The sequence below is a fragment of the Lonchura striata genome, chromosome Z (assembly GCF_050655825.1).
Source record: "Lonchura striata isolate lonStrDom1 chromosome Z, ASM5065582v1, whole genome shotgun sequence".
In the NCBI taxonomy this organism is placed as follows: domain Eukaryota; kingdom Metazoa; phylum Chordata; class Aves; order Passeriformes; family Estrildidae; genus Lonchura; species Lonchura striata.
In genome coordinates this window covers 11,438,412-11,510,500 of record NC_140740.1, presented here as the reverse complement: position 1 = coordinate 11,510,500, position 72,089 = coordinate 11,438,412, and the positions used below count along the sequence as shown (strand labels likewise).

Genomic DNA, 72,089 nt, shown 5'->3' with positions numbered 1-72,089 from the left:
ATCTGTGGCAAGAGAGAAGCATGATGGACAGGCCATTACCTATCATTTATAGCCTCCTTTCTCCTTGTATCCACAACTACCTCGTCGAAGGAGAAATTATCTACTTTGTTAGCATTGGGATTCTAAATCACTCCAACCAGATTAAAATAAGCTAACTCAACAGAACTATATTTGATGCACTCTATGTATTTGATAGTCCTTTCTGGCTGCTATCAGCAAGCAACTGTGCCTCTGCACAAAGGAGCATTTGGCTCTTTAAAGCCCTGAAATGGAAAAGTAGGAAACAGCCAGCATGGCCTTTGATATTGCTGCAGCAGACATGGAAAACTCCAACTGGATCAGAATTCCAGCGAGTGCCTAAAAACGGCAGAAAAAAATTGTGCGGAAGCATCCGTGCTTGTTGGAAAATGGGCAGGGCTTCACCTCCTACCAAACCAACACACCAACGGTAGAAAATGTCCCCTCCTCAGGTGGCTAAAACACTTGGAGGCACTGAGGGCATGTTTGGCAGGGGAACATCCCTGGTGGTGAGCACTGTCACGTATGGAACCATGGAAGTGTGCCTGAAGGTCCCTCACGAGACTCTCGTTGTCCAGGCTGAAACTCCCTCAGCACCTCCTCCTTGGCCTTGCGCTCCACAGCCTTCCCCAGCTCCCGTGTCCTTCTCTGCACACGCTCCATCCCCTCAAGGACTTTCTGCTTCACAGGGGCCCACAAGTGGACACAGCACTCCCAGCTCTGGCCGCAGCGCTGCCCAGCCCAGGGGGATGGTCACTGCCCTGCTCCTGCTGCCCCACTGCTGCTGACACAGGCCAGGATGCCCTCGGACTTCTTGGCTACCTGGCCAGGCGCTGGCCACCTTCAGCTGCTCTTGACTGCCCGAGCCACAAATTTTCCCATTGGACTAAAAATACAGCATCCACCATTTCAAGATGTCCTTCCTCTTCTGAGCCACACTAGACTGCAGTCAAGGACTTGCAGCTTCAGCCTGCCTCCAGGCTCCAATGCACTTTCCAAAGCTGCAGTCTACACCAAAAAATGCTTCCACAGAACTTTTCTCCTTGTGCTTTTTGCCTCACAAGAGGTTTTCACAACTACATACTTCATTTCTTTGGCCAGACAGGAAAGAATATTGTCCCCCACAGATTCATGGACAACCAAATCATCTCCTTGCAGCATATGAAAAAGCGAAAAGAAAGGAGGGCTAAAGAAACTGTGAAGAATTACTCAAGTGATGAATTACTGAAGAAAGCTGCAGAGCAATTTCACCAGCCAAACACACGTTTCCACAAAGAGAAAGCAAACAAACCATGCCCTGAGACCTCCAGCACTACCTCGTGTGCCCTTGGCCATGGCCCTGCAGAAGCCAAGAGACAGAGCTTCACTGAGCCGAGCAGACAGGCGCTCACCCTGAGGCAACAGGCTTTGGTGCCTCAGCATGACAGCTCCAAGGCCAATTTGTAGCTGGAGGTCACTGCCTGCAGGAAATCGCTGGGTCCCGTCAGGACTCCAGCATTCAGCATCCTCAGGCAGCAACAGCAAAAGCTGACTGGTCAGAAACTTGCAGCTCTGCCTTGCACTAAAGACAGCACCACCCACAACTGGCACTTACTGACTCCGAACTGTCAGGCTCTGGTGTGACTCCTGATGGAGCCTCGTGGTCATACTGCTCAATTTCCTCCTCTTTGGCTTCTTCACCAGGAGGAGAGGGAGCCAGGGCAGACACTGCTGTTGCCTCTGTCATCTGTGGAAGGACAGAAGCATGAGGGACAGGCCGTTACCTCTCATTTATAACTTCATTTCTCCTCACATCTACCACCATATCTTCCAAGGAAATTTGGGAAACTTTGATTCCAATGGGATTCCAAGGCGTTCTCATGTATTAAAATTGACTAATCCAACTGTACTGCAAATTGCTCTCAATTTAATATTCCACCCTGCCTACTATCAGGTAGCAATGCTCTATTTGTGTAATTGACTTTTTAATTGTTGAAAGCTCTGAAATGGAAACGTTTATGAATTAGCCAGTGATGCTTTTGTTATTGCTGCTGCAAGCATTAGCATGCATTTTCTTTTTGGCCTAGCTAGCTGGCTGTCTACATTTTACTGCTACTGGCCATGCTCTCAGCTTACTCTATAATTTTTAAACACCAGAATCTTGAAATGTTCCTTTTTCACTCACCTCATGATCTGTACTTCTGAATAAATGGATCACTTGGCCTGTAGTGGGCAAGGAAAAATAACCAGATGCTGTCAGACAACTACCTGGGCTGGTGAATCCCCCAGAACATGTCAAGCCAAACAGAGATTATTTTCCTTTCACAGCATCCCTCCAGGTAACACATTTAATTCACACAACCAGCAAGAGATCAGGACAATACTGTTGATTGTGCCTACACTTTGGCCTGTTTTGCCAGTAAATGAATAGAAATATGATGAAGAAAATGCAAATTGTTCTTTAACATTAGGTGCTCCTGTTCTGCCAAACATATAAAGCAGCTTCTTTTATCCTCTCTTTCAGATCCTTTTTCCTTTTTTAACTCAGCTGCTGGCACTAAGTCTCATTAACTTTCTGGAAGATGCCCAGAAAAACTTCCCCAAACACCCCTTGACCTGTGGCAGGTCTATTGTGACACAGCACAGCAGCAGCTCCAGGGTCCAGGAGCAGACACTCCCTGCTTTGGAGTTTGCACTTCCTTGCAAAGGGAATCACTATTTTAGCACTCATTCAAGGGTCAGGTTAGACAGTCAAATCCTTTCATGACAAAATGTAGAATAAAAGAAGCTTTCCCTGAATTCTGGGAACAACTGCAGAGTTGTTAGAAGGCCTTCCAAGAAGGTCTCCAGTTTACATTTTCAAAGCTGTCTTGCTTGTCCCAGCAAACTGAGGAAATGACAGACTCCGCTGCCTCAGACTTTCCCGTGGAGGAAACAGAACCCCTGCAGGTTCCCTTGAAAATGCTGCCCCTGTGGCTGCAGAAATCCCCTTGTAGCTGAACTCCTTGACAGGAGCTTTACCAAACCAGTGGCACACTGGTTCTCTTTCTGTTTCAAAATAACTCAGGCACTAAGAAAGAGTAGGAAGACATACAAAAGCCAGGTTTGGGTACACGCAGGGAAAACCTCTACTTACATGCGAGGTTGGTCAGGTAGTAGCTGGAATAACAAACTCCGTAAGCTGTGAAAGCTGAAACAGTGAGTCCTTCAATCACTGTAGCACTGGTGAAAGCCTGAAAGGCTATGCTGCAACACTAGGAAAAACAAGGCTTTTGTCATTGGGCAGCTCCCACTGACAAATGCCTCAAGCAGGAGGATGCTCTTTTCCTGAGCAAGCCCTCGGGTTGTTCTGACACTGAGGCCTTCCATGCACCAAGACAACCTTCTGCTGTCACCATGACCACATGGCAGCCATGCTCTGACAGCACCATGCAAGCACTCTATATTGGTCTTTGAATTTATGCAGAGCTATAACCAACCTCCAGTACTGCAAGTGTCAAATAGCCAGGGAAGGTCTCCTCTGTCAGAAAGCAGCATGGATTCCCCTCGATTTCCTCCTCGTTGACTTCTCCTCCAGGAGTAGAGGGAGCCAGGGCAGACACTGCTGCCGTCTCTATCATCTGAGGCAAGAGAGAAGCATGAGGGACAGGCCATTACCAATCTGTTTTAATCTGATTTCTTCTCACATCTACCACCATATCTTCCAAGGAAAACTGAGAAACCTTGATTGCAATGGGATTCTAAGGCACTCTTCTGGTATTGAAATTGGATAATCCGACTGTAAATCAAATTACTTAGACTTAAATATTCCACTCTGCCTAGTGTCTGGTACCAATGATCTATTTGTGTAACTGACCATTTAAATCTGAAAGCTCGGAAATGCAAAGTGAAACTTGCAGCACTGCCTTGCACTAAAGACAGCACCACCCACAACTGGCACTTACTGGCTCCAAGCTCTCAGGCTCCGGTATGACCATTGATGGAGCCTCGCGGTCATACTCCTCAATTTCCTCCTCTCTGGCTTCTTCTCCTGGAGCAGTGGGAGCCAGGGCAGACACTGCTGTTGCCTCTGTCATCTGTGGTAAGAGAGAAGCATGAGGGACAGGGCATTATCTATGATTTATAACCTCCTATCTTCTCACATCTACCACCATATCTTCCAAGGAAAATTGAGAAACTTTGATTCTAAAGGGAGTCTAAGGCACTCTCATGGTATTGAATTTTTCTAGTCCACCTATAATGCAAATTGCTCTGTATTAGTATTCCACCCTGCCTACTATCATGTTACAATGATCTGTTTCTGTAACTGACAATTTAAATCTGAAAGCTTTGGAATAAAAAAGCGAATCTTGCAGCACTGCCTTGCACTAAAGACAGCAACACCCACAACTGACACTTACTGGCTCTGAACTGTCAGGCTCTGGTGTGACCACTGATGGAGCCTCGTGGTCATACTGCTCAATTTCCTCCTCTTTGGCTTCTGCACCAGGAGAAGAGGGAGCCGGGGCAGAGACCGCTGTTCCTTCGTCCATCTATGGCAAGAGAGAATCATGATGGACAGGCCATTACCTATCATTTATAGCCTCCTTTCTCCTTGTATCCACAACAACCTCTTTGAAGGAGAAATTATCAACTTTGTTAGCAATGGGATTCTAAGGCACTCTGACGAGAATAAAATGGACTAACCCAACAGAACTCTATTTGATGCACTCTATGTATTTGATAGTCCTTTCTGGCTCCTATCGGCATGCAACTGTGCCTCTGCACAAAGGAGCATTTGGCTCTTTAAAGCCCTGAAATGGAAAAGTAGGAAACAGCCAGTAAGGCCTTTGCTATTGCTGCAGCAGACACGGAAAACTCAGACTGGATCAGAATCCCATCCAGTGCATAAAAAGTGCAGGAAACTTTGTGCAGAAGCATCTGCGCTTGTTGAAAAGAGAGAAAACAAGCAGGGCTTCACCTCCTAGCAAAGCAACAAACCACAAGTCACAAGTGTCCCCTCCTCTGGCGGCTAAAACACTTGGGAGGCAGTGAGGGCATGTTTGGCAGGGAAACAGCCCTGGTGGTGAGCACTGTCCCATATGGATCTATGGAAGTGTGCCTGAAGGTCCCCCAGGAGGTTCCCGTTCTCCAGGCTGAAACTCCCTCAGCACCTCCTCCTTGGCCTTGTGCTCCACAGCCTTCCCCAGCTCCCGTGTCCTTCCCTGCACACGCTCCAGCCCCTCAAGGACTTTCTGCTTCACAGGGGCCCACAAGTGGACACAGCACTCCCAGCTCTGGCCGCAGCGCTGCCCAGCCCAGGGGGACGGTCACTGCCCTGCTCCTGCTGCCCCACTGCTGCTGACACAGGCCAGGATGCCCTCGGCCTTCTTGGCTACCTGACCAGGTGCTGGGCCACGTTCCACTGCTCTTGACTGGTACACCTGGGTCCTTTGGGCCCACGCAAGTGCCCAACAACAAGGTTGCCTGTTTGACTTCAAGCACAGCATCCCCAGTTCAGAGACGTCCTGCCTCTTCTCAGCAACACAAGACAGCAGTCAAGGACTTCCAGCTTCACCCCCACCCTAGGCCCTAATGCCAGTTCCAAAGCTGCAGGCTTCATTGCAAAAGGCATCCACAGGAAATTGCTGCTTCTGCTTTTTGCCGCACAAAAAGCCTGCCCAAAGAGTCACTTGGTTTCTTGGGCCACTCCCAACAGGAATGGCATCCCACAGATTCCTGGCCAACACAATCAACTCCTTGCAGCATAGAAAAAGTCAAAAGAGACTGTTCAAGTGAAGAACTATTCCAGAAAACTGAAGAACATTTCCACAATCCAAAGACACCTTTCCACAAAGGGAAAACAAACACACCAAGCCCTTTCACCAGCAGCATTACATCCTGTGCCTTTGGCCACAGCAATGCAGAAACCCAGAGACAGAACTTCCCCGAGCTGAGCAGCCAGAAGCTCAGCCAGAACCCCCAGCTCTTGGTGCCTCAAGGTGACAAGTCGATGGCCAATTTGTAGCTGGAGGTCACTGCCTGTGGGAAATCGCTGGCTCCTGGCAGGACTCCAGCACTCAGCATCCTCAGGCAGCAACAGCAAGAGCTGACTGGTCAGAAACTTGCAGCTCTGCCTTGCACTAAAGACAGCACCACCCACAACTGGCACTTACTGACTCCGAACTGTCAGGCTCTGGTGTGACTCCTGATGGAGCCTCGTGGTCATACTGCTCAATTTGCTGCTCTTTGGCTTCTTCTTCAGGAGGAGAGGGAGCCAGGGCTGACACTGCTGCTGTCTCTGTCATCTGTAGCAAGACAGAAGCATGTGGGATATGCTGTTGCCTATCATGTATAACCTCCTTTCTTCTCACATATACCTCCGTATCGCCCAAGGACAAATAATAAAATTTTAGAGCAAAAGGATTCTAAGCTACACCGATCAAATTAAAATGGGCCAATTCAATAGAATTGTATATGGGTATGAAGCTGATATTCCTCCATGGCAACCATCTGCAAGCAATGTTGTCTCTGTAAGACCAAGCTTTTAGCTCCTGAAAGATCTGAAATGGAAAAGTAAGAAAGAGACAGCTATGCCTTTGCTATAGCTGCAGCAGACATGGAAACCTGCAACTGGATCAGAATATCATCCATTGCTGGAAAAGGGCAGGAAACGTTGTGCAGAAGCATCTTTGTTTGTTGGAAAATGAGAAAATCAACAGGGCTATTCCTGTACTAAGCAAGCAAAACAAAAATGCAACCAATAACAAGAAGGGAGTGTTACTGATGCCAGTGTCAAAAGCACTGGGATGCAGTGAGGGAATGTTTGGCAGGGAAACAGCCCTGGTGGTGAGCACAGTCATGTATGGAACCATGGAAGTGTGCCTGAAGGTCCCTCATGAGCCTCCCGTTGTCCAGTCTGAAGCTTCCTCACCACCTCCTCTTTGGCCTTGTGCTCCACAGCCTTCCCCAGCTCCCGTGTCCTTCTCTGCACACGCTCCAGCCCCTCAAGGACTTTCTGCTTCACAGGGGCCCACAAGTGGACACACACTCTCAGCTCTGGCCGCAGCGCTGCCCAGCCCAGGGGGACGGTCACTGCCCTGCTCCTGCTGCCCCACTGCTGCTGACACAGGCCACGATGCCCTCGGCCTTCTTGGCTACCTGGCCAGGCGCTGGCCCACCTTCAGCTGCTCTTGACTGGCACCCCTGGGTCCTTTTGGTCCACACAGCTGCCCAGCCAAAAAGTTGCCCGTTTGATTTCAAATACAGCATCTCCGGTTCAGAGACGTCCCGCCTCTTCTCAGCAACACAAGACAGCCGTCAAGGACTTGCAGCTTCATCCCCACCCTAGGCCCTAATGCCAGCTCCAAAGCTGCGGCTTCATTGCAAAAGGCATCCACAGGAAATTGCTGCTTCTGCTTTTTTGCCACACAAGAAGCCTTCCCAATGAGGCACTTGGTTTCTTTGGCCATACCCGACAAGAATGGCACCCCACAGGTTCCTGGACAACACAATCATCTCCTTGAAGTCTAGCAAAAGTCAAAAGAGACTGTACAAGTGAAGAACTATTCCAGAAAACTGAAGAACACTTCCACAAGCCAAACACACATTTCCACAAAGGGAAAACAAACAAATCAAACCCTGCCACTTGCAGCACTACGTCCTGTGAATTTGGCCACAGCAATGCAGAAACCCAGAGACAGAACTTCCCTGAGCTGAGCAGCCAGAAGCTCAGCCAGAACCCCCAGCTCTTTGGTGCCTAAGGGCGACAGATCAAAGGCCAATTTGTAGCTGGAGGTCACTGCCTGCAGGAAATCGCTGGCTCCTGGCAGGACTGCAGCACTCAGCATCCTCAGGCAGCAACAGCAAGAGCTGGCTGGTCAGAAACTTGCAGCTCTGCCTTGCACTAAAGACAGCACCACCCACAACTGGCACTTACTGGCTCGGAAGATTCAGGCTTTGATGTGACCTTTGATGGAGCCTCGTGGTCATACTGCACAATTTCGTCCTCTTTGGCTTCTTCTTCAGGAGGAGAGGGAGCCAGGGCTGACACTGCTGCTGTCTCTGTCATCTGTAGCAAGACAGAAGCATGAAGGACAGACCATTACCCCTCATTTATAACTTCGTTGCTCCTCACATATACCACCATTTCTCCCAAAGAAAACTGGGTAACTCTAATTGCAATGGGATTCTAACGCACTCTCATGGTATTTACATTGGCTAATAATTCAGTAATGCAAATTGCTCTGAAATAAATATTCCACCCTCCTTACTGTCATGTAGCAATGATCTCTTTGTAACTGATTTTTTAATTCTTGAAAGCTCTGAAATGCAAAAGGAAAACTTGCTGCTCTGCCTTGCACTAAAGACAGCACCACCCACAACTGGCACTTACTGGCTCAGAAGATTCAGGCTCTGCTCTGACCCCTGAGGAAGACTCATGGTCATACTGTTCAATTTGCCCCTCTTTATCTTCTCCAGGAGCAGAGGGAGCTGGGGCAGACACTGATGCTAGTTTTGTGGTCTGGGGCAAGAGAGAAGCATGTGGGACAAGCCATTACCTATCACGTATAACCTCCTTCCTTCTCACATCTACGACCATACCTTCCAAGGAGAAATCATAAAATTCCAGAGAAAAAGATTCTAAGCCACACAGATCAAATTAAAACAGGCCAATTCAACAGAACTCCATATGGATATGAAGCTGATACTCCTCCCTGGCTGCCATCAGCAAGCAGCATTGTCTCTGCAATGCAGAGCTTTTATCTTTTGAAAGGTCTGAAATGGAAAAGTAGGAAAAAGACAGCTACGCCTTTGCTATTGCTGCTGCAGACATGGAAAACTACAACTGGATCTGAATCTCATCCAGTGCTGGAAAAAGGAGGAAACATTGTGCAGAAGCATCTTTGCTTGTTGGAAAATGAGAAAATCAACAGGACGTTTCTTCTACTAAACCAGCAAAATAAAAACTCAACCAACAACCAGCAGGGAGTGTCACTGATGACACTGTCTAAAGCACTGGGATGCAGTGAGGGAATGTTTGGTAGGGGAAAAGCCCTTGTAGTGAGCTGAGGGCCAATTTCTAGCTGTCACTGCCTAAAGGAAATGGCTACGTCCTGCAGGACTGCAGCTCTCGGCATCCTCCGCTAGCAACAGCAAGAGCTGGCTGCTCAGAAAATTGCAGCTCTGCCTTGCACTAAAGACAGCACCACCCACAACTGGCACTTACTGGCTCAGAAATGTCAGGCTCCGATGTGACCCCTGATGGAGCCTCGTGGTCATTCTCTTCAATTTGCTGCTCTTTGGCTTCTTCTTCAGGAGGAGAGGGAGCCGAGGCAGAGACCACTGTTCCTTCGTCCATCTGTGGCAAGAGAGAAGCATGATGGACAGCCATTACCTATCATTTATAGCCTCCTTTCTCCTTGTATCCACAACTACCTCGTCGAAGGAGAAATTATCTACTTTGTTAGCATTGGGATTCTAAATCACTCCAACCAGATTAAAATAAGCTAACTCAACAGAACTCTATTTGATGTACTCTATGTATTTGATAGTCCTTTCTGGCTGCTATCAGCAAGCAACTGTGCCTCTGCACAAAGGAGCTTTTGGCTCTTTAAAGCCCTGAAATGGAGAAGTAGGAAATAGCCAGCAAGGCCTTTGCTATTGCTGCCGCAGACATGGAAAACTCAAACTGAATCAGAATGCCATCCTGTGCGTGAAAAGGGCAGGAAAGGTTGTGCAGAAGCATCCGTGCTTGTTGGAAAGAGAGACAATGGGACAGGGCTTCACCTCCTACCAAACCAACAAACCAACGGTAGAAAATGTCCCCTCCTCAGGTGGCTAAAACACTTGTAGGCAGTGAGGGAATGTTTGGCAGGGAAATAGCCCTGGTGGTGAGCACAGTCACGTATGGAACCATGGAAGTGTGCCTGAAGGTCCCTCAGGAGGCTCCCATTGTCCAGGCTGAAACTCCCTCAGCACCTCCTCCTTGGCCTTGTGCTCCACAGCCTTCCCCAGCTCCCGTGTCCTTCCCTGCACACGCTCCAGCCCCTCAAGGACTTTCTGCTTCACAGGGGCCCACAAGTGGACACAGCACTCCCAGCTCTGGCCGCAGCGCTGCCCAGCCCAGGGGGACGGTCACTGCCCTGCTCCTGCTGCCCCACTGCTGCTGACACAGGCCACGATGCCCTCGGCCTTCTTGGCTACCTGGCCACACCCTGGCTCTTGTTCCACTTCTCTTGACCAGCAACCCTGCATCCTTTGGGCCCATGCAGCTCCCCCACCACAGAGTTGCCTGTTTGACTTCAAATACAGCATCCCCATTTCAGAGACGTCTTGCTCTCTTCTCAGCAACACAAGACAGCAGTCAAGGACTTCCAGCTTCACCTCCACCTCCAGGCTCCAAAGCACTTTCCCAAGCTGCACACTACCTCTAAAAATGCAACCACAGAACCTTGCTCCTTGTGCTTTTTGCCTCACAACAGGGCTTCACAACTACACACTTTGTTTCTTTGGCCACAGGTCTTGTCCCCCACAGATTCATGGACAACACACTCGTCTCCTTCCATCTTATCAAAAGTCACAAGAAAGCTGGGCCACACACTTCGTAGAACTGAATAAATACTCAAGTAAGCTGAAGAGCAATTTCACCAGCCAAACACATGTTTCCACTACGAGAAAGCAAACAAAGCGAACAAACCAAGCTCCAGCACTGCCATGTGTGCCCTTGGCAACAGGACTTCAGAAACCAAGAGACAGAGCTTCACTGAGCCGAGCAGACAGATGCTCACCCTGAGGCAACAGGCTTTGGTGCCTCAACATGACAGCTCCAAGGCCAATTTCTGGCTGGTGGTCACTGCCTGCAGGAAATCGCTGGGTCCCGTCAGGACTCCAGCATTCAGCATCCTCAGGCAGCAACAGCAAAAGCTGACTGGTCAGAAACTTGCAGCTCTGCCTTGCACTAAAGACAGCACAGCACCACCCACAACTGGCACTTACTGGCTCAGAAGATTCAGTCTCTGCTGTGACCCCTGATGGAGCCTCGTGGTCAAACTCCTCCATTTCCTCCTCTTTGGCTTCTTCTACAGGAGCAGAGGGAGGCGGGGCAGACACTGCTGTTCCTTCGTCCATCTGTGGCAAGAGAGAAGCATGAGGGGCAGGCCATTACCTATCATTTATAACTTTGTTTCTCCTCACATCTACCACCATATCATCCACGGAAAATTGTGAAACTTTGATTACAATGGGATTCTAAGGCACTCTCATGGTATTGAAATTGTTTAATCCGACTGTAAATAAAATTACTTGGATTTAAATATTCTACCCTGCCTACTATCAGGTAGGAATGAATCTATTTGTATAACTGACTCTTTAAATCTTGAAACCTCTGAAATGCAAACGCGAAATTTGCATCTCTTCCTTGCACTAAAGCCAGCACCACTCACAACTGGCACTTACTGGCTCAGAAGATTCAGGCTCTGCTGTGATCACTGATGGAGCCTCACGCTCATACTCCTCAATTTGCTGCTCCTCTTTGTCTTCTTCACCAGGAGGAGAGGGAGCTGGGGCAGACACTGCTCTTCCCGCTGTCATCTGTGGCAAGAAGGAATTATTAGGGACAGGCCTTTACCTATCATTTATAACTGTCTATATTCTCACATCTACCACCATTTCTTCCAAGGAAAATTGGGAAACTTTAATTGCAATTGGATTCCAATGCACTCTCATGGTTTTAAGATTGGCTAATCCACCTGTAATGCAAATTGCTCTGAAATAAATATTCCACCCTCCCTACTATCAGGTAGCAATGATCTCTTTGTAACTGACTTTTTAATTCTTGAAAGCTCTGAAATGCAAAAGGAAAACTTGCTGCTCTGTGTTACACTATAGATAGCACCACCCAGAACTTACAGAAGTGTCTGGCTCTGCTGTGACCACTGCTGAAGCCTCGCGGTCATGCTGCTCAATTTGCTCCTCTTTGGCTTCTTCTCCAGGAGCAGAGGGAGATGGGGCAGACACTGCTGTTGCCTCTGTCAGCTGTAGCAAGAGAGAGCCATGAGGGATGAACCGTTACCTATCATTTATAAGAACCTTTCTTCTCACATATAACACTAAATCTTTCAAGGAATATTAAGAAATTTTGATTGCAATGGGATTCATGGTATTAAAATTGGCGGATCCATCTGTAATGCAAATTGCTCTGATTTAAATATTCCACACTGCCTACTATCAGGTAGCAATGATCTACTTGTGTAACTGATCTTTTAAATCTTGAAAGCTCTGAAATGCAAAAGCAAAACTTGCAGCTCTGCCTTGCACTAAAGACAGCACCACCCACAACTGGCACTTACTGGCTCAGAAGATTCAGGCTCTGGTGTGATCACTGATGGAGACTCACGGTCATACTGCTCAATTTGCTCCCCTTCATCTTCTCCAGGAGCAGAGGGAGCTGGGGCAGACACCGATGCTGGTTTTGTGCTCTGGGACAAGAGAGAAGCATGTGCGACAAGCTATTACCTATCTCGTATAACCTCCTTCCTTCTCACATCTACCTCCATATCGTCCAAGGAGAAATCATAAAATTCCAGAGTAAAAGGATAGTAAAAGGATTCTAAGCCACACAGATCAAATTAAACCAGGCCAATTCAACAGAACTGCATATGGATATGTAGCTGATATTCCTCCCTGGCTGCTATCAGCAAGCAACGTTGTCTCTGCAATGCAGAGTTTTAGCTTTTGAAAGCTCTGAAATGGAAAAGAAAGAAAGAGACAGCTACGCATTTGCTATTGCTGCTGCAGACATGAAAAACTACAACTGGATCTGAATCTCATCCAGTGCTGGAAAAGAGCAGGAAACATTGTGCAGAAGCATCTTTGCTTGTTGGAAAATGAGAAAATCAACAGGAATTTTCCTCTACTAAACCAGCAAAACAAAAATGCAACCAACAACAAGCAGGGAGTGTTACTGATACCAGCCTCTAAAGCACTGGGATGCAGTGAAAGCGTTTGGCAGGGGAACAGCCCTGGTGGTGAGCACGGTCAGGTATGGATCTATGGAAGTGTGCCTGAAGGTCCCTCATGAGCCTCCCATTGTCCAGGCTGAAACTCCCTCAGCACCTCCTCCTTGGCCTTGTGCTCCACACCCTTCCCCAGCTCCCGTGTCCTTCTCTGCACACGCTCCAGCCCCTCCTGGTATTTCTGCTTCAGATGGGCCCAAAAGTGTTTACGTATATAAAAGGGTAAAAATCTTTCTAAAGTGCAAGATGGCTTTAGAATGTACACATAATTTTGAGAAATGTTGGGAAATTTTAAAATAATAAGCAAAATCAGGATCACAAAACCAGGATCTAAATCATTAAGGAAAATTTAAACATTTAGAAAGCTGAGACTGTGAGTTGCTATAGTACCAAACTACTAATGAACCAAGCTGAGACTTCTTTCAGCAGAAAGATCAGAACTGTGTCTAGAAACCAAGACAGATTTCTCTCAGAGCTCAGTTGCTACAACAATAACCTGCCTAGTTCAGAATATGATGTCGCAACATCTGATTAGAAAAAAAATAGGGTTATATCTTTTGGAAAAAAAGAGATTTTAAGTGTTTAAATGAACAGATTTTCACCATGCCAGTCGCTTATGAGAGGGATAATAGTAGGCCAATGTATTAATCACTCTCGCTATATAACTGTTGTTGTTTGACATGGAAAAGGAATTTTCTCGGCAGGAAGAGGTCAATTTGGATATTGACCAATTGAAGGTGGACACGCCTCTGAGAACACAGAGGGGTTAAAAGCAGAATTCCCAGGAGAACTGGCTCTCTTTGGTTCCGGTCAGCGTGCAGTGCAGGACTCTGCCCTGCCCGGCCGTGGCTGGGTGGGGAGGGGAAGGCCCATGGCCTGGCTGAGGTGGGCCCAGGGGTGGAGGGACTGGAGCTGGGCTGGCCCCTGCAGATGGAAGGGTGGAGAAATCTGGGATGTCTCCATTCCCCCCAGTCTCTCTCTCAAGAGAGACAGAGAAAGAGACAGCGGTGGTTTTATCAGCATCAGCAGTACGCCGCAGGGAAGGAGAAGAGCGAGGGGGCCGCAAGGTGCCCAGCTGCCTGTGGGAGCCGGAGCCTGGGCATCGAGCCAGCCCTGGGAGTTGGGACTTTTAACCCTTCCTTGAGAAATGAAAGCTTGGTGAAATTTCACTCCTCCTCGGTTTGAAAGAGAGCAAGAGAGACAGCTTGGACCCTGGGATGTTAGAAGGAGAAATTCGAGGTGGGAGGAGATGAGGAGTGGTTTTTTTGGCTGGACTTTTCCTTGTTGGCCATAGACTGAACCGATATTTCTCTTCCAAGAGAGACTGTATTTTTGGAGGATGCCAGTGAGCCAAGGGACTGGCTTCAGCTGGGAAAAGACAGAAGTGGAGCGAACAGAGAAGAGTTAGGGGGTTTGTGGTGGTGTTCCCTGTCCTCAAAGAAGGAGAAGAAGATCTCTGTTCTTGGACCCTCGGCCCCAGGGGAAAATGGGGGGGGGACTGTGGTCCCAAAAAATGAAAAACGGAATTGTTGTTTTTCCCCCTCTTGGCAGGCATCCTTGAAAGGAAAAATCCTAAAAGCACTCTGTCCATCCATGCATTGGTGGTGAGAGCACAGTGCATGGAAAGGAGAAGGGTCACCATGGCAAACTTCTTCTCCGGGCGGTGCCATGTGTGACATGGAAACACAGGATGTGGCAGTGTGTTTATTTGGGGGTCTGTGGCACAGAGGAGACGCCTGTCCCCCTTGATGGACTGAGTATCGATTGCCTGCAGGGTGAAACCTGATTGGGTTTGATTTGTAAATGCAAATGATGATTGCAAAAAAATTATTTCTACAACCCAAACAGCCTCCAACTGTTACTCAAATGCTTTCAAGTTACAGTAAAATTAGCACTCCACAGTATCTTGCTACAGTACAAGCTAAAGCCTTTAGAGAACAAATTACTAAATCTCATGATTCACTAAAGAACAAAGTTTAAAAAGCAGTTGAAGAACAAATAAAACTTTTTTAAAAAAACTCTTGCTGCTGTTCAATGAAATTCTACTGAAAAGTCGTGCTTCAGATGTGAGAAGCCTAGTCATGTGATAAAGACTTACCCTGATCCAATAATAAAATCTGAAGAATACATTCTGCTAGTCCTCAATATCAAAAAGGGAAACATTATGCAAGAAATTGTCATTCTAAATTTGATATAGATAGTAATCGCCTACCATTAAACTCCAAGCAAAGCGCGACCCACCACGCGGTGAAACAAGCAATAGCAACCCAGAATCCAGGGAATTTTGCCCCCTTAGCCTTAACTAGGAGACCTCAAAGCCAAACACAAGATCTACCTTTACCACCAGTACCACAAGATGTTCCTTCTTATTACCTCCAAGGACAAAACTGGAGTTAGCAAACTCAAAATTAACATGGTTTTTAAAAAATTTCTGTTATGAATGTATACCTACAGGTCTGATTAAGAAATCACAACAAAGACAAGAATTTTTAATTATTATAGGTTAAGACAACAATACAAGTCTTGGACTGTTAATTTTTCCAGTTATCATTTCAGTAAACTACAATGAAGAGCTAATAGTTTTAGCTCTTCCCCTCAAAGCCCCAACAGTAATTCAACCTAAGACGCCTCTTGCTTTTACAATGGCTTTACCTATAGACATACTCATACAAAATGTATCTCAACAAAATGCTTTGTTAACCAATCAAACGGTGTACCAAGGTGTTCCAGATGTGATTTCTACTCCAATGCTAGATGTCTTCTAAGTAGAACATACTTAGAAGTATGTTTTAAACCAACAAGAACTGACTTGTGGCCTAACTCATTGTGGTAGAACAAGTTATGTTACAGGCATACCAGATACGGTGCAGATGTCTCTGTATTTCTCTCCTGTTTTAGCCCAGTAGCTAACACTTAGTATCACCTATGAGAACACTCACAAGGATCAGAGGAACTACTGTTTGTTTACAAAGTGAATCCATGATTACTATTACAAGTCCTGAAAGGAAGATAGCTGCTGTACGTGCCTTTCTATCAAGAATTCCTAGAAACTGGCCTCTCGTCATCATCGCTAGAAAAGACTGTTTCTTCAACATGCCTCTTCATCCTGAAGATGGCCCAAGATTTGCCTGCTCAGTTCCAGTCATCAATCAAAGAAAGCCAATGCAAAGATATCACTAGGAATCTTTACCAATGAAGGGATGAAGACTTCTCTAACAATTTAACAATATTTTGTCACACAAGTACTGTGCCCAACTTGACAGAAGCATCCACAATCCACGATTCTACACTACATAGATGATCTACTCCTTGCAGCACTGACACAGACAAAGATGAAACAAACTCGTGACAGTGCTGTCACCTACTCCTTGCAGCACTGACACAGACAAAGATGAAACAAACTCGTGACAGTGCTGTCACTGAAATCCAAAAGACTGAACTAGAATTTCTACATCTAAGATACAAGAAATCCCACTCTTAAAATATCTAAGATAAAAGATAACAAAACAATTTCACCACAAAAGATACAACTTCAAGTCAACATCAACACTTTGCAAGATTTACTTTGCAAGATTATGCTCCCAAGAAACCTTTCTTCCTGACTGCTTTGAGACAGAAGCTACAACTTTATAGCCTCATTTTTCAATGAGCTCCATCTGAGAAAGATCCATTACTAATAGTAGAATAAATTTTTCTTCCCTACAAGTCTCCAAAGACAATTTCTACAACCCTAGAGATAATAGCACAAATTGTAATTAAGGCCAAAGCAAGAATATTAACCTTAACAGGAAAAGATTTTACAGTTCTATATTTACCTTTAAATAAAGATTATTTCGATTAGGCATGACAAAATTCAGATGATTTACAAAATGCATTCTTAAATTTTTCAAGTGTTTGTGCTATTCATTATCCAAGTCACAAATTACTACAAACAAAATTGAGTTTCAAAAAAAAAAGCCCTTGCTAATGAAGGGCCTTTAAGTAAGACAACGCTCTTCGTCAAGAAAAACACATAAATCAGTAATTTAAATCAAACAACAAAAAATTAGAAATCAAATATTCAAGTAGTCAAAAGTTCTCCTCAAGTAGTTAAACTAGCTGCTGTTGTTAAAGCTTTTCAGCTATTTTCAAAGCCTTTCAATTTAATTACACATTCTACCTCTGTTACTAATGTAGGTAAAAATATAGTTTTAAAAGATACTAGTAATAATAATTTATATTGTTAGCTTTCATATCTTCATAAAAAATTACAACACAGAACTAACCTGTATTATATTTCTCATATTAAAACCCAGTCATCTTTACCAAGATGTTTAGCAAAAAGAAATACAAGAACAAAAAAACTGACCATAGTTATCTCAAACACATTAGCAAACATTTTTGAGCACGCAAAATTGAGTCATACCTTTTCCATCAATATACACAAGCACTTGTACAGACATTTCGTATCTCTAAATCCCAAGCTAAATCTGTCATTAACAGTTACCCTGATTGTCAGCTTGTGCAAACCCCTGTTTCTACAAGAACTGTTCGTTCACAAAGTTTATAAAGTCTACAATTATAACAAACATCACTAAATACCCTTCTTTGGAGAGATTTAAAAATATTCATGTTGCAGTAGATTCACTATCAAGTACAGTTTTTACCTCTATCCACACAAGAGAACAAGTAATCGTACCTATCAACATTTTTTACAAACATTTACTTCATTAAGTGTACCACAATAGACCCACATATCTATCTCAAAAAGTAACAGCATTCCTAATAAATTAAAATGTTCATCACTCCTTCAGAATTCCCCACTCCCCCACAAATCAAACAACTGTTAAAAAGACACATCACACATTAAAACACATTTAGATCAACAGAAGAGGGGAGCAGAAGTAATACCACAGATAAAATTGAGTAAAGCTTTATATGTTTCTAATTCTTTAAACAGTTCTTTTGCAGAACCAGATCCACCAATTCTTAAGCATTTTACAAATAACACACAAACAAAACTAAAAATAAAATCCTCCTGTTTTAATTAAGACCATAAACAAGACAACTTAAAAGTCCTTTCCAATTAATAACTTAAAGCAAAGAGTATACTTGTATTTCTACAAGCACTAGAAGAGCAAAGTGAATTCCAATAAAGAACGTCAAACCATACAACACACCAAAACACACTAACAAACCCAAATACAAAAGAAAAATGACAAATAATTCACAAAACCTCACCAAAAACAATTAAAGTCAGTCACAAATTTAACTTTTAAATTGAGACCTTAAAAAAGTCAAAATTTATTAGAACCTAATACAAGATACTAAACCTAACTTTACCCAACATTAAGAATGGTTTAACTTAGAATTATAGAGCTTAAAACAAACAAAAACAAAAGTACCTTCATATAAAAAGTTTGTAACTTTTTTCCTACATGAATAAATATATGCAGTAGTAAAGCTATGTAACACAAAATAATAAGTGACGAGTCAAAAGCAGTTTATTTAAAAAAAGAGAGGGGGAATTGTAGGAATATATAAAAGGTAAAAAACTTTAGAAAGCGCAAAAAGGCTCCAGAAAGTAGACATAAAGCTTAAAAAGGCTGGGAAATTTCAAAACCTTCTCATGGGAAGCTAGGAAAATATATTTATATTTATCATAAGGAGCAAGAAAGAACAAGAACTTAGTGATAGTTTGAGATGTCAAAAGTCCTAGATATATGCTTTGCAAAAATAGAAAAAGGTTCAATCTTACATAATGAATTACCCTATACTGTTTGAGGTTCATAGAAGTCCTTCTGTTAATGTTAAACCCACATGGGTCCTGTTCTTATTGAGTAGGGTATAATGACTCTGCACCTTTTCTTTTATGTTATTGGTTCAAAGCATAAGTAGAAAAAGGCTTTGCATAAACTGCCATCTTGCCTTTGATCTAGATTTGCATGGATGTTCGTTTCTCTGTGTCTCTGGCTATTTGCTTGTATGATACAGACATAATAAATGCCAAGTCTGCAACCAGTCCGGGTCCCATCCTGTTTTGTGAGACGCAGAGCGACCGGGCAGAAAGTGGACACAGCACTCCCAGCTCTGGCCGCAGCGCTGCCCAGCCCAGGGGGACGGTCACTGCCCTGCTCCTGCTGCCCCACTGCTGCTGACACAGGCCACGATGCCCTCGGCCTTCTTGGCTACCTGGCCAGGCGCTGGCCACCTTCAGCTGCTCTTGACCGGCACCCCGGGCTCCTTTAGCCCACGCAGCTGCCCAGCCACAAAATTTGACTGCAAATACCGCATTAAATTGTCCTTCTAATTCTACAACCACATCTTCTAAGGAAGTATCATGAAGTTTGATAGGGATAGGAATCTAAGTTGCTTTGACTTCATTAAAATGGGCTTATTCAACTCTGCAGGAAGTTGCTCTCTCTTAAGTATTCATCCCTGTCTGGTGTCATCAAGAAATGTTCTCTCTGCAAAACTGAGTTTGTAGGTCTTCAAGGCTCTGAGTTGGAAATTAGGAAAGATCCAGCTATGCCTTTTTATTTGTTGTGGAATGCCTGAAAATGGATTTTCTTTCAGCCTGCATGCCTGGCCCTCTACAGCCTACTGGTTCTGGCTAAGCACACAGCTTACTCTGCAATTGCTAAACAGCACAAACCTGAAATGTTCCTTTCTCACTCACCTTAGGACCAGCACCGCTGAATACATGCTTCAGGTGACCTGTAGTGGGCAAGGGAAAATGAACCAGACGTTGTGAGAAAATTGCCTGGGCTGGTGAAACCCACAGAACAAGCACCACAAACAGAGAGTTTTCCCTTTCACAACATCCCTCCAGCAGACACATTTCATTCACACAACCAGCAAGAGATCCAGATAATATTCTTGGGCATGCCTACCCTTTGGCCTGTTTAGCCATTAAATGAATACAAACATGATGAAGAAAATGCAAATTGTTCTCTAACACTCAATGCTCCTTTTCTACCAAACACATAACACCTCTTTTTAAAATCCTCTCCTTCCGGTACCTTCTTTTTTTTTAAATCAGATGCATGCACAACTTCCCATTAACTTGCTGGAAACAGTTGCCCAGAAAAGCTTCCCCAAAATTCCACTATGATGTGGCAGGCTCTATTGTGACACAACACAGCAGCAGCTCCAGGGTCCAGGAGCAGACACTCCCTGCTTTGGAGTTTGCTCTTCCTTGCAAAGAAAATCACTATTTAACACTCAGTCAAGGGTCAAGTTAGACAGTCAAATCCTTTCATGACAAAATGTAGAAAGACAGAAGAAGCTTTCCCTGAATTCTGGGAACAACTGCAAAGTTTTTAGAAGGCCTTCCAAGAAGGTCTCCAGTTTACATTTTCAAAGCTGTCTTGCTTGTCCCAGCAAACTGAGGAAATGACAGACTCCGCTGCCTCAGACTCTCCCATGGAGGAAACAGAACCCTGCAGGTTCCCTTGCAAATGCTGCCCCTGTGGCTGCAGAAATCCCCTTGTAGCTGAACTCCTTGACAGGAGCTTTACCAAACCAGTGGCACCCTGGTGCTCTTTCTGTTTCAGGCACTAAGAAAGGGCTGGAAGACATACAAAAGCCAGGTTCAGGTACACCCAAGGAAAACATCTACTTACGTGCCAGGTTAGTGAGGTAATAGCCAGAATAACAAACACCATAAACGGCAATAGCTGCAGCAGCAACTTTCTCAATCATTGTAAAATCAAGGCTCTTGCCAGTGGGCAGCTCCCACTGACAAAAGCCTCAAGCAGGAGGATGCTCCTGCCCTGAGCGAGCCCTAGGGCTGCTCTGACACTGAGGCCTTCCGTGCACCCAGACAACCTTCTGCTGTCACCATGACCACATGGCAACCATGCCCTGACATCACAATGCAAGCACTCTATATTGGTCTGTGAATTTAGGCAGAGCAATAACCAACCTTCTGTACAGCAAAAGCAAAATAGCCGGGGAAGGTCTCCTCTGTCACAAAGCAGCACAAATTCACTTTGTGGCCAAACCCTGTTGTTCAAGGGATCCAAGAGTAACTCCAAGAGTGCACCAAGCACCTACAGCCTGTGCCCCAACTGAGCACTCAGATGGTAACCTAGCAAAGGAAACCAGACCAAGAAAATGGCCCAAAGCATTGCACATCTGAGAAACAACCCTCACTTTTAAAAATTTAATGGTTTATTATATCTTAACAAAGGACTGAATAAGGAAAACTTGCAGCACTGGGAGTCTCTATGACCATTACATAGATCAGCTCAGCTATAAAATGGATGCTCTGCCTTTTATACCCTTGATCCCGCCAAAGTTTTGTCAAAGTTTTGCCATCCACTGCTGGAGATTCCTTTCTTACATCTTGACTGGAGGTCAGGTGTTGTTATGCCACACCTCCTGGTCACAAGCCGGCCCTCCCCAAAAGCCCTGACTACCAAGGCCATTGCAAGGGGGAGGGGAAATAGGACAATGGGAGGATATATTACAATAACATCACTATACATTTTTACATCCACATAGTATCTACCCCCTAATTGTGAGAGCCAACTGTTACATGACTCATCTATAACATACAGAGCCAGGAGAGAAGGCACTGTTGGCATAACAGCTGAAACAATTCCTAACAAATCTCCCACATATCTGCACATTTATTGGATATGCCCAAGGCTCCTGAGGATGTACATCTCTGATTTTATTGCCCTTTGGAAGCAGTCAAACTGGCAGTGTCTGCCCACCAACAGCAGCTGCTCTGAGCTGGGAACACGCCTGGTGGTGCTGATTTCCAGAGGCTTCTGTGTGCCAGGAGAAGATAAGGAAGGAGTGGATTGAAAGGTGCTGGCGCTGCTGCTGCTCTGTGCCAGACAGCCCTGGCTGAGCAGGGCACGGCGCTGCAGACTCTTGCTCCTGTCAGAGCTGGGCACACCTGGGAACAAGGCATGGCAACTTGTGGGGACACCAAGGGCTTTGTGGGGGCTGCATTGCTCGGCACACACCCAGGCCACCTGTGGCACAGAGTTCTGGTGCATAAAAAGATAAAGCAGAGGGAAATAGCTGGGAAAGGTTTCATTTTGACTTTTCTTACCTGCTCAACAGAAGTGGCCAAAATGAAAGTTACAGAGCAGGGCCTGATCCCTTCTCCTGCAGGAGGGGCCCTGTACTGGCTCCTGCCCAGGGCTGGTGCCCATGTGCTAACATTCAGCCGAGTGGGAGCAGAGCTCCTGGGGCTCTACAGGGATACACCAAGCCCAGCCCAGTTACCTGGTACACATGCAAAGCTTCAGAAAAAGATTAGAGTGGAAAAATGTAACTGTCATGATCACTGTATTTTACTATGTTTACATGCTGTATAGGACCGCAGTTTTATGTATTTGTGGTATTTTCACACATTTTAATCTCAGAAATACTGTCAGATACACTTTGATTCCTAATGGAAAGTCTTAAACTATTAATTTAGCTTATAAAATGAAGTTACTGACATTAAATTATACGTACTTTGTAGTGTAGAAGAACACAGTAATAGTGTGAGTAATTATGATTGCTTAAGCACAATTGGCTTGGGTCTGTACAGGAATGTGAAATTTTGCAAGAAGAGAATATTTTCACTAGGTTTTGTAAAATATTTGAGAAACACTTCTTGTTTGAAATAATATGTTTCTAACAACGTCTTACGTAGGAGTTTGAGGAAGGTTCTTACTTTTGAGAGCAGTACAATTTTACATTTTAAGAATAATGTAAGCAGCTGATGAACTTTAGAATTATTGCAGACCACATTTAGTCTTTCAGAAAGTATTAGTGATATATATCTGATTCAATGCATCTTTTAGCCAGGTTTTGTCGGTGTAGGAAAGCCTGGTTGTAAAGCTCCCATTGTTGCCATTACAGCATTTATGTGCTGTAAATCATGTAAAAGTCTCCATTTTCCTAATTTCTTTTTTATTACAAAAATAGGGGTATTCCAGGGGCTGAATGATTCTTCAGTATGACCCACTTGCAATTGTTCTGTGACTAATTCTTGCAGGGCAGTAAGCGTTTCAGTAGTAAGGGGCCACTGATCAACGCAGACAGGTTTATCTGTTAACCATGTCAAGGCTACAACTGGACATTCACCACCCTGCATCACAGTGGCTCCTATTAAAAATCCATAGCAATTCTGTAATAATAGTAATTAAAAATCACAGTAATTCTGAGGGTCTGATGTTAGCTTGTTGGCCATCAGGATGTTCCACATTAATTACAATGGCTGACAAGCCACCTGTTGTAGAACCACCCAACCCCATCAGTCCAAAACTTGCACGAGTGAGAGGCCACGATTGAGGCCAACACAGTCACGAGAGTATTGTAACATCTGCTCCAGTGTCAATCAAACCTGTTACCGATACGGTCCCTGGATGATATCCACTGGCTGTGAGGATGCATGTCTTTTCTGGATGGTTCTCCGTTACTTTCTCAGTCCGGAACACTTGAGGTACTTGCCGTATTGGGAACAAAGCTCACAAAGGCTACAAGCTGAGTGATGCAAGTTCCTTTCTGAATAGTAATAGGGCACTCATCAATTCATATCATAGCATGACTCTGTCCTAAAAAATCAACAAGTCCTAAGTGCACATGAATACATTTAAGTGTAGTACTTGATACCCCTGTCAGAAATGCACTCAATCCACATCCTATTGGGCCATAGGTGTCATGGGGCACTTTGCAGATTTGTCAAAATAGTTACTGTGTCAGTGGTGGGTACATCAATCCCTGTGGACCCACTTGTTGCTCCTGAATACTGTTTGCAAATGGGTAGCTTTGCAGTGCCGGGAAGGCCCATAATTGCTGTTAATGGTCGTCAGGTTATTTGTGTCCCCACACACCCCTTTGTGTTCTTCTTCCCATTTCCCTGCAACAGCTGACCATTTGCATGATACTTACTCTTACACAGTGCCCAAATTTAGCACAATGATTGCACATAACATTGCTGCTTGCATTTGACTTAGATGTTATTTTCTGGGTATTACACTGTGCCTTTACATGCCCTTGCTGTCCACAATTACAGCATTTCGGTGGTGGTCTTAGAACTGCAGCAAGAGCTGCCATTTTATGCTCTACTGAACCAACTTTTGAGCAAGCAGTAACCATTTCAGACAATGTGGGCTCCCCAGGTAAGGTGTCAATAATCGTTCTGCAGTCTGGGTTTGCACTTTCTTTCACCAATTGTATACACAATCTATGTCACAAAGGTTCATTATCTACCTGTTTTTCAATAGCTGCAGCAAGCTGTTCCACAAACTGCAAAAATGGTTCTCTCATCCCTTGTTGTATCGTAACATATCTCTGTTTTGGAGCTGCCATTTCCATTGTTTTAATTAAAGCACTCATGCCTATTTGCTGAGCTTGTGTCAAAATTGAAGGATCTCACCTTGCCTGTAAATCTGGGTTAGCAAAAGGCCCAGTGCCCAATAAGGCATCAACACCCACAGCATGACGAGTCGTGTTGAGGCAGCTGCATATTTGTTAAAGCTGTGTGCTCAGCCACTCACCTCCAAGTTTCTTGAAACACACCATACTGTACTGGTTGGAATAAAACTGTAGCAAGATGCATGATGTCATAAGGTACAAGCATACTGCATTAATTACATGTATTAATTGCATTACCTCTGAGGAATTAATACCAAACTGAGCCACTTTCAATTGGAGATCTTGCACAACCTTCCAGGCAAAGACATGATGACTGTCATCCTGCCCTGTTCCAGGAACTGCTTTAAAAACTGGAAAAGCCATAGGATTATCACAGGCAACACTTGCCTTAATTCTCTCCTCCTGAGCTACTTTTGGGGCACTAAATCTTTCTATTAGGTCCCAATTTTTTTATTCAGCTGCTTTCTTCCTAACAAATTCCCAAAACTTCTGAGACTGTCATGGAAGCACAGTTACTTGACACGGAGGCAAAGTCCATGGGGCAGTAGGGCTAGATTTATTAGAAGCTGAACTGCCAACAGTTCCCTGCCCCAACTCAGGCGTTACTGCGGGTGACTCTTCACTTGATTTGCTGTCACTGTCCGGCAGTGGAGGATACGACCTTGCAAACTGTTCATGCAGCTCAGAGGGGGGCAGGGGGCAAATGGCTGGGCTAGAGTGGAGGGGTGTAGGTCTTAGATTCAAAGAAAAACCATAAATTTCTAACCAGGTAGAAGCTTGAGAAAGTGTTGAGAAAGAATGTAAATAAGTTCTTTATCTCTCTTGTTGTTAACATTGTTTATAATTAGGTTTTACTACTGTATGTCATCCACTGCACAGCAATAGGGTGTGATGTTTTCACTTCAGAACCAATAGAGTTGGTCTGCACAAAGCTCTGTATAAAAGAGCGATGTATTTTGAAATAAATCAGTTATAGTCTCAGCCTTCTGAACAAAGTCTATTCATTCCCATGCTGCCTCAACAGTGTCAGAGGGGAGCAGGGGGCAGACAGCTGGGTTTGTCTCTCTGCCAAAGACATTTCAGCTAACTGGCGCAGTGGTGCAGTGTATAGAGGCAGCGCTGAAAGCTGCTGTGCAGGTGTGAGATAAAGAGGCTTAGGAGTCTGAGAAGGAGATACTTTGGCAGTCTGCCTGGAAGCCTTAGCAGTGTTCCCAAAAGTTTCAGCATTCAGCCCAGAAGCTCTGGCAACTTTCCTGGAAGCTTTGCTAGCCTGCCTGGTAACTTCCATGGGCACCTGCACTTTCTTCAAGGATGTATGCAACAAGTTCCCCATCAGAGGCCCCATCTGACTCATCCCTCCCATCAGAGTCCTTTATCAACCTCAAATCTTCATCCACGTTGTACTCTGCTTGTTCCCGCTGTTTTCCATTCCTTTAATGCCTCAAAAGGCGATCTCCAAGTATCAACTAGATTGACAATAGTTTTATTTCCTGCTCAGATGACTTTCCACAGCTTGTCCCTGACTTTCTTCCAACTTTTAACACTAAATGCTGTGTCAGGATCAGTGGCAAAATCCTATGATCTAGCCCACAGCAATATACTACAAAGGGCATAGTCTGAAGTAGTAATTCCCTTATTTCTTAACAAAGCTTTCTATGTAGCCAAAAGAGTCTCTTCCTCTTTAGATTTATTTCCCATTATTACTAGTTGGTGCCCCACCTGCTTCCAGGTGTCTTGATAGGAGAAAATCAGGTCTGGACTTGCCTGTGGCTTCCACCCGCCACTCTCAGCTGCACCAGCGCCGCCTCCCCCGCTACTCCCCAGCGGGTCAGGGCTGCCAGTCGCTGGGACCCCGCGTGGCTCCAGACCGACCACGCTGCTCAGGCTGCTGCTCCACGCGGTGGGCACCAGCTGTCACTGGTATATACACTGCATCGTGAGGCGGTCGCCACACAAAGCACAGACCACAGGCGGTCTCAGATGGCAACTCTTTATTACCGAACATGGCTGACCTTTTATAAACTTTCTAGTTGTTTATACTTCTTCTACCCCAACTATGGGCCACAAAAAATCAACATAACACCACTGGTGAACAGTAACATGACTTTAGTTAACTTTCCAAAAATGCTTTATCTGGCTGCAGTTCTCTCCTTATCTTTCTCCAGTTCTTCTCTTCTCTCAGCCTCCTTGGTAGCAGCCTTGGAGAGAGCTCTTGATCAGCTTCTTCTTGCCTCTCAGCTTCTTTTCGCTCCTTCAGCTAACAGGCCTGCTGTTAGCCCCTTCCACAGTAATTCATCCATGAGGGGCAGGAAACAAGTAGAGCAGAATAGGATTAAAAAGCCTAGTGATTAATTAGAATTGGTTAAAGTCTGACAGACCTTGAGATGACACCAAAATTAATCATCCTAGAGTGTAGCCTACAGCACACTACTCGCATTTCTATATTCAGGAAACATGTTTTCTTCCTTTTACGCTATCTTAATTTAAAAGCTGAAAGATTCAAGAGGAATTACTACATCCTCCAATGAGTCCATGAAGTTTCCTCTGAATGATCTCCTTATTATTACTGCAGTCTACTATTCAAGTATACAGGGACAACTGTCACAGTAATCTCATTAAAAATGTGTGCTTTGTTAAAATAACCATCACAAAAATCAGTCCTAGTAAGGCAGGTAAGACCGAATCAGTATTGATATTGAAAATCTATTATGGATGCAGAGAAAGGCAAAATCCAAAAACTTCAGAAGTGTACATATAATATACTCATTTAGTTGAAAAAAACTTATACATGTTTATTAGAACAAGTTTGGGGTTTTTTTTAAATCTCATTTTTTCTACTTTGGATAGCTTTACCTCAGCAGTCCACAAATTATTTTTGCTGTATTAAACTAGTGAAACAAGGATATTTAGTCTAGATTTTTAAATTCCAGAAGAAAGTATTATGCAGTGTTACAAATGAAAAGCTCCGTTAGGTTCCTAATTTATCAGTAAAATACCTAACTGCAGAATGGTATCAGCAAGAAATTCTATTACTTTGGAAGAGCAGGGTGGTATGTTAGAGAACTCTACCTTTCCAGACACTGGAGAAGAAGGAGTAGCACAGGGGCTGGAATAGCTACTGCTGTCTGCAGGCTTCACTGAGGACTGAGCTGATCTATCATCTGAGGATTGTCTGGAGAGCAAAATGTCTTTTTCTTTGTACTTCTTTGGCTGGTGGAGTGCAGGAGAAGTAGATTTCACTGAAGCCCTACAGAGGACATACCTTGAGTTTCACAAGCAGTCACTGAACAATTTACATCGACCTGTCAGCCTACTGCATGACCACATGTATTACAGCAACTACAAAATCTATTAAAGCCTAACTAAAAACTCATACTGACCCTTCATTGCTTTTTAATGCTACTGTTAAACTTCTTCTGCTACTTCTCAAACATCACAATTCATGGACAATATTCCTGACTGCTCTCTCAAACAGCAGCCCCAGGTATGAAATACTTCTCTTTGGGATTACAATGCAGCATACAACAGTAGAACACCTTCCCACTGTACTTCCGCTGTTTCCACCTCCTATTACTAGCAGAAACTTTAGTGATACTTGTATACATAAACTGCAACCTACAGTGAGGAGAAGACCTCAACATCTTACTTTTCAGCATGAGAGGAGTCAGACAATTCTGTTTCTGTTGAGCTTTTTCTGCTGCTGGTTGACTTCCATGTAGGTGCCAAAGGAAGTTCTTCACAAGTCAAAGGCCTTGGTCTCTGGCCAATTCCTGAAGGCTGCTGCAGACCTGCAGACTGTTCTTCAGCACTCAGAACAGCTGTAATTGCTCTTACAGTTGTTTCATCAACCTGAGACCGCAGCTTAGGAGCTCGCATACGACGCAGAAACAAGCTGTGCCACTTCTGCCTGAGTTGCAGCAGCATACCAGCAGCCTGTAATAAATTCCAATCCTGTTAAATACGGATGAAAATTAGATCACACAGGCAAGAGAACCCTGTCTTTTCCCTATCAGGCAGCACCTGGCATTCTAATATAAACAGGGCCCACAATTAAAGGCAAGACTAAGGTCTTGGGGAAGGGGAATAATCCATATTTAAACTAAGATGTTAATTTGCTTTCTTTTCCTTGGGTACAAGGTCATTTTGGAAACATTTCATTTAGCTCTGTACTAAACTTAGCTTTGTATTGTAATTCCACAGACTTTTTTTTTTTCCTTCTTTTCTTTCAAGAAAACCCAGTTTTTTCATGCTTTATGCCCTTCCTTGCAAGTCAGTCTCTACTCATGTACTCTTCAGTCACAGTTGATGGAAAAGAGTTCTAAGTGATATTTTTCTTACATAGACACCTGGTCAAATGTAATGACTAAATTCAGACGACTATTGTCTAATTCTGCTACCAAAAATGCTTCCATTACAATAAATTTTAAAAAAATCACTCTTCTGCACGTGACTAGGAGAGAGAGTATTATTATTAGAGTTGGTAAAGTTGTGTGTTTCATGACCCATAAACTGCCTCCTACCACAGCCACAGCTCCTCAATGACATAAAGACTTCTATTTCAAAGAGGATTTGAAATTTATCCTTCCAAAATCTGACAGCAACTTTCTCTCAGCAACTTCAGCTTCAAGTGCTCCTTTTTTGATCCGATTTTGGTTATCCTCTCAGAGAAAGAAGAACACAATATGCCAATGTGACTGTTCTGTCAGCTCTGGTTCAGATTTTGGCTTATCCCAGCTTGTGCTATGGCCTGATGGAGCACCATGCAGGCAGGACAGGAGGCCAGAAGGAGCAGAAGGGCCCTTATGCTGTCACTGTCACCTGCAGCTTGCTGTCCCTTGCACCCATCATTTTTTGTCTGCCAGTCTCTTCAGAATCTGCTGACTTGTGGAAAGGGACAAAACTGCCAAGCTCAGATATAAAACATCATATTGCCCAGAAAGTTTTTGAAACAGACCCAACAGCATCTGGATTGCTGAGGCTTTCCTGCTCCCTTTTGTGAGAGACAGGACACCCACACCAATATGGAGGAAGAGGGATGAGCACTCTCACTGTTGACTTAGGTGACTATTCTCTTTCTTTCTGCTGACAGGTAAAAGAAGAGAAAGGTATGGGTGACAGGTGATCAAACACTGCAACTTGGATTTTGAATACACAAATTCATGCAACAGACAACTCTGTGCCAAAGGGGATTGAAGCCGTTTAATTCTTAATGAGCTTGTGAAGTAAAGGTTAAATCACAGAGTACCTAGTTCGAGAGACCCAAATGGACCATGACATTCTTGGAGAAAATTCTTGGCTACTCAAATGTTACAAAAACCTTTTCACATCTTTTTACAATTCCTCTACATGAAGCAAACCCAGGAGTAATTTCTTACTTACTTCAGGGTCCAGTTTGAGATGGAGCCATTCATCCAGCTTCAGCAGTGCCAGATCAGCAGATGTCCTGTCCTCATTCTCACTGTCGCTGCTATCATTAGATACCCCTCCCCCTGAATTAAAGACAAAAGGTTCATTAGAATTTCCATTTTTTTCTACTATTATTTCTGTACAAAAACCCGCGTACTACTGTATTACCAGCAATATTTTTCCTTCTAAAATTGACTTTAAATGTAAACATTTGTAAAACTACCTCTTCTTTTCTGCAAATACACTGCAAAGTCTTTGCTCCAGATAGCAGCAATCAAGTAGCCAGACCTGCTGAAGGTCCTACACCTGCTGAAGGTCCTACTATGTAAAAACCTGGATTGATACGATGTGACCCAACTCATGTACCTTCACCAGTATTCACAGGCCACTATACAACTTTTGCCTAAAGCTGTTTGCAAAATCACACATGCCTCTATTTCCTAGTAAAACAGCAGAGTTAAAGACCTAGTAAGAAAAAAAATATATATATGGCTATTAATTAGGATTCTTTCTTTTTCTTAAGTGCAATTCAGTCAGCATGAGCACTACTCTAAGGTTCACAGTTTAAAAGCAAGACAGGAAAGCTTTAGAAATAAGTTGGACTTTTAGTTTGATTCAAACTATGACAACTAGAAGCAGTTATTTTTGCTTCCATTCAAATAGGACTTAATTTAAATGAGAAGAAGGAAATGTATATATATTCCCTATTACTTACAGTTAATAGTACAGTTAACTGAAATTAAAAATTATCAGTAGAACATATCTTGAAAATGTATGTGTTAGCCAGAAGCAACATGACTTGTTTGCCATACTGATTGTTTCTAAATTATTCTGTTTGAATCATCTGGTTCAATGTATCAAATTAAGTAGTCTGTAGAAAAAGAACATGCATACTACACTTCTCAGTACCAGTACTACAGTTCTCATTAGACATTGTGGCTGCATTCTTTCCTTACAAACTATACTGCAGTTTCTGAGACCCTACAACTGTGTAATTTATGGACTTGAATAGGTAAGGAATCCCAAAATGAAGAGATTTGTTACAGAACCAACAAACTCTTCCTGAATAGCTACAGGAATTATAACAGGCGCTGTTTCCAGAATCAGACAATACATGTATTACATATTACTGAAAAATAAGCTCTGCATGTCACACGCTGATGTATACCAACGGGAACATCCCAAATCCAGACTCCAGTGTACCTCGAAAGGATGAAGATGCCTGCAAGGCATTACTTGGCAGTCTGGCTGGTCCACAGAAGAGGGCCACGGTGACAGGTGTCACAACAGAGCAGCACCTGATGTTTGCTGTCTTGTGAGCTCTCGTCATTTCATCATATATAAGCCAGTCTGTGGGGAGGGCCTGGATGGCTGCAGCTTGTCCATTTGCTGGGGCAATCTGTGCAAGAGCAGGTAACTGTAATTAATGTAAATTTGAATGTATTTCTCATTTTATCCGGAGACACTGTGGATGCCTCAACCTGGAAGTGCCCAAGGCCAGGCTGGGTGGGGCTCTGAGCAACCTGGACTAGTGGAAGGCGTCCCTGCCCGTGGCCGGGGTTGGAATGAGATAAGCTTTAAGGTCCCTTCCAACCCAAACCATTCTCTGATTCTGTATTTTGAGAATTAAATACATCTACAATTATATACATATAAAAATATACATGCACATAAAAAAGTGTGAGAGAATTCAATCAGATTCATCAATTATCCTACCATGATAAAACAAAATATGCTGCTTTAAAAAGAAATGTTAAAAAAAAGTATCAGAGAAAAACTTGCTTTTAAGAATAGGGATCATTATATCTTTAAAACAATTTTATAGCAGGGCAGTTTTTTTTGCGTTTTTGCCTTGTTCCATCTAAAGAAAGGACTAATTGAAACGATGGAAAAATGAATCAACTCCAATTCTATCAGCTGGGTAGAACAGTATTTTCTAAAGCTGTAGTGTTAAATGCCTATACTGCTTTTGAAGTACTGACAAATAGGAAAAGACATTTCTAAAACACGTGACAGCTTTTAGTGCCCTTTTTTTTAACTATGAATTCAAAGTGTCTTTACCTTTTTATACTGAGACTGACCAAGAACAAAGGTAGGATGAAATCGCACTTTCTTCTCCTTTGGTTCCGTCAACACCAGGCTGTCTCTGTCTACATGCACAAGATTGGGATACATCCCAGCCACTAAGGCACCTTTAATTACAGCCCAGTTCTCAGAGTTAGTATTAACATCTCTAATATCAGCTCCTCCTCTGGCTCTCACAAAACCTGACAAATGAAAGAGACAAAACAGTGCCATGTTACCTTGTGTTTGCCTCTCAAAAGGAGTCAGAAACAAAAGGTGAAATAAATGACTTCTTTGTTGCATTTTTCACCACTGCCAACCTTAACAGCACCAAGAAGAAACCATTACACTGAAATCCTGCCTGATAAGGGGTTTCATACTGACACAGAATACCACTATTTTCTACAATATAAAGACATTTCCTATGGGAATAATTCATTAAAACATGAAATGCAGTGGCATGTGGAGATGAGGGTGCTTTCAGTTAGATCAGCCACAATTCCTCATCTGCACCATACCCTGCATGAATGTGTGCATGACGGTGTATTTCAAATTAAGGAAAATTACACCAGTGAACACGATTTTTGTTACAATTTCTATATGCTTGACTTTAAAACAATGTTAAAATGGTTTCCAACTTCTCTACCTGAGGCTCTAAGCTGGCCAAGCACCTGTGTTCTCATTCCTGCAATGATTTCCATTGTGGCTTGGGATAGGAAGTTCTTTTCACAGAAGGCTCTCTCCCATCCGTCACTGCGTGCCTTCTGCCATGCCTCAAAATGTTTTTACATTTGCCTATTAATTTGAAGGACTTAAACTAAAAACTTCACTTTCTTTAAAGATTACATTTATGTCAATAAAATGAATGCAAAACCCACTCTAAAAGTTAATGTATCAAACCAGATTATTTTTTCTGTTCATGAATTAGATTCTCTTTACGTGCTCACTCCAGTGATGATTATGTCAAGTTAAAACAATAAATAAAGATCATTACATTAAGATCATGATTCAAAGTTCAGTGTAGTAGGATGCAAAGAGGCACATTGTTGAAACATTCCAAATTTTCTAATTTTTGAAACAAAACATACTACAAAAAGGGTTCCCTCACAAATTTATGAGTCCAATACACAGGAAAGGCACTAGGCAAAAAGAAACAGTCTGCCACTCTACATCCAACTGGTACATCTGCATTTTGCTTGGGTGATGTGCTGTGATTAGTACTCTCTGAAATGAAAGACTACCTGGAAAGCCCTGAGCAGGGCCATGTGGTCACTGAACGTCCCGGCCGCAAAACGCTTCCTGCACAGCACGGCTGCACGCTTTTGGGAGGCCAGCGTGGGCAGCACAAAAGGGTCTTGGCAGGCAAGAGCACAGGCAATGGTCAGAACAGGATCCAGGCACTTCAGAACTACAGCATACAACACCATTTTACCGAGGTGTGGCTCTACAGGTAATTCAGTCAGCTGATAACCAAGCTCAGTGAGATCTTCCCAAGGGTCCATGGCATCTATGGTCTGTTCATAAACAAACAAACAAACAAACAAATAAAGGAGAGGGGGATGGGTACAGTGGACAAAATCAATTTACAGTGAAAGCAAAAAGGATGTGAATAATGGACATTAACTAGACTTGTTTCCAAACTCTAAAGAAGCAAGTCAAACTATTAACAGAGACAAGACTTTGAAGCACTCTCTTCCCTTGACATGGAAAAACACATCCCCACACACAAAATGAAAACAGACAATAAGCAAAACTTCAAAACATCCTTAAGTAATTAAAAACAGCTTCAGTACAAACTGAAGTCAGTAAACTGCTACACCACAAATTTGGGATCAAACACAATTACCATCTAAACCTATTCCTTTTCTGACCTTAAGCATATGCACAGCATTTCTCACAGTTACAGCAGGCGGAGGATCAGGAGCTTTCATAAGAAAGTCTACAACTGGACAATTAATTGGAGCCAGAATTTTTGTGAACAAACAGATCTCCTGCAAGGTAAAAGGTAGAACAAAAAAAGATTACCAAGATTTGGAATCAGCCGCCAAACACATGATTTGTTGCAATTAACGGTATGGTTTGAGGACATTGTATTTTTTAAAATTATATTTTCTAACTGAACATGCACCTGAAGTGGCAGTCTTAGAAGTTCTGGAGATTGAAATTCCAACATATTCTGAAATCGGAGCCTGCTGAAGAGACGAAAGCAGACCCCAGGCTGACAGCACCCAGCCCTTGAAAATAAAATATGGGAAGTTGTGAAAATGAGGATTTCTTTCTAAAAAAAAAACCAAAAGCCAACAAACAGACCGAAACTCGGAATGAAAAAGAAGAAACACTACCATGAAGAAAGTGTTGTTAAGTCACACGCAAAGTGAAAGTTTTCTAATCATGAATTATTTTTGAGAGTGTGGCAATTTTTTACTGTAATTTTAACCCAACACTGAGAAATCTGGAGAAAGAAAAACAAGGCTTTTCTAATGTAAAGTGCTGTGGGTTTTTTGCTAACCTAAGACCAGTCCAAATCTCAATCATCCTTGGTTGTAAGGAACCAGTTGCAAACTTTCTTGCTTCCCCTCACATCCCCTAAAAAGAAGTGATGCTTGGAGTAAAAGGTAGAATAAAGATGAAGTAACTTATGAGTGAATGAGGGACAGCAAATTCTCCCAGTCATATACATCTATGTGCATACGTGCAGCTTAATGCCAATATGATTGATTAAACAGGCATTTGTTGCTATATAAACTTCTGAGCCCTCACCCGCAGTGCTGGGAAGAATATAATCATGGCCTGTTAAGTCATGGATAGCTTGGAGAAAGTGAAATAGGCAGTCCTCTGCCCATAGACATGATGTGAAAACACCCCACTGGACATTGTGACTGTGGGTGCTACGTGGGAGAAAGAGGAAGGAGAACAAATTAATGGGGGGAAAACAACCCAGACCTTTGGGAAATGCCTGAGCATCACTTTTCTACAACTTGGGAGATTATTCCAAGGAAATACATGCTGACGCCTACTCGTCTGCAGAGAACCAGTGTTGGCCTCTATGCAACACAACACCGGAATAGGCCAGGAACAATTACTATGTTGTGTGGTTTATTCTAAACATAAAGGACTGTGCATATCTGCAAAATGGAAACTGCTATGAGGCATTTATTACCTGCCTTTTCTCTGGATAGCACTGGCTTTTGAAATCCACCCCATTTTTAGCACTGTAGCACAACTCACTGCATCAAAAGACTTCTAGAAAAACAAAGAAAGGAATACAAACTGAAAACTCAATAGGGTGCATGAAATAAAGGTTACTAGTTATTTAGATTACCAACAGAAGTTTTCTAAAAAGTATGAAAGAGTAAGATATACAGCAGCTTCTGACACAAAGGTACCTTCTCAATTTCAAGTGAATTAATGAGGGTATCTCCTTTCTAGTATCTTAATGCTCCACAATTTTTGAAATTCAAGATTTTCAAGGTTTTTTTAGATGGATAGCTTACAGTATTTGTCTTAAAACAAATGCATGTTGAAACTTTTCAGAAAGGACTGTTGCCTGACAGGCACTAGCTCTCAGCTAGTAAAAGTTTTTTTTCACTTTACTGTAAAGTAATTAAAAAAAAAAAAAGTTCTCCAAAATTTATGCACTGTGTGTTTTGTGTGTTTTAGAATCACACTAGGAAAATTTAAGGCAGTCCTACCTCTTTCACCTTGCCTGAGTCAATGACAAACACCACATCATTGACTGTTATGCTGGTTTCTGCAATGTTAGTAGAAAGAATCTGCAAAGAAAAAAACCCAAAACCATCAAAACTATAATAACTGTAAAAGCAATGGCAAAATAGGTCATTGTGGCATTGGAAAAAGTCCTCTAATACTTGCAATTTTGCGGATGCCAAAAGGTGGACTTTCAAGCACTTTCTTCTGGTCCAAAGTCTGCATACTTGAATGAAGCATGAAAACTTGGTATCTAATGCAAGACAAAAGGGACATTTTAAGGATCCTTAAAAGAAGCAATGAAAAGCCACAGTAACTAAAGGTTTTACCTGTGAGCATTATCAGCAAATCTCTTGTCATCCAAAACAATGCGGTCCCTCAGGCTCACTACCTCATCATACCCAGGAAGAAATATTAAAATTGCTCCTAAAAAAGGAAGTGGGTTTGCAAAGTTAAACAGAAAATTCAAATACATGTCAAATAGCACTCAGAAGGTTTTAACGTTTGTGGATTGCTGAAAAAAGAGCATGATTATCAGAAGTCAAATCCACAACCACTGGTTAGGTATTTACCTACCTGCATCAGAACTATGACAGATGCTGTGCAGTAAGTGCATTATCAGATCCAGATCCACTTTTTCATCATCAAAACTGTGATGGTAAGCTGTCAGTAGCTCTCTGTCCTCTGCACTAAGGTCACTAGCATTCTTTTGGACCAGGGAATTTTCATCCATGTTTCCAAATCCGAATGAAGTGCTGTAACAGGAAAATACACCAGAATCAAGGCTGCCCCTTAGGGTTTGCATTGAGCCATCAATTCAAACTTAGATCGAGACCAACATGACTGTTGGTCTTGAATTCTGATGTTTAAGTGTAGCAGAAGGGAATCACCATACTATTACTGTTTACTAATTCCAATGTTAACCCAATGAAGGATGCCACTTTATTTATTAGTGTTAACTTTCGTTTTCTTCAACTTCATTGAAACACAACCATAAGCAAAGGAAACTATAAAGATACTTCTCGTTTATCTGTTCAAGTAAAAATATTTAAGAGATACGTCTTCTCCAAAAATTTCCCACTAGCAGAAACTACACTAAGAGAAATTATAGTAGAGATAATCTTTACAAAACACTACCTTCAAGTATGATAACTGTAAGTGAATCAGAAAATCATTCTTGAATGGCCTAGTGTACACATTACTTCTGTAAATTTTCTTTAATATGCCTATTGCATATAAAAGATATGGATAAAAACACATTACAGATTTGTTTCCAAAATAAGCATGTGAAAAGAAAATGGTACATAGTATAGAATTAGCAAGTTGTGTAAACATAAACATAATGCTATTGAGTACAAACTCTTTTGCTGTTTATTTTTTTAAATGTTCCTATTCTTAAAAAAAGGTATTGCTATTAAGTCCAGATTTTAGAGCATGAAGATCTAAAACCTGTTCTGATTAGAACACAAATCTCAAATTTCCCATCACAACTCTTTGTATATCATATACAACTCATTCTGCAAAACAGTTACAGCTTACCTGTAGGATTCCAACAGATGAACAACCTCTGTCTGTCCAAAGTGCCTAGCCCAGTCCACAGCCATCCTGAAATAGTTGCACAAGTATTTTTATTAGACTTTTCACTTCAAAAGATGCATATGAAGAGCACATCAAGAGAGGCAATTGACATCAGACTTTTGTACCCATTTCTGTATTGACATCGGTACTGTTATTGCTGGATCTGCAACTTCCCATTTGAAAGTGCTTGAATAGGTGCTAACAGCTGACTTTTAGGTGACTACAGTTCTTTACCACAACAGAATGTCAGTTTTACACAGGAGCAAACATGCAGGAGGAAGTGAGGAGGAAGAAGGTGCTATTCCTTTAAAAATGGTGCAGAGATCAGACCTGCCTGTTTGCAGTATCCTTGAAGTCATCTCAAAAAGTCACACCCCAGGCATAACATCTGGCTATTTCATGTCTTTCAGAAGCTGTCTCCTCACTATGCAGTTCACTGTTTTATCTTTAAACTGCATTTCTTCCCCAAGGTATTCAAATGTTAGTACCAAATATCAGACCCCTGGAATCCTAATTCTTATCATTCCATACTACAATTATTTACTGTACTTCCCTGTTTATATGAAGACATACTCCATGACCACAAAACCTGAGTTTCTACAGATTCACAAATATTTTTACATGATACGATATATTTAGAAACATAACAGAAAGATCTTCTGGTATGTGTAGCTCCATTAAACTAGAATTGCCAAATATTTTGGTCCAATTCAGTAGATTACAGTTGTTCTACTAACCAGTATCTTACATAAGATCTACTGAAACAAAGTTTATAGCTCATCATCAAGACCATGTAATTAAGAATTCAATTTAGAATTTACAGAAAACAATGTGATTATGAGGAGTTAGAAATTGTTGAGGCTGTCAAAATCTATAGTTCTTACAGCAGTGTGATAAGTTAGCAAATTAATTTAGATGTTAAAGAATTTTCTTTCTCTCTCCTATATTAACAAATAAATCTATCTTTTGGTTTCTCTGTTTTTACCAGCCATTAGATGATTTGCAGTGGATACTTGCTCCCATGCTGATCAACTGTTCTACTTGACTCAAAAAGCCTCTCCCTGAAGAAATCATCAGAGCAGTCGCACCAGTTTCACTGTGCCTATAATCAACTGAGAAGTAAAAAAAAAAAAAAAAAATCCAGCAAACCCAGTAGAAATGTTATTTTTTCATCTAAATACAGTACAAATACTGCTTTCAAATTCCAGCCCAAAGAAAATTTCTTTCCTCACTTTATCTCTGAAGTTAGTTCATATGAATTCTACACTGTTTTAGAAACACACTTCTGTCAATACTTCAAAACAACAACTAACTGAACAACTCATTATTTTTGCTAGCCCTATCATTTTTTTCAGTTGGCATCAGAATGAAAAGGTAACACCATTTGAAACTGGAGATAAAAGTAGCCATAAAAATCTAAGTACGTCTGAGGTTGCTTTTTTCTTATGTAATAACACATGAAACTTACCACTGACATTTTCAGTTAAAATAAGATTTAACAGCTGAGCAAACGAATCAGTATCTTCATGCAACCAGATGTCAGAAAGACAGGAATCCATTTCTTTTACTATCCACGGTTCAAGGCAATTCACATCTTTTTCAGTCTGAAGACAAAAAACAATATTGAAAGCTTAATCTTTTCCAAGAGTTGTCTTTATTCTCATACATTACCCACAAAGAATTGCAATGGTTATTTTTCCCAGCAGCAACAGAAACCCAGCACTCAGGTATCGGCTCATGCATTGATTTTGTCATACGCAAGTACGAACACAATGGCAGTCGAGCCATTTGATCTGAGGAAAAGCTGTGTGCAACCACCCGAACTGAAGAGCACACTTCAGCTAGAGCCGTTCATCCTCATCAAGTAATCTTTAAAATACGTTAATGTCCTGAAAGATTCGACAGAACTTTAGAAAACAGATTTTAAATGGCTAGTAATACAACACAAATATAAACACCTATAACATCTCTTCTGACAAAAGAAAAAACTTACCAGTTGATTAAATACTGTGTCACCACCATCATCCAACCGTTTGTATTCCTCATTTGTCCTTGGAACCGATTTTTGTCTCCGAGATGTCCCTTTGTTAGTGTTATCTTGAGCTGAACACCACTCATCAAGAGTGTTCTTCTGTTTCTCTTCTAGAATGCAAAGTATTCACCAAGAAAGTTTTAGAGTCATATTTATTATCCATTGTTTTCTACTAAAAAAGTTAGTTACAGCAGGTTTTACCAAGTTTTACCTATTCAACCTCTTTTATTTAGTCTAGAATGCTACTACCAGTCCAACATAAATGACATGTTTAAGGGTACCCAAAGAGCACCACTGCAAACAAGGGCTATAAAAACAAGGTAAAACCCGACACTTTGGTGTTTAATCCCCCAAACCTCCATTATTCCAAACTACTGCATTCAAAGTATCTCCCGTAAGTAATCACCTTCCACACAACCTCCGACCAGATCTTTTTCCACAAATGGAATTCTGAAGACAAGTGATACAGTCCCTGCATGTAACAACTTACTTTTCTACACTAGTGGAAGAAACATCAGAAAACACCAGTGTCCTAACTGAACTTTTCTGACCCCAGTGATCAGAGATGAGCACTGTGATCAATACCCAGTTAGGACTGGATATTGAATGTTATAGCTTTGGGGTTTGCATTTTTTACTTTTTCTTTAAATAATCACTGGGATCATTACTTTCAGTTGCCAGGAAAACTTCTGAAGCAGTATCTACTTAATCAACTTAAAACCAATGATGTTTAGCTCAAGAGTGTTAACACTTAAAAAAATACATCCATGCCTGAAGAAAGCAGTGAAAAATGTTACTGAAGGGAATACCTTGTCCATTTAGTGCAAGATGTACAAAATCATGCCTGCTTTAATAGCTGCACTTTAATTTGCACCCAAAGGTACAGAGCATCCTATGCTTCTTTAGCATTCATGTGGGCAGAGCCCCCAGTTATATATAACTCTACAGCATAATAATTAGAAAAAAGATGACATTTATCAACTGAGTGAAAACAGAATGCAACCACTGAATCAAAGTGATTTTTTTTCTTTAATTGCATAAACTATTTCCATAATGTAAATATTGAGAGCTTAAAGGTACTTGTTGTCATCTGATCACACTCATTTAATCTCCTGACTCTGGAATTTCAACAGAAAATAATCCTGTTAATTGTTTGTTCAATCAATGATTCTCATTGCCAACCCTTAGAATTAACAAGTCCACTGACCTTGCTGCTTCTTTTCGTTGTACTTCACCATCTCTTTGTTTGTATACCCAGTGCTTCGTAAAATGTCCTCCAGAAACATCTCTTTAACTTCAAAAGGTCTCCCTTGGACTAAAATAGAAAAAATCTGTAAAAGATCATCTATTCACCAGCTTCACTTACAGAATTAATTTTTTTAAAAAACTACCTTCACTGGAGTTTATTTTTCTCAAAACTGTACAAAATAAAACATTTCCAAAATCAAATGCCACCTTGTTTCGCCTCAACCTCTTCAATTTTATGAAGTGCTCCAGCAGGAGATGTTCATAAGATTGACAGTTATTAACTACAATTTTTTTTAAATGAGAAAAAGAAAACAGCTGTTTTTGTTTAGGCTTACAAACAAGAACTTGCCATGTAAGTCTGCCATCTGGATTAAAAATGTAATTCATTAATAAGCAATTAATACAGCTTTTTGCAAGGTTCCACACAGAGACAGTACATCTTTGTACTGAACTACTTTCTTTTCATGAGAATCATGTGAGAAGGCAGCCTTATCTCCATGTCCTCAACTAATTCAGCAAAGCTGAGCTTTCTTTACTGAATACTTCTGGACAGATGAGACATCCCAGCGGCCTTTACCTTCTGATAATTTATCCCGATTTCTTTTTCAACAGGACTGTTTTCTAGACCTTATCTGTCGACATTGCAGGATGCTTTTTGCATGGAGATTAAAATCTCTACATTTTGATTTCTTCTTCCTTAACCTGACTCAGGAACACTCAGGATTTTCCTTCAGAAAGAACAATCCACAATTCCCATACTTTTAGAAGCTGTCACAGAGGAAGCCTTCCAACACTGATCACAAACTCTGTGTACTACAGCGATCCACAGCTACCAAATGTGGTTTCTGTGGTCAGGATTTTGTATTGCTGAAGGAGACTCAAACCTTGTATATTACATTAACAGACAAAGCCACTTCTTTTAATTCTTAAATTAACCAAAAAAAAAAACCCAAAAAAACAAACGGGAAGAAAACATCTTTTGAATTGTTATTGGCCTGTTACATAACCAGCACAAACACTGTGGTAAACTGGAGAGATTGGGAGAGATTGCCAGCAGATTTTCCAACACAAATTGACCGATCTGAAAGAACAGGAAGCTGCAAAAAGACTAAACTGGAAAGTCATACAACAATCACAACTGAGGCACTCCCTTGTAAAAAAAATTCAGAGCACATGAAATCACGTGTAATTTCCAGATTCCTGTCTCCAACAAGCTGCAAACCTTATTCAACTGGGCGGAAATTCAAAACTGAGAACTAAACACTTCCATCTGCAAAAAAAGGAAGGAAGAAAAGGTTTCCTCCTCACAAACATTTGCTAAAATAAACCAGTAAGCAATCCCATTTCCTAAAACCGTTGAGATTTTTTTAAAAAAGGCTGACATGCAGAGAGTCTACCCGATTGTCAGATAAAGCATTTCTCTTAAAAGCTACTTTTCAAAACACATTAAAGTTGGACATTACTGTTGAAAAAGTAAGAGGATTGCAAGGTGCCAGAGGAGGTCACCCATGCAGAAAACCTGCAAACCAGGAGGGTGGGGCAAAAACCGCAAACCCACAAAAACCCCCCATCTCCCACGCATTTACATTTTGCTTTTACTAAAGATCAGTCAAATGAAATTAAACCAGCAAATAATGGTAACTTTTCTTTGCATTTGAATGTAGTCTAACTGCAGGTAACTGAGTCTGCAAACAAACTAAGCGAAACTGGATGTCTTTTCTGAATATTTACCCAGATGAACAACTACTAATTTTCCTTAAATCAGAGAGTCATGTGATTCTTTTTTCATGTGAAACCCAATCTGCCTAAGCCTGTATTTCTGAACCGAACTTGTACAGTTATCTGTGTTCTATCCAGTAACCAGTAACAACCTTCACAAAGCCTGAAGAGTAAGATCCTACTGGAATGCACTGATATATATCACACTCATGTAGCTCCTAAGTCCTGTATCAGCATGAAGACAGAATTTCAATAACCTCTTCCTACTTCTTCAATTAAGAGTGGAGGGGGGCAGGATGTACCTGCATTTACAGAACTCCCAGGGACTAGAACACTTCACTTTGAATGAGGTGCAAACAGTCAAGAAACAAGAAACCTGCAAACAGAAAGAACAAGGATTCCTGTAATTCTCAGTGTATTAATCATGTGCCTTTCCTCAGAATAATTTGCTACAGTTTAGTAAGATCTGTGAGTCTCAGGGCAGGTATACTCAGACTTAAGAGTTAAGATCAAGACTTACTATGTATTACTGGGCAGCTTCCAAAATACCTAATAAAGAGATTTGCGTCTAGAGCAGCACTAGAGAGAATTAGTTTTAAATTATTCTGGTTTTGCAGCACATCTCTCAGTTTTATTAGCAAGAAGTCGCTGAACCTATCCCTCTCATGTACTTCATCCTGTAACAAAAGGGGAAAAAAAAAAGAGATGAAAAACCATCACAGATTCAGGATCACAACTTCTGACAAAAACAAACTTCTCTAAAAAAAAATACATGTTTTGGTGGCACATTACAGAGGCCTTAAAATGTGTGAGTCTAGTTTAAGTAATAGGTTTTTTTAAAAAAAACTATCCATAAAGAAACAAAAACACCTCAAAAAGTTTTTATCCACACTGAGTGCCTTGCAACACTGAAGCTGTAAACACCTTAACTTTAGAGGCTGAAGTGAGTATCTGAAACCTCTCTGATTTTGTATTTGAAGCCAAATTTCAAGAAAACACCACAAACTACAAATCTTATTTTAATAAATTCTCACTTCACCACTGATAAGCATTTAAAGAAATGTATGACACCACAGAATCAGAAAAACAGACACATTGATTAGACAAGTCATACACAAAGCCTGTAGGTTAAGGCACATAACTGATTAATCATCTTTTTCATTCTTCTGTTTTGATTTATATTATGAATGAAGGAAACAAGGACTCAAAATACAAAGTTTGTAGGCTGACATCAAGAATGTATAGATCATTCTCCTGCTTTTTTAACTTTGATAAACAGGCAGGCACCTAAACTTACCTTTTCATCTTCAGTACTTAAATCTTGCCAAAAACATTCTAGTTCCCTTTACCTATTCAATTCCATCACAGGAATATTGACATAGTCACAAATGAACAATCTGAATAATTTGCTAGCAATTAGACTCCACATTACCTAGAAAACTCTGGGCAAACAAATGGACTGAAAACCTGTATTGCTAAAACAAATGGTAAGAGAAATTCTGACACAATCACATTGAGCCACATCAAGGTAAGCCTCCCTATGGATTTTCTGCTGACCACAGAAGTTCAGAAAAATTTACACTTCTGTCCTTCTCCACTCCTCCTGATTCCACACTTAATCATTGCCATGGAAATAAGATATTTTTACAGGAAAAATGCAAACACACAGAAAAACACCAAACTGCACAAAACATGCATTCTACTCTTTGAAGTCTTTAAAGTTGATTCAGATTCTACCAAACAAAAACACCTACAGTGCTCAGCTAATTTAAGTAAAACAAATGAGGACCTCATTTTCCAAAGCAATACATATTGCTCCACCCCACATGAAAGACCACAGGATGCTCACCACAATAACATGGGTCACGGTGGAGAGAGTGCTGTCTCCTGCCATCAGCGTGCCAAGGAGCATGTCATTAGTGCAGAATGTTACCAGCGTCTTTGGAGAAACCCTATGGATCACATCACAGAGACAACTCAGGGGTTTGCACCATTTAAAGCTTTCCATGGATCAAAAAATTAAAGCAGCTGCTGACCAGAAGAGATATTACGGTTCTCTCCTCAAAAGATTCATGCGCACCACTTGTTTTTAAACTGTGCCTTTTCCCAGACATTTCCTAACAATTTGTAGTGCTTGGCGCCCCAAAACTCTGGACAATGCACTAATTGGAAGAATAAGATTCAATTTTAATAAATAAGGAAGTAAAAGTAAACTGTGAAGAAAGCCTGCACGTCATTCATTTTACTAGAAAATTCCATGTGGAAAACCAGGTTCCAATTCCTCAGTCTGTGCTTGGATATAGCCTTTGTACTTGTCTACACGTGGTGGGATGAGCCTGTCTGGACGCCAGGTGCCTACCCAAGCCACTCTATCTGTCCTCTCCATGGGCAGGGGAGAGGAAACACAACAAAAAGACTCCCAGGCTCCAGAGAAAGACAAGGAGAACGTGGGTCTCTCCCACGGGAAAGTGGGCTCTCCACGAGCTTCTCCAATATGGGTCCTTCCCATGGGCTGCAGTTCTCCAGGAACTGCTGCAGCACAGGTCCTTTTCCACAGGGTGCAGTGCTTCAGGAACAGCTTGCTCCAGTGTGGGACCCCACAGGGTCACAATCCTGACAGCAAACCTGCTTCTGTGTGGCTCCCTCCCCGGGGCCACAGCTTCTGCCAGGAGCCTGTTTCAGCACAGACTTCCCAGAGGATCACAGTCTCCTTCAAGCATCTACCTGCTCCAACACAGAATCCTTCACAGGAGGACCCCTGCTGCACCGCGGACCTCCACGGCCTGCTGGGCCACAGCTGCCTCACCATGGGCTGCACCATGGGCTGCCCTGGCACCTGGAGGATCTCCTCCCCTCCTGCACTGACCTTCCTGTGTGCAGAGCTGCTTCTCTCACATGCTTTCACCACTCTTCATGAACTGCTGCCTCTGTTGTGCAGGTTTTCCTCCCCATTCCCCACTGTCCCAGAGGCACTGTCACCATCGCAGATAGGCTCAGCCTTGGCCAGAGGCAGGTCTGTCTTGGCTGGCACCGGCTCTGTCACACACGGGAGAGGCTTCTGGCACCTCCTCACAGAAGCCTCCCCACAGCTCCCAAAGCCTTGCCTTGAAGACACAACTCATTACAGCTGACTAAATCACAGGGTCATCTGCTTGATCCTCTGGTTTTTCAGGAGGTGAAAATACTGAAATGTTACAATTCTATACCTGGGACACAGTTAGCTGTCCCAATAAAAACAGCAATTCTCACTACTCCCTCTGCTACTGCCATCCTAAAAGAGCTGAAAAGTTCCTCTGTACTGTACTCTACCGCTTTTCTCTGGAAGACAGTTAAGCAAACCTCTCTAAACATCTCCACTCCAAATTTCTTTTGTCCACAGCTCAAAATATTGTTATCTCTCCCTTTCAGTGTTTCCCTGGAGTAATTGTATTGATTTTTCTCAAGCTGGATTTTCTGCACTGCTTCCAGTAATTCTACCATTTTCACCTGACTTTGCTCTTCTTCTGCCAGCATAGTACTTCCATTTATTAATCATCCAGCTTATTTGTGACATATTTTCACCAGCTCTTCTAATCTCTTAATATCCTTGTGAGCTTTCATACACATATTTGAATTCTTATTGTGGCTTCATTGTTCAAGTGCTTTCATTTTCACCAGCTATGTGTTATCTTTGTTCACTCAAGCAACACAACCTTTGGCCATCTTCTGGTCACTCATATCTCAACTGCTGGCCTTTCCCTGAAATGTCATTTTGCTACATGGTGCAAAGATGTAAAAACCCCAACCAATCCATTCATGCTCTGCTTTACAGACAAACTCATCAAGTGATACTGAAATCTCTTACTTTTACATCCCTTCATGTTTTAAACACAGAAGGTGAAGAAGAGTACATTTAATCCAGACTAGACTGATAAATAATGCTCAGCTTCATCAGTCACATTCCAATTGTTTTGTTTTCCCTTTTATGGCTCCTATCAACTCTCACTACATAACATTACTTACAGCATGCTGGTTTTCACACCTCCCTTCAAAGTTTGCAGACCTTTTGGATCCACACATGTTAAAAGCAGAGAGGGGGGAAAAAAAAAGAAGAAAGTGTAGACTTGATCTGAAAATCAGACAAGGATTTCCATGCCTACACTCCGCAGAAGAAATCAACAGAAAATACCTGAGATTCAGTTCTGTAAGACAACCTTCTACATGAAACTGCAAAACACAGTAAGAAAGCCATCCTTTTCACTCTTACGTATTCCTTACCTGCAGTAACGTATCCCACCTGTGAGGCTGCAGCACAAACATACTGCGGTTTCAATGTACACAAGATTCACAAGACCAACACAAGATCAACCGACACTTAGAAGTACCATTGGTACCTGCTCTCTAACCGGATCTGGTAACCAATTGTCTGGCCAATCTTCTCTCTTCTTTCTGCTGCCACTCTTTCAGCCACTGCAACAGCTGCTAAACGTCTTGGCTGAGTACAAAACACACGACAGGGAGTTCCATTCTTGTAGCAGTCATCAAGGATAAATTGAGGGATCTGTAAAGAAGTGGTTCAAATTTGCTCTTTGAGAAAGTCACAGCTTTGTTAGCACAGGGAAACCATTAACTGCACATCAATATTGCACACTGCAAAAGACTTTTCATTACAATTATCACAGCAAGCATATCTGAATCAGCAGAAAATAAATTCCTAAGTATAACCTATTTAGGTTTTTTTAAAAGAAAAACCTTACAGTGCCTCCCTCCTGCTTCAGAGAAATCTAAAAAAAACCAAAGCCCTGTAGATAATCTCACATTTTAACACAAAAAAATAGATTACTCTGGATACTAAGAACAGAACTAGCCTTAGAAGAAAAAGAGTTCTACAAACATCACAGCTACTTTCCCTTCAATATTTTGTATTATTTTAATGAAAAAATGGTATCTACCATAAAATTCTAAGGAATCATTTATGCTTCTAGTACCTATCTAGAGGCTTAGTGTTTCAAAAGCAAGAAAATAAACTGGAACAACATTTTCAATCACACAGGAAAAGGAAAGCCTTAAAATAGCATCAAAATACCCCATATCACAACTGTTACACAATTGGCATTAGTTTAGAATAAATACTGTTATAGTTTTTATTTCATTGAAGCAACATACCTGCGTCGTTTTTCCCCATCCAGTCTCTCCTATAATCAAAACAATTTTATTGTCCTTTATGGTTTGGACAATTTCTTTCTCTTTTTCAAGAACTGGTAGTGACTGCCTGAAGGAATCAAAATCTGATTCCCCTCTTTTCCCTGGGACCTGGGGGATACCATCATTAAGTCGACCACTTATTTTGTTTACTTCTTTCTTTTCTGTGAAGACAAGTTAAAAGTTTATTTATGCAGACACAGAGGAAGGTCACAAAAACACTGCTCAAAAATTGTACTTAAAAATTAACATTGCTGGCTTTTTATGCATCCCTGTGGGTAAAGTGACAAACCCATCACGCATTTAGATGTCATATTTATAGCATGTCCTGCAGTGCTTGGAATAGATATTTTGTCAAAACAGTTATTACTTTCATAGGTATTTTGAAGAAAACCAGACTCTTCCAGAGCATTGCTCCAAGTCAAAATAGCCTACAAAGAGCAAAAGGAGAAACAAACTAAACCAGACCAGCCTGGTGTATTTTGGTGGCCTTTGTATCTGTGCCCACATTTCACACCTGCAGTTCCCTCTAGAAATACACGCTGACAGAGTTAAACCTTTAAGCTATTCCACACGTTTGCCTGAAATCATACCAATGCAAGCATGCTGTATCAAGAGCCCTGGCCCCCACACAGCAGTGTGATGTGTTAGAAAGCAGTGCCTAAGTAGCCAAAAAACGGGCACATCTTCTGAGGGAGCTACTTCACATCCATCATTGCAAGTGCTACTCTATAATTCCTTGAGAATTATTCTCTGGCAGAACGAAAAGCTTGCTGTAAACTCAGTTATACATATGTATAATATGTATATTATGTAATGCCATTAACAGATTCATATACTAAATTTCAAGCTCTGTTGTACCAAGACAGACTAAGAAATCAGGAGAACTAAAAATACATTCTTGAGATGCAGAGAAAGGCAAATATTAGACTGTTCATTAACTTATCCCTTACACTCCTAAGACATTGCATTTCAGTACTTTTATTACAGCTTCCCTCTGTTCATATAACAATCCCATTAAACAACAAAAACAATTGGAATTAACAGCAAAGAAAGCACGTCAAGAAGAGACACCACGTATCAAAAACATGCAATTAAACAAGGCATATTGGTACAAATGTTTTCTGTTCACTACACCCATCTCTGCACACAGAAACACAGTGCAATTCTTCCACTTGTAGCTGCTAAAGCAATAATCTAGATGAAAACCTTGCTTTAAAAATAAAAAAACAAGATTTCAACAGAAGTTTGTCTCTCAGTGAACTCTTCCATATTCAAGAAATCAAGTCTGGACAGTAGTCTCTTAAGGACCAAATCTATTTTGTAGAGATGAAGAAATAAAAACTGAAATTCTTCATTTATCAAGGACACTAATTTCTATAAGCAGAACAGACAACCTCATTTTCTCATATAGGCGTTCTTATGGCATCACAGTAACACTGACTCTTCAACCCCACCTCACAGTTACTTCTGTGAAGCCACATTTCAAAATGTGCTTCCAAAAAGATTTGGCTGGAACTGGCTCAAAGATTCTAAATTAACACAACACAAGGTGGACATCTCAATGTGCATGATATGACTTCCCAAGTTCCTCACAGCACCAGTTATAAAAGACCTTAAAAGTAAGGAAAATTAATGCATTTGTTTGAAGGTGTCTGTTAGGACACCAGAGGGGACAGAGAGGTTTGTTTTGTCACTGGGTTGCAGGTGGTTTCGAGTGGTGTCGATGGACAAGTCCAAATCAGAACACATGCTGAACGTACCAGATTCAACAGCACAGGCACTTCCTCGCTCTGTCCTTGGCAGGAGCTCCGCGCGTTCCTTATTTGTGACGGGAAAGCGCTGAATTAGGCTCCGAACGGCGTGTTTCGTACAGAGAGCCAAGTCACAAGTCATGACTGCGTGTGCCTCTGACACATCCTTCTTCCTTACAGTCAGGTATCAATTGGCTCCTTTTCTGTCAGGGGGGAGGGAAAACTTATTTTAGGAAAAAGGAACCTACTCTAGCTTAACTTTTATCTGTCAGGGTATGAGATGCTAAGCAAAATCTTTAGAAAAAAAAACAGAAATCACAGTGAGAACCTTTTTTAATGGAGCCATTAAATCCACAAAGTATAAAATCAAGCTGTCCCAAAATGCATGTCACAAGCTTTTCCAAGCATGCATACAGCAATGAACAAAGATGCTCATTTCTGTAGCTACTTTTACACTTTTTTCTCTAATACTCTTCCTTGCAACACAGTTGGGTATGTTGAAAACATCAATCAGGTTATCATTAGTCTTGAAATTCTATCCGTCTGCACCAAAGAACTGAAAACTGTACCCCGACTCACCCCTTGCTTTTAGATACCAGTCCAAGAGACTGACAGAGCTGGTGAACAAATGTTCTTTCAGTACTAGTGAAACTAGAAGGAAATTCCATCTCTAGAATGATAAATAAGAATGAAAAGACAGTAACAATGCAACAGGCAGTAATCTTGACATCTCAACGTTACAGAACACAGAATTGTTAGGATTGGAAGGGAGACCACCCAGTGCAACCCCCCTGCAGGGTCACCTGGAGCAGGTGACACAGGAACACATCTAGGGTTTGGGATGTGTCCAGAGGGGGAAATTCAACGCTTTCCCTGGGCAGCAGTTTCAGTGCTTTGCCACTCTCAAAGGAAAGAAGTTCTCCCTCAAGTTCAGGTGGAACTTCTTCTCTTTTAATTTATGGCCATTGCTCCTTGTCCTGTCACCAAAAAGCCTGCACCGCCTTCCTGGGACTCATCTTGGAGATATTCATATGCATTAGTGAGATCCCCTCTCAGTCTCCTCTGGGCCAAACAGGACCAACTCCCACAGCTCTCCTGATGCGAGACCTCTCATCTCAGTGGTCTCTGCCGGACCCGCTCTATCAGCTCCCTGTCTCCGTGCTGGGGAGCCCAGAGATGGACACAGCACCCCAGCCGTGCCTCACCAGGGCCGGGCAGAGGGGCAGGATCCCCTCCCTGACCCGCTGCCAGCGCCCTCCCCACACCCGCAGCTGCCCCCGGGCCGGGCCGTGCCGCGCACCCGCCTCGTCCCCGCTCCGGAACCGCTCCAGGGCCAGCTGCGCCGCTATTGCCACCACCTCGTCCACGCCGGCGGCCCCGAGGGGCTCGGCCCGGGCGCGCACCGCGGCGGCGGCAGCCCCGTCCCCCGCAGCCCCGCCGGGCTGCCGCCGCGGGACCCGCCCGTGTCGCGACATGGCCCCGACACGGCCCCGCGCGGCCCCGCACGGCCCCGACACCGCCCGGACCCGGGGCCGCAGCCGCTCGGCCCGAGGGCGCCGCCGGGGCGGGGCGGGGCCGGCTGGAGCCGCCCGCAGCCGAGCCGGCCCCGGCGGGAGGAAATTGGCGCTTGTGCCGCCGCTCGGGGGGCACGGCTGCCCGAGGAGCGCGCTGCGCGTGTGGCTGCGGGCAGAACGCGGCCCTGCTCCCTGTCCCGTCATGAATTACCTGCTTTCATGGCATGGTGTGAAACGGAGCTGTGGCGAGGGTCATCTCGGGCCTCAGCCTCCTCACTCGGTAAAGTGTTGCTTGCCCTGCTTTTCCTGCTGTCCTTGGACTCCACGCTGAAGACACGAGCTAGAAACTTAACCAAGTCCACTTGGGCCTGACACAGGCCTCGGTACTGAAGGCTGCTGCTTCGGAAACATCATTAGGTCAGAAGGAGAGTACCTGGAAGAAGAACAAACTGCACAAAGCTCTGTATAAAAGAGCGATGTATTTTGAAATAAACCAGTTATAGTCTCAGCCTTCTGAACAAAGTCTATTCATTCCCATCCTGCCTCAACAGCGTCAGAGGGGAGCAGGGGGCAGACAGCTGGGTTTGTCTCTCTGCTAAAGACATTTCAGCTAACTGGCGCAGTGGTGCAGTGTATAGAGGCAGCGCTGAAAGCTGCTGTGCAGGTGTGAGATAAAGAGGCTTAGGAGTCTGAGAAGGAGATACTTTGGCAGCCTGCCTGGAAGCCTTAGCAGCTTTCCCAAAAGCTTCAGCATCCAGCGCAGAAACTCTGGCAACTTTCCTGGAAGCTTTGGTAGCCTGCCTGGTAACTTCCATGGGCACCTGCACCTTCTTCAAGGATGTATTCAACAAGTCCCCCATCAAAAGCCCCATCTGACTCATCCCTCCCATCAGAGTCCTTTATCAACCCCAAATCTTCATCCACGTTGTACTCTGCTTGTTCCCGCTGTTTTCCATTCCTTTAATGCCTCAAAAGGCGATCTCCAAGTAACAACTAGATTGACAATACTTTTACCTCCCGCTCAGATGACTTTCCACAGCTTGTCCCTGACTTTTTTCCAACTTTTAACACTAAATGCTGTGTCAGGATCAATGGCAAAATCTTATGATCTACCCACAGCAATATACTACAAAGTACAGGGCCCCTCCTGCAGGAGAAGGGATCAGGCCCTGCTCTGTAACTTTCATTTTGGCCACTTCTGTTGAGCAGGTAATAAAGGTCAAAATGAAACCTTTTCCAGCTACTTCCCTCTGCTTTATCTTTTTATGTGCCAGAACTCTGGCAGGAGAAAGAGCCTGCAGCGCCGTGCCCTGCTCAGCCGGGGCTCTCTGGCACAGAGCAGCAGCAGCGCCAGCACCTTTCAATCTGCTCCTTCCTTATTTCTCCTGGACACAGAAGCCTTTGGAAATCAGCAGCACCAGGTGTGTTCCCAGCTCAGAGCAGCTGGTGTTGGTGGGCAGACACTGCCAGTTTGACTGCTTCCAAAGGGCAATAAAATCAGAGATGTTCAAAGGTTTGTCCGGTGGGTGTCACAGAGCTTCCCAGATACTTCTGCAACCATATTATACCAAGTCCCCTTCTGGGATCAGGTTGGAAGGGAAATCCTCAATCAGAGGGATCCTTCCTTGTCCAAATTTAATTATTTGGCACTGCATATTAGGGATATTATTAAAAACAATTATGAAGCTCTGCCACAGCCATGGGCTGACAAACCAAACCCCAGTTCTAAAAATCCTACCCCTCTCTCCTCTCCCTCTTTCCAAAAACTGGGGATTCTTAGGCCTTCTGGCTATGTCCACAGGCAGACTCTGGCCCCTCTGAGAACCCTCAGGACCCTTACTAGGACAGTGCTGGCACTGCTCTGGACTCTCCCAGTTCCCCTGTTTCCCTGCAATGTACAGTCCCATCCCATAGACATTCTGTAAGCTTTAGTCTCCCTGATTCTGTTCCTAACCCCTTATCCCACAGTTCACAAAATGGTTTCCCCTCTTCTCAAAGGACACAAGATGGCAGGGACCGCATGGCTTTTCCCTCCACATGTGCTCCTTCTTTCCACAATCCCTTTCCAGCCTCTTCCCGAAACCCCTTCCACTCCCCAGATTGTCCCTCCCACTTCTCCACCCACCTCAGTCACCTCCCCTGTTGAATTATTTAACATCTCGTCCCCCAGCTCCGCCTCTGGGGGAGTTTTCCATCAGCCGCTCCCCCTGGCCCTGACTCTGCCTCCTCCTCCTCCCCCGGTTCCCACGCCTTGGGGTCACGTCAGGGCGGCGGGGGGGAGCGTGGGAACTCTGGCCTGCCCCATTCCCTGCCTGCCTTCTCTGCTGCCCCTGTCACCTTCACCCCACGGCAGGGGGGCAGGCCCCTCGCACAGTGCTCCCCCATTCCACAAAAAGCCATCAAAGACCTCTGCAAGGTGCAGAAAGAATTTGGCCGTGAAAGCGAGTTTTTTAGAGGGATGTTAAAGGCAACACTTGCCAGAACCAGTAGGCTGTAGAGGGCCAGGCACGCAGGCTGAAAGAAAATCCATTTTCAGGCATTCCACAACAAATACAAAGGCATAGCTGGATCTTTCCTAATTTCCAACTCAGAGCCTTGAAGACCTACAAACTCAGTTTTGCAGAGAGGACATTTCTTGATGACACCAGACAGGGATGAATACTTAGGAGAGAGCAACTTCCTGCAGAGCTGAATAAGCCCATTTTAATGAAGTGACAGCAACTTAGATTCCTATCCCTATCAAACTTCATGATACTTCCTTAGAAGATGTGGTTGTAGAAGTAGAAGGACAATTTAATGCGGTATTTGCAGTCAAATGGGCAATTTTGTGGCTGGGTACCTGTGTGGGCTAAAGGAGCCCGGGGTGCCGGTCAAGAGCAGCTGAAGGTGGCCAGCACCTGGCCAGGTAGCCAAGAAGGCCGAGGGCATCGTGGCCTGTGTCAGCAGCAGTGGGGCAGCAGGAGCAGGGCAGTGACCGTCCCCCTGGGCTGGGCAGCGCTGCGGCCAGAGCTGGGAGTGCTGTGTCCACTTTCTGCCCGGTCGCTCTGCGTCTCACAAAACAGGATGGGACCCGGACTGGTTGCAGACTTGGCATTTATTATGTCTGTATCATACAAGCAAATAGCCAGAGACACAGAGAAACGAACATCCATGCAAATCTAGATCAAAGGCAAGATGGCAGTTTGTGCAAAGCCTTTTTCTACATATTCTTTGAACCAATACCATAAAAGAAAAGGTGCAGAGTCATTATACCCTAACCAATAAGAAAAGGACCCATGTGGGTTTAACATTAACAGAAGGACTTCTATGAACCCTAAACGGTATAGGGTAATTCATTATGTAAGATTGAAACTTTTTCTATTTTTGCAAAGCATATATCTAGGACTTTTGACATCTCCAACTATAACTAAGTTCTTGTTCTTTCTTGCTCCTTATGATAAATATAAATATATTTTCCTAGCTTCCCATGAGAAGGTTTTGAAATTTCCCAGTCTTTTTCAGCTTTATGTCTACTTTCTGGGTCCTTTTTGCGCTTTCTAAAGTTTTTTACCTTTTATATATTCCTACAATTCCCCCTCTCTTTTTTAAATAAACTGCTTTTGACTTGTCACTTATTTATTACTTTGTGTTACATAGCTTTACTAGTGCATATATTTATTCATGTAGGAAAAAAGTTATAAACTTTTTATATGAAGGTACTTCTGTTTTTGTTTGTTTTAAGCTCTATAATTCTAAGTTAAGCCATTCTTAATGTTGGGTAAAGTTAGGTTTAGTATCTGTATTAGGTTCTGATAAATTTTGACTTTTTAAAGTCTCAATTTAAAGGTTAAATTTGTGACTGACTTTAATTGTTTTTGGTGAGGTTTTGTGAATTATTTGTAATTTTTCTTTTGTATTTGGGTTTGTTAGTGTGTTTTGCTGTGTTGTATGGTTTGACGTTCTTTATTGGAATTCACTTTGCTTTTCTAGTGCTTGTAGAAATACAAGTATACTCTTTGCTTTAAGTTATTAATTGGAAAGGACTTTTAAGTTGTCTTCTTTATGGTCTTAATTAAAACAGGAGGATTTTATTTTTAGTTTTGTTTGTGTGTTATTTGTAAAATGCTTAAGAATTGGTGGATCTGGTTCTGCAAAAGAACTGTTTAAAGAATTAGAAACATATAAAGCTTTACTCAATTTTATCTGTGGTATTACTTCTGCTCCCCTCTTCTGTTGATCTAAATGTGTTTTAATGTGTGATGTGTCTTTTTAACAGTTGTTGGATTTGTGGGGGAGTGGGGAATACGGAAGGAGTGATGAACATTTTAATTTATTAGGAATGTTGTTACTTTTTGAGATAGATATGTGGGTCTATTGTGGTACACTTAATGAAGTAAATGTTTGTAAAAAATGTTGATAGGTACGATTACTTGTTCTCTTGTGTGGATAGAGGTAAAAACTGTACTTGATAGTGAATCTACTGAAACATGAATATTTTTAAATCTCTCCAAAGAAGGGTATTTAGTGATGTTTGTTATAATTGTAGATTTTATAAACTTTGTGGATGAACAGTTCTTGTAGAAACAGGATTTGCACAAGCTGACAATCAGGGTAACTGTTAATGACAGCTTTAGCTTGGGATTTAGAGATACGAAACGTCTGTACAAGTGCTTGTGTATATTGATGCTCAAAAATGTTTACTAATGTGTTTGAGATAACTATGGTGAGTTTTTTTGTTCTTGTATTTCTTTTTGCTAAACATCTTGGTAAAGATAAATGGGTTTTAATATGAGAAATAAAATATAGGTTAGTTCTGTGTTGTAAATTTTTATGAAGATATGAAAGCTAGCAATATAAATTATTATTACTAGTATTTTTTAAAACTATATTTTTACCTGCATTAGTAACAGAGGTAGAATCTGTGATTAAATTGAAAGGCTTTGAAAATAGCTGAAAAGCTTTAACAACAGCAGCTAGTTTAACTACTTGAGGAGAACTTTTGACTACTTGAATATTTGATTTCTAATTTTTTGTTGTTTGATTGAAATTACTGATTTATGTGTTTTTCTTGACAAAGAGCGTTGTCTTACTTAAAGGCCCTTCACTTAGCAAGGGCTTTTTTTTGAAACTCAATTTTGTTTGTAATAATTTGTGACTTGGATAATGAATAGCACAAACACTTGAAAAATTTAAGAATGCATTTTGTAAATCATCTGAATTTTGTCATGCCTAATCGAAATAATCTTTATTTAAAGGTAAATATAGAACTGTAAAATCTTTGCCTGTTACGGTTAATATTCTTGCTTTGGCCTTAATTACAATTTGTGCTATTATCTCTAGGGTTGTGGAAATTGTCTTTGGAGACTTGTAGGGAAGAAAAACTTATTCTACTATTAGTAATGGATCTTTCTCAGATGGAGCTCATTGAAAAACGAGGCTATAAAGTTGTAGCTTCTGTCTCAAAGCAGTCAAGTAGAAAGGTTTCTTGGGAGCATAATGATGGGCTTGTCTTCTTTGGAAAGTTTTTGTGACTGTTTATGGTGAGTTGAGCTTCAGGTGTTAAAATCTTGGGAGATTTAATGTCACAGTTTTCTCTCAGTAGATCAAAAAGTGGAGCAAGTTTGTTGTTGGTAATTTTCAAAATTGGTTTCATCTAGTTAATTTCTCTTAAAAGTTGCTGTAAGTCTTGCAAAGTGTTGATGTTGACTTGAAGTTGTATCTTTGTGGTGAAATTGTTTTGTTATCTTTTATCTTAGATATTTTTAGAGTGGGATTTCTTATATCTTAGATGTAGAAATTCTAGTTCAGTCTTTTGGATTTCAGTGACAGCACTGTCACGAGTTTGTTTCATCTTTGTCTATGTTGGTGCTGCAAGGAGTAGATCATCTATGTAGTGTAGAATCGTGGATTGTGGATGCTTCTGTCAAGTTGGGCACAGTACTTGTGTGACAAAATATTGTTAAATTGTTAGAGAAGTCTTCATCCCTTCATTGGTAAAGATTCCTAGTGATATCTTTGAATTGGCTTTCTTTGATTGATGACTGGAACTGAGCAGGCAAATCTTGGGGCATCTTCAGGATGAAGTGGCATGTTGAAGAAACAGTCTTTTCTAGCGATGATGACGAGAGGCCAGTTTCTAGGAATTCTTGATAGAAAGGCACGTACAGCAGCTATCTTCCTTTCAGGACTTGTAATAGTAATCATGGATTCACTTTGTAAACAAACATTAGTTCTTCTGATCCTTGTGAGTGTTCTCATAGGTGATATTAAGTGTTAGCTACTGGGCTAAAACAGGAGAGAAATTACAGAGACATCTGCACCGTATCTGGTATGCCTGTAACATAACTTGTTCTACCACAATGAGTTAGGCCACAAGTCAGTTCTGGTTGGTTTAAAACATACTTCTAAGTATGTTATACTTAGAAGACATCTAGCATTGGAGTAGAAATCACATCTGGAACACCTTGGTACACCGTTTGATTGGTTAACAAAGCATTTTGTTGAGATACATTTTGTTTGAATATGTCTATAGGTAAAGCCATTGTAAAAGCAAGAGGCGTCTTAGGTTGAATTACTGTTGGGGCTTTGAGGGGAAGAGCTAAAACTATTAGCTCTTCATTGTAGTTTACTGAAATGATAACTGGAAAAATTAATAGCCTAAGTCTTGTATTGTTGTCTTAACCTATAATAATTAAAAATTCTTGTCTTTGTTGTGATTTCTTAATCAGACCTGTAGGTATACATTCATAACAGAAATTTTTTAAAAACCATGTTAATTTTGAGTTTGCTAACTCCAGTTTTGTCCTTGGAGGTAATAAGAAGGAGCATCTTGTGGTACTGGTGGTAAAGGTAGATCTTGTGTTTGCCTTTGAGATCTCCTAGTTAAGGCTAAGGGGGCAAAATTCCCTGGATTCTGAGTTGCTATTGCTTGTTTCACCGCGTGGTGGGTCGCGCTTTGCTTGGAGTTTAACGGCAGGCAATTACTATCTATATCAAATTTAGAATGACAATTTCTTGCATAATGTTTCCCTTTTTGATATTGAGGACTAGGAGAATGTATTCTTCAGATTTTATTATTGGATCAGGGTAAGTCTTTATCACATGACTAGGCTTCTCACATCTGAAGCACGACTTTTCAGTAGAATTACATTGAACAGCAGCAAGAGTTTTTTTAAAAAAGTTTTATTTGTTCTTCAACTGCTTTTTAAACTTTGTTCTTTAGTGAATCATGAGATTTAGTAATTTGTTCTCTAAAGGCATTAGCTTGTACTGTAGCAAGATACTGTGGAGTGCTCATTTTACTGTAAGTTGAAAGCATTTGAGTAACAGTTGGAGGCTGTTTGGGTAATGTAGAAATAATTTTTTTGCAATCATCATTTGCATTTACAAATGCTAGGTTTTGGAGACTATAAGAATATAAGAGCTGCTTTATCAGGGCGTTGTCTTTCAACAGCTTGTGTTAACTTCTCTAAAAATGTACCATATGATTCATTTGTTCTTTGTGTCATGGTCGAATATGCTTTAAGAGGAGTACCTGTTGATTTGACAGAAATGAAAGTTTTTCTTGCAGCTTGTTTAATATCTCTCAGCACTGACCTAGGAAAAAAGTTTCTGTTTCTGGTTTATCATATGGCAGTTTGCTAGACAACTTAGCTTCTGAAAATTTTTCATATGTACTACGAACATATTTTTTCCTTAAAACCTTAATAAGTATCTTCTGCTGGAGTTCTCATAACTTAAATTGTGAATTAGTTAAAATCAGTCTTGCCTCAATGCGACAATCAGCTGGCATGAGTTTGTAAGAGTAACAAAATACTTTTTAACACATAATTAAAAATAAAGGGAGTTAATTCTGCTTTCTTTCAAAGTTTGATTTCGCTCGTTAATGTTACTGTCATGGTTTCACACTGCCACAATGCCAGTGCCCCCATGAAAATTCAATCTCTCAATTGAATGCTGTAATGCAGCCGAGAACAGAGCAAAGCAGGCCAAAGTTTAATACCAAGAAAAAAACTTCATTAAGCTACTACTATAAAAAGGGAAAAAAAAGAGAAAAAAAAAACCACACAAAGATCAAAATGAAAACCTTGCAAAGTATTCTTTCTCCCACCACCCAACTCTAACAAACCACAGTGAGATACAATCTGGACCCCAATCAGGTTTCCACCCTGCAGACAATCGATACTCAGTCCATCAAGGGGGACAGGAGTCTCCTCTGTGCCACAGACCCCCCAAGAAACACACTGCCACATCCTGTGTTTCCATGTCACACATGGCACTGCCCGGAGAAGAAGTTTGCCACGGTGACCCTTCTCCTTTCCATGCACAGTGCTCTCACCACCAATGCATGGATGGACAGAGTGCTTTTAGGATTTTTCCTTTCAAGGATGCCTGCCAAGAGGGGGAAAAAAAATACAGTCTCTCTTGGAAGAGAAATATCGGTTCAGTCTATGGCCAACAAGGAAAAGTCCAGCCAGAAAAACCACTCCTCATCTCCTCCCACCTTGAATTTCTCCTTCTAACATCCCAGGGTCCAAGCTGTCTCTCTTGCTCTCTTTCAAACCGAGGAGGAGTGAAATTTCAGCAAGCTTTCATTTCTCAAGGAAGGGTTAAAAGTCCCGACTCCCAGGGCTGGCTCGATGCCCAGGCTCCGGCTCCCACAGGCAGCTGGGCACCTTGCGGCCCCCTCGCTCTTCTCCTTCCCTGCGGCGTACTGCTGATGCTGATAAAACCACCGCTGTCTCTTTCTCTGTCTCTCTTGAGAGAGAGACTGGGGGGAATGGAGACATCCCAGATTTCTCCACCCTTCCATCTGCAGGGGCCAGCCCAGTTCCTGTCCCTCCACCCCTGGGCCCACCTCAGCCAGGCCATGGACCTTCCCCTCCCCACCCAGCCACGGCCGGGCAGGGCAGAGTCCTGCACTGCACTCTGACCGGAACCAAAGAGAGCCAGTTCTCCTGGGAATTCTGCTTTTAACCCCTCTGTGTTCTCAGAGGCGTGTCCACCTTCAATTGGTCAATATCCAAATTGACCTCTTCCTGCCGGGAAAATTCTTTTTCCACGTCAAACAACAACAGTTATATAGGGAGAGTGATTAATACATTGGCCTACTATTAACCCTCTCATAAGGGACTGGCATGGCTAAAATCTGTTCATTTAAAAACTTAAAATCTCTTTTTTTCCAAAAGATATAACCCTATTTTTTTTCTAATCAGATGTTGCGACATCATTTTGTGAACTAGGCAGGTTATTGTTGTAGCAACTGAGCTCTGAGAGAAATCTGTCTTGGTTTCTAGACACAGTTCTGATCTTTCTGCTGAAAGAAGTCTCAGCTTGGTTCATTAGTAGTTTGGTACTATAGCAACTCACAGTCTCAGCTTTCTAAATGTTTAAATTTTCCTTAATATTCAGATCCTGATTTTGTGAGGCTCCATCAGTGATCACACCAGAGCCTGAATCTTCTGAGCCAGTAAGTGCCAGTTGTGGGTGGTGCTGTCTTTAGTGCAAGGCAGAGCTGCAAGTTTTGCTTTTGCATTTCAGAGCTTTCAAGATTTAAAAGATCAGTTACACAAGTAGATCATTGCTACCTGATAGTAGGCAGTGTGGAATATTTAAATCAGAGCAATTTGCATTACAGATGGATCCGCCAATTTTAATAGCATGAATCCCATTGCAATCAAAATTTCTTAATATTCCTTGAAAGTTTTAGTGTTATATGTGAGAAGAAAGGTTCTTATAAATGATAGGTAACGGTTCATCCCTCATGGCTCCCTCTTGCTACAGCTGACAGAGGCAACAGTAGTGTCTGCCCCATCTCCCTCTGCTCCTGGAGAAGAAGCCAAAGAGGAGCAAATTGAGCAGCATGACCGCGAGGCTTCAGCAGTGGTCACAGCAGAGCCAGACACTTCTGTAAGTTCTGGGTGGTGCCGTCTATAGTGCAACACAGAGCAGCAAGTTTTCCTTTTGTATTTCTGAGCTTTCAAGAATTAAAAAGTCAGTTACAAAGAGATCATTGCTACCTGATAGTAGGGGTGCTGGAATATTTATTTCAGAGCACTTTGCATTACAGGTGGATTAGCCAATCTTAAAACCGTAAGAGTGCATTTGAATCCAATTGCAATTAAAGTTCCCCAATTTTCCTTGGAAGAAATGGTGGTAGATGTGAGAATATAGAAAGTTATAAATGATAGGTAAAGGCCTGTCCCTAATGATTCTTTCTTGCCCACAGATGACAGCGGGAAGAGCAGTGTCTGCCCCAGCTCCCTCTCCTCATGGAGAAGAAGACAAAGAAGAGCAAATTGAGGAGTATGAGCGTGAGGCTCCATCAGTGATCACAGCAGAGCCTGAATCTTCAGAGCCAGTAAGTGCCAGTTGTGAGTGGTGCTGGCTTTAGTGCAAGGAAGAGATGCAAATTTCGCGTTTGCATTTCAGAGGTTTCAAGATTTAAAGAGTCAGTTACACAAATAGATGCATTCCTACCTGATAGTAGGCAGGGTAGAATATTTAAATCCAAGTAATTTGATTTACAGTCAGATTAAACAATTTCAATACCATGAGAGTGCCTTAGAATCTCATTGTAATCAAAGTTTCCCAATTTTCCTTGGATGATATGGTGGTAGATGTGAGGAGAAATGAAGTTATAAATGAGAGGTAATGGCCTGTCCCTCATGCTTCTCTCTTGCCACAGATGACCGAGACAGCAGCAGTGTCTGCCCTGGCTCCCTCTCCTCCTGAAGAAGAAGCCAAAGAGGAGGAAATGGAGGAGTTTGACCACGAGGCTCCATCAGTGGTCACAGCAGAGACTGAATCTTCTGAGCCAGTAAGTGCCAGTTGTGGGTGGTGCTGTGCTGTCTTTAGTGCAAGGCAGAGCTGCAAGTTTATTACCAGTCAGCTCTTGCTGCTGCTTGGCTGAGGATGCTGAGTGCTGGAGTCCTGCCAGGAACCAGCGATTTCCTGCAGGCACTGACCACTAGGCAGAAACTGGCCTTGGAGCTGTCATGTTGAGGCACCAAAGCCTGTTGCCTCAGGGTGAGCATCTGGCTGCTCGGCTCAGTGAAGCTCTGTCTCTTGGTTTCTGAAGTCCTGTTGCCAAGGGAACACATGGCAGTGCTGGAGCTTGGTTTGTTTGCTTTGTTTGCTTTCTCCTTGTGGAAACATGTGTTTGGCTGGTGAAATTGCTCTTCAGCTTTCTTGAGTATTTATTCAGTTCTAAGAAGTGTGTGGCCCAGCTGTCTTGTGACTTTTGATGAGATGGAAGGAGACGAGTGTGTTGTCCATGAATCTGTGGGGGACAAGACCTGTGGCCAAAGAAACAAAGTGTGTAGTTGTGAAGCCCTGTTGTGAGGCAAAAAGCACAAGGAGCAAGGTTCTGTGGTTGCATTTTTAGGGGTAGTGTGCAGCTTGGGAAAGTGCTTTGGAGCCCGGAGGTGGGGGTGAAGCTGGAAGTCCTTGACTGCTGTCTTGTCTTGCTGAGAAGAGGCAGGACGTCTCTGAAATGGGGATGCTGTATTTGAAGTCAAACAGGCAACTCTGTGGTGGGGGAGCTGCATGGGCCCAAAGGATGCAGGGTTGCTGGTCAAGAGAAGTGGAACAAGAGCCAGGGTGTGGCCAGGTAGCCAAGAAGGCCGAGGGCATCCTGGCCTGTGTCAGCAGCAGTGGGGCAGCAGGAGCAGGGCAGTGACCGTCCCCCTGGGCTGGGCAGCGCTGCGGCCAGAGCTGAGAGTGCTGTGTCCACTTGTGGGCCCCTGTGAAGCAGAAAGTCCTTGAGGGGCTGGAGGATGTGCAAAGAAGGACACGGGAGCTGGGGAAGGCTGTGGAGCACAAGGCCAAGGAGGAGGTGCTGAGGGAGTTTCAGCCTGGAGAGCGGGAACCTCTGAGGGACCTTCAGGCACACTTCCATGGATCCATACGTGACAGTGCTTACCACCAGGACTGTTTCCTTGCCAAACATGTCCTCACTGCCTTCCTGTTTTTTAGCCACCTGAGGAGGGGACACTTTTGATTTCTGGTTTGTTGCTTTGCTAGGAGGAGAAGCCCTGCCCATTTTCTCTCTTTCCAGCAAGTAAAGCTGCTTCTGCACAAACTTTCCCTGCCATTCCTCAGCTATGAGAGAAAACATGATTCTTAAAAACATGATCACTAGTGACAGACAAACAACTACAAATCAGGTGTTAGCTGTGTTAATACTCAGACACCATAATTATTACCACAATATTAGCATAACAGTCAAATAAATACGTTCTAGATATGCATTTTAATTCATTGACTAGTGTGAGCTATGCTGTGCTTTGATTTTATCAATAGATCCTGCTGCAGAAATGTTAAACTGTCTTTTCAACATCACGTAAAATCAGCTCTGTGACTCACAGCTCACCACAGACCTCTAAACAGGAGGCAAAGACCGACATCAGATTGCTTTCCAGAACTTTTCACACATCTGTTACCTTTCTGTGGGCAGCTTCAGAAGATGGGGAGAAAACCATTCCAAAGAACAGTACCAAGGAAATCACACAGAAACCACGGACTTTTTAACCATGGCGTGAAATTTTTAATGGATTTTGTGAAATTACACAGAAGCAACTCCTGCCCACAGAAAAGATTTTAAATCTTTTTTAAAAGGTTTTTGTTTCAAGGACAACCACTGGATGTTTAAAATCTCTGGTGCTGAAAGCTGCATTAGGTCCTCAACACTGAGTAACCAATATCCCCACAACTTAAAACTGTGTAATTACTATCTCCCCAAGGAAGAAATTTTCAGGATTCGCAACTCATCTCAAAGCCTCAGTAAAATGACACCAGCAGAACGTCCCTGAGATGGCATTGTGTTCTACTGAAGCGATACGTGGAATAAATAAATAGACTCCACAACTCGATGTAGTTATGAAGTGGGTATGTATGACAGCGCCCGGCACAAGTGAGATAGCTCTCCAAAATCTTGTGCCCCTAGCTGAAGTTTGTCTCACAATTTTATACACAAAGGTGTTCTATATGCAATATATTACACAACTTTCCTATGCATATTCAACCCCTGGCCCCGCCTGTCTTTGCCTCTCATGCTAAATAGGTCCACGCCCTTCTGGGCATGTGTGGTTTTCTGTGGTGGTCTTGCGGGGGTCTCTGGTGGTCTTCTGATGTTGAAACCATAGTCTTCCTCTGCATTAAACTTTTGAACTCTTCTCTGCGCATGCGCTTTTGGTCTTCTGCTATCTTATCTGGGTAAGTCCATCATCCTGGAGATGTTGGGAGACAGACGGGCCTCCTTATCTGAGTTCTTTGCATTCCTGGTCTTCTCTGGTATTTGTCTTTTTCCAAGAAGCTTTAAAGATTTAGTTTTCCCTATGCCTTTTGTGCCATGGCAGAGGGTTCTTAAAATTCAACACATGATTCTACAAACATGATACATTCATTTTTGATACATTCATTTTTGATACATTCATTTTTGATACATTCATTTTGTTAGCTCAAGTGATCCCTGGAAAATCTCTTATTTCACTACTACCCTTCAAATACGCATGAAAACAGACTTGTTTTCACTAGGACAGGTGTCCATGAAAATCTGGGGTAAAACCTCTAAGAAATGGCAACGTGCACAAGGGTTCCTTTCACAGCAGGCACAGCCCAGCACTCCTGTGAGTGGCTAAAAGCTGAGCAGCACTCGCTGGCACAGCCTCTTCTCCCACGCCCAGCAAGTACCCAGCGGGCAGCGCAGCCTCCTCAGAGATGGGCCTGACACGAGAGAGCAGATGCCAGCAAGGGTCTGAAGCTGTGCCGAAGGAGGTTGTTTACATTGGACATTAGGAAGAACTTTGGTCCAGAGAGGGGCAGAGACAAGGGAACGCTCTGCCCTGGGGGAGGCGTGCCGGGCCCCACTGCTGCCGGGGCCGCGGCTGCCCCAGGACGCTGATCCAGCTGCTGAGGCAGAACCGCGCCCTGCTGGAGCTGTGCCTGCAGCACCCTCCCCGCAGGGCCCCGGCCCGAGGGAGCAGCGCCGGGGCCGTCGGAAAGAGGAGGAGGCTCTGGCCTCGCTCAGCACCGAGCTCCGGCCCCGGCGTGGCACCGAGCCCCGGGGCACGTGTGACCGGCGCCATCCCCATCTCCGGAGCTGGAGGCGCCCCAGCCTCAGCCCAGCGTGCCCCAAAGCCTCGCCCTGAAGAAGCTGACCTTTCCCTCAGTGTTCCCTTTCTAGAAGTTCAAGTAGTTTATGAAATAAAAGGGCCAGGAGACCTGCTCCTTTTTAAGGCCTTTATTGAGTGACCAGCTCTGGGTTGGGGGCCCGAGGGGTCGCGCACACCGCCGCTGCTCCCACGTGGCGACGCTGAGGAGGAGGAGATCGGCTCCGCTAGGCAGCAGAACCGGGGCTTCCGTCCTCGCGGGCGTGCCCAGGAAGGTGATTTTCGGCTCGTTGTCTGGGGTCCTGATCATACAGATGTACTGTTTAAGTTATGGTGACACGTCGGCTGCTGTTCCGTGGGTCTGGTGATGTCCGGGGACCTCTTGCCAGCTGTCCAATCCGGTCTGTGGCCCTGAAGTTGGTGTGGCTCATTTTCCTTGGGGCTTTTTTTGAGATTTTGCGCACGGTTCTTGATTTGCATATCACCGGAGGTGGATCGGCCGCCATTTTGGGGAGCAGCGGAGGTGAAAACCCGACGGTCACAAAGTGAAGGGCAAATGGGGCAAGGGGGAAACATAACAAGGGTGCACATAAAGGGGATTTTAACGGGGTTTGAACAGTCAACAGCATTTTAATTAACATTTTCAATACAAAATTGAATTTATTCATAACAACTCCCCACTCTATTTGTTTGATTGGGCTTTTGCCCGCATCAATTAGCTGTTTTGGGCTCCTGGAAATAGACTTTCCTGAGCTTTTGGAATTTATTCTAGATCTCCCTGGCGTTCTCATGATTCTGCTAGTTATTTTTCATTAACATGATTTTTGTCGGATCTCGGTTAGATCCCTCAGACAACTGGATACTACCCCTGGCTGTGGAAGTTAGCGCCCGAACTAAACAAGGGAAGAGGCAAGGTAGAAACAATAACCCTGCTACGGAGCAAACGGTAATGAAGGCGGCCTTTTTCCACCATGTCCCTTTTAGGGACCAGAACTCGTCCCACCAGTCACTATTTATCAGAGGTGTCCAATTTTGATTTCCAACGTATGCCAATTTGTGAATTTCCTTGGTAATGTTTTTAATTACTGCACTTTTGTCGTCGATCTCCAAGCAGCAGTCTGAGGAGTTAAATTTTCCGCATATTTCTCCTTCATCTGCAAGTAAATAGTCCACTGCCAATCTGATTTGATAAATCACTGCTCTTGTTTGCGATAGTTGGTCACTTACATGGTCAAACGCCAATGCTGTCCGATTAGATACAGTCTCGAGTACTGCTTGGAGTCGAATTATCCTGTTTAACATATAAATTGGGGTGCGGTATCCCCAGGACCCATCTTGAGCCCATGTTGCTGGCCCATATGTTTGGATAATTTCTTCTGGGGTCCATACCTTGCTTTTCCACGTTTGTGTGCCTCCCATGTCAATTGTATCCCTTTTCTTTCGTTGGTCTTTTCTCAAATCATCATAGACTGGGACTCCTAGGTGTGCCCCTGATCTCTTGGGGAGAAGGAAAAAGGCCAGCTTGATTACCCCTACAGTGCAGCTCCCTGCCCAATCCCCCGGGAGCCTGGTATTGGCCGCATCCCCACAAATCCAAAATAAACATTCTGGGGCTTGCCAAAACCCATCTCTTGTCTCTGTTGGAACCTCCCAAAACCTGGACAGTTCTCTAATTCCCCAAAAGGGGTTGGCCCCTTTCTCAGTGCACTTATGAAGTTTATACCTTTCATGATAGATACATCCCTTTCCTGTTTTTCCCACCGCCCGATATGTAAGGGGTTCCTTTGGGACCCATCTTGTCTCTGAGTTCTTTACTATCAGATACCTTTTGCATGCCATCTTCGCCACTTGAGTCTTGTACCTTCTTCCCATTCTAAGTATGCACTCTTCCCCCAATACCATAGATTTCAGCTCCCATCTTTCTTTTCCCCTGGATGCTAGCATTTAATTTGGTGGTCTAATTTGTCTCCATTGTAGAACCTCCAATGGGCTCAAGCTACTCCCTTCCCATGGCCAGATTTCTGTCATCTGGGTACTCCCACAGACCCAACAATTGCTTAAATTCAATTCTCTACTTATCTTTTCAACCAGGTCTATGAATAAGTTCTTACCCACAAAGTTGTCAGAAATACTGTTCTCTTGCATTACTTGTTTCTCCTTTACCAGATCCTTTAACCCTGCATGTTCCAAACAGAACCATTCCTCTCCTACTGGGCACTCCCCAAGCAGATGCTGCCTATAAGAGGCAGTGTTCTTTGTGGTCCAATATGTTTTTCCGTTTTCCTGACAAGTGATCAATTGAGAGTGGTTAAAGCAGCCTGGATTTATATTGGTATGGACTCTGAATAGGGACCTCAAGTCATCCCCATCGTAAATGGGGTGATAACACTTCGTGCAAGGGTCTCTTTCTCTACTGAGAGAGCCCTCCAGTAGTAGCAGCAACATTAGCTTCCCCAAGAGTCCGGTAGGGGCCCTCTTCCCTTTGTTGACACCCCCTGGTCTTGCCTCTTGGGTCTGAGGTTTCCCAAAGAGCTCCATAGAGTCCTTCTCTATTGGCTACTTCACTCCTTATTAGTTAATTTTCTTACTACCTCTTTAGAAAGTGCTCAGTAGGAGAAATTATTCTCTATAGAGGGGGTTCAAACCTCTTAACACTCAACACATAAAACATTAAAACAACTCTGACTTGTAACAGTTCTTAGCAACAAGGCTAATAATATTTCATCTGGCACAGTCCTCGTTTCCTGTCTTCTTTTTTAGTGTGATATTCGGGTTTTCTGGGTCCCGGACTACCGTCCATTCTCCCGGATTAGTGAGAGACGTCTGTTGGTTTCTCAGAGGATGCAGAGGAGTCAGATGTCTGGCTTGGAGATGACACTGGCCCTTTGACTCTGGTGATATGGGTCCAACCCTTCTGAGTTCATACTGCAGTGTGGGTGGTCAGCAGTACCTGAAAGGGACCTTCAAATTTTGGAGTTAAGGGAGTGTTATTCCAAGACTTAATTAGTACCCAATCCCCGGGTTGAATACAGTGCACATTGGTGTCATGGGGGGAAGTTTGGGGAATATATCCCTTTTTCCTGAGATCCTCTAAAGTCCTCCCAATAGCCCTTAGATATTTTACGGGTAGCCTCTTCTCCATCATCATAGTTGCCAACACTGTGTGGGGACAGCAGAAAGGGGAGCCCAAACATCATTTCGTAAGGGGACACTCCTATGTCTGCTCTAGGCCTTGTTCGAATACGCAATAGAGCCAGGGGTAAACACTTGAGCCAATTCAGTTTGGTCTCTGCTATTAATTTGGTTAATACATTTTTCAAGGTCTTATTCATTCGCTCGATTCGGCCTGAACTCTGAGGGTGCCATGGAGTATGTAACCTCCATTTTATCCCCAATGCCTTGATTACCTGCTGTAATGCCTGAGCAGCAAAGTGAGGTTCCCTATTAGAATCAATAGTATTTACTAGACCGTATCTGGGAAGGATCTCCTCCAGGATCAGTTTTGCGACCACTTCTGCGGTTTCCTTCTTAGTGGGAAAAGCTTCCACCCAATGGGTGAGGTGATCTATCATTACTAATAGATGTTTGTATCCTTGTACTGGAGGCATTTCAGTGAAGTCTATTTGGATATTTTGGAATGGTCTGAGAGCCAATTCTCTTCCTTCAGGTTCTACTTTTCTCATTACTTTCTGATTTATCTTTTGGCAAATTATACATCCTTTAGTTATTGCTTTGGCCAAATCATATATTCCTATGCAGAGGTTTTCCCTGAGGAAATGGTCGCATAACCCCTGGGTTCCCCAGTGTGTCAGTTTGTGTATCTCAGTTAGTATCTTCCGGGCTAGTGCTTGGTTTATAAATTTCCTCCTTAGCCAATTCGCAGGTGGCTCATCCTTTTCCTGTGTCCCCTCAAAGGCCAGCTTAATATTGCTGCTTTGGGGAACAGATTCTTTTATTCCTCTAATTATCAGCGGCCTATAATCCTTCATATTCCTCCTACCCTCTTCGCGGTTGGGAGCCCACCCAGGGTCTACCAAGGGCATTTTCAGATCTCCAGGGAGACCCATCCTATTTTCCCGTTCCCAGATTCGTACCCCTGCTGCTCTTATCATCCTAACCTCCTCAGGACAGAATAGAATGTTTAAAATGGAATTCAACTCCCTCCAGGTGTAGATGTTAGGTCCTAAAAACTGGTCCACCTGGTTGGAAATCCCCACAGGATCTTCTACCAAATTCCCCAGCTCCTTTTTAAAACTCCATACCTCCGAGGCTGTGAGTGGCGCATTCACAAATCCCATTCCTCCCAGCGCTCCCCCCATAGGCACCTCCCTGAGAGGCATTGTCTTTTCGGGCTTCATTATTCTAGACCTCGTGTTACACCAAGGACCTTCACTATTCTGAACTGCTGAGTCAGGTGTGTTCGAGTCCCAATCCAGAGGCGGTAAGGGGATGGATGTTGGTGCCGGAGAGGAGGACCAGCTCGGTGGGTTAGAGTCTGAAGCTGGGTTCTGGTGTGGGGGCTCACTCGGGGAAATAGGGAGAGTTACTATAGGGACGGGGGAAGGTTCCAACCCAGGGTCAGGGACCTTAGGTGGAATCAAGGATGGTGTTGGAGGAGGAGGAGAATTTGGGGATGTTGCCGAAGGAATTGGCCCAGAAAGAGAAATTGGGGGTGCAGTTCAGGTAGGTGCTGGGAGGGTAGGTACAGGGTTTGGGTCTGGTAATACAGGGACATTAGATGGGGGTGGTAGTGGGATGACAGCTGGAGGGACTAATACGGGAGGTAAAGGGTTGAGGTTCAGGTTTGGGTAAAATGGGGGTGGAGGAGGCGGTAGATGGTCTAGGTGATCCCAGTCTTATGGGTGGTTTGTTCCCCTCCATTTTCCTCTTCATTCTCTCCCTTTTTCTTTAACTTATGGATTTTGGCACTCTCATGGCTGATATTTTTCAGCCAGCATGCGGCATTTTCCATCTGCTCCACATCTGGAGCCTCCTGTGTTTTCAGGTAGTTACTCAGGTGGGAGCACATCCACTGGTCATTCGTTCCACACCAAAGCCATTTCCCTGGCAATTTGTATGTGGACCAAACCTCAGTACAATAATAGATCATTTTTACTTGATCTAGTGTCTTGGTGGCCTCCCGTGACTCCCAGCGGTCTAACATCTGCCCTAATGGGCTCTCCAGGGGGATATTTTTCACCTCTTTGTCTTGGGGCATTCCTCTCTTACTCACACACTTTCCCATTTATAAACTTCTAACTTAAATCCCTTTAAGGTGCCCCTACCCGAACGGAAAATTACTGACGGGCAACACAGAATCCCTTTTTCTTTTCCCTCCTTCCTTTTCTGTGAGGCGGGCACCCCCACAAATTTGCCCGTTTGATTTACAAAACGAAGGAGGAAACCAACGACTAAACACACTCCTCAAACAAAACTGCTCAACTCCAACACAAACCTTTTCCCCCCAATCTAACTCAATCCCTCTCAAATACTCACACCTTCCTTACACTCCAGGGAACAAACAAATGAGGACACACTCACACTTGCTCACCCGGGTGATCACATTCACACCTCTTCCCTCCGTCCTCTTCTGTGAGGTGGGCGCCCCCACAGATTTGCCCGTTTGTTTTACAAGACGAGGGAGGGAACTTCGGCACCGACTCCCTAGGCCAACCCCCTAGGCCAGCCCGATGCCAGGGCCCACCCTAGTGGTATGACCCCCTAGGTACCCCCGTGCCTTGCCTACTCCTGGGCACTTGTTAGGCCGCACCAGCCAGGGTACCCCGTACCAGAAGCCCCCTGCGCCAGGACCTTCCTCGGCCTGACCTCCTGCCGGGTCGGACGGATCCTCCCCGGGTCAGACCGCCCTGTTCTGGTACAGCCCCTTCCTCGATTTGATCATGGAGGCAGGAAGGCCCAGGAGACTCCGGTCTGCTCCTCCTATCGCCATCCGCCCGAACGGGCTTGACCACCCCTCCCCAACAGAGTGATCTAGCCGATAGGGATGCGTGTGGGTGTGTGTGGTGCCTATCCTCGCCCTCCACCGGACTCCCCACCCCGGTGCCCTCGGGCGTGGGTTTACGGCCCCCCTCCCTGGGACCGCGGCAGCACGCCACCTACGGCACTTCTGGCTCGACCCCAGGAAGTCAGGGCCCTCGTGAGCACTCGACGCTGGCAGTGCCTGGGGGCACCCAGTGACTGCGTGGGACCCACACAATGCCTGGGTAGTCCCCACGCCTGGACCTACCCAAGCCGCTCCGGTTCCTTCGGGGGAACGTAACACCTCACGTGCCACTCACACTGGCTATCCCCTGCACGCTCGGGGGGGCCCCTTAATAACCCCAGGAGACGCCTCTCTCACTCCTCCTCCTTTTGCTTCCCCCCGTTCCTGGCTGGCCCCCTCGAGGGAGTCCGGAACCGTGGTACTAGGGGGTTTTCTCACACGCTTCGAGGGTCCGAGCTGCCAGCCCTCGTCTCACTCACACACCACTCGCTCGTCTCCCACGCACGCCACCGGGGTTCTCACCCTCCGGCGCTCCTCTGCGTCGTCGGTCCCAAGCTGGTCCCTCGCTGTCCGGATCTGGCCAGCAGTCCTGGAGGCCCAGGAAGGGCGGCCGTCCCGATCCTGACGTCCTCTTCAGGTGTGGCACAGATCCCGGACGAACCCCCAGCTGAAATAAAAGGGCCAGGAGACCTGCTCCTTTTTAAGGCCTTTATTGAGTGACCAGCTCTGGGTTGGGGGCCCGAGGGGTCGCGCACACCACCGCTGCTCCCACGTGGCGACGCTAAGGAGGAGGAGATCGGCTCCGCTAGGCAGCAGAACCGGGGCTTCCGTCCTCGCGGGCGTGCCCAGGAAGGCGATTTTCGGCTCGTTGTCTGGGGCCCTGATTCTGCAGTCGCACTGTTTATGTTAGGGCGGCATGTTGGCGGCTACTCCGCGGGTCTGGCGCTGTCTGGGGACCTTTTGCCGATTTTCCGATCCAGTCTGCGGCCCCGAATTTGGCGTGGCTCGTTTGTCCTTGGGGCTCTTTTCAGGATTTTGCATTCGGTTCGCGATTTGCATATTACCGGAGACAGCGCAGCCGCCATTTTGGGGAGCAGCGGCGGTAAAAACCCGGCGGTCACACAGTGAAGGGCAAGTGGGGCAAGGTGGAAACATAAAAAGGGTGCACATAAAGGGGATTTTAAACGGGGTTTCAACAATTAACAGCATTTTAATTAACATTTTCAATATAAAACTGAATTTATTCATAACAAGAGTAACTGTTCCTGCAGCTCTCGGTGACAGATGCTGCAGCCTTGTCCACAGGCCTCCCTCCTGAAGACTCAGGGGCAACATTGATTTTCCCTCTGAAAGAACAACAGAAAAAAAGGAAACTAATGATCATTCAGTATTTTTTTGGAATCGCATCAAGGATGCAGTTACTCTCCTCCAT

General features: G+C 43.4%; 1 protein-coding gene and 1 long non-coding RNA gene across 3 annotated transcripts in view; both read right to left on the bottom strand.

The window, feature by feature from the left end:
- Nucleotides 1–25,161: 25,161 nt before the first annotated feature.
- On the bottom strand, nucleotides 25,162–55,473 carry LOC144248355 (3'-5' RNA helicase YTHDC2-like). Of its 2 annotated transcripts, XM_085567792.1 has the most exons (6): nucleotides 40,355–55,473; nucleotides 35,867–39,257; nucleotides 30,969–35,790; nucleotides 29,739–29,848; nucleotides 28,006–28,310; nucleotides 25,162–27,606 (listed from the first exon to the last, which is right to left on the bottom strand). In XM_085567792.1, exons 3-6 carry the CDS (start codon nucleotides 31,093–31,095, stop codon nucleotides 27,336–27,338), a joined length of 813 nt encoding a protein of 270 aa, XP_085423918.1. In that variant the 5' UTR covers nucleotides 31,096–35,790; nucleotides 35,867–39,257; nucleotides 40,355–55,473; the 3' UTR covers nucleotides 25,162–27,335. The 2 variants fall into 2 exon arrangements, with proteins under 2 accessions (XP_085423918.1, XP_085423919.1); XM_085567793.1 differs by having other exon boundaries at nucleotides 28,006–28,292; nucleotides 30,969–39,257; nucleotides 40,355–55,470.
- A 15,878-nt stretch (nucleotides 55,474–71,351) lies between these two features.
- The window catches only part of LOC146763633 (uncharacterized), a 1,921-nt gene continuing 1,183 nt past the window's right edge, over nucleotides 71,352–72,089 (bottom strand). Inside the window, exon 2 of the long non-coding RNA XR_014951521.1 lies at nucleotides 71,352–72,003. This is a non-coding gene — a long non-coding RNA (uncharacterized LOC146763633). The remainder of the gene's footprint in view (nucleotides 72,004–72,089) is intronic.

Coding starts and splice junctions, on each gene's coding strand:
- LOC144248355 (XM_085567792.1), bottom strand. CDS start 31,095: ATGACGAGAGCTCACAAGACAGCAAACATCAGGTGCTGCTCTGTTGTG. Junction 29,849..30,968: donor GGCATCTTCATCCTTTCGAG/GTACACTGGAGT, acceptor TCTTTAATTCAG/GGGGAGGGGTATCTAATGAT. Junction 28,311..29,738: donor ATCTCAAACTGGACCCTGAA/GTAAGTAAGAAA, acceptor CGTATTTAACAG/GATTGGAATTTATTACAGGC.